We start from the raw sequence: 72,089 nt of genomic DNA on the forward strand, positions 1-72,089 counted from the left end.
ATTTGTTTTGCTAAAATAGGTGTAGTTTCCTCTGAGAATGTACCTTGGCACATACACACGCTGCGAGCTTCAGCTTTTAGGCCTATGGCACCATGAGTCGGCCTTCTCATGTATGAAATGAACCTAGATGTCTCAAAGAGGAGGGACCTAACAGTCAAACTTGCTCCCATGCAGTTTATCAAAGTGTATAACCTTCAGCTCCAACTGTCAGTATCAGTCATTTGACCATTTTGATTCTTTTGGAAACCACTTTGTTTTTTGTTTTTTTTAATGTATGCTCAATGTAGAAAAGTCAAATGATCTAGAAAGTATGAAAAGGAACATAGAGATGATTCAAATACTACTACCCTGAGGTAATCATAGGTGATACTTTGAGAAATAACCTAACAGAAATCTTTCTGTTCACGTATGATATTTTATGAATGAGATTACACAATGCAAACTTGCTTACAAATTGCATTATTCACTCATTACAATATACCATGAATATTATTATTTTTTTAATGTGGTATCAGAGGTCATTGTATATGTGAACAAATATTTACTTAGGCAGACCACAAGGGAGGATGGTTAGATGATTTCCAATTTTCTAATATTGTAACAATGCTGCTGATTATCTTTTGCCCTTGTGCAATCATTACTTTAGGAAAATTCCCAGGAACTGGATTGTCCAGTCAATGGTGGGAACATTGTTTCCTTTGATATATGATGCCAAACTTTCCCCCAAGATACTTTATTAATTTACATTTCTCAACAGTATTGAGTTTCATAAAACTTTTTAATATTAATTTTTATTTGCATACTGAGATTTGATAGCAAGTAGTAGTTTTCATATAACTGAAATAAAGGTGCACACTAAGGACAGGAATTACAAATACATTTGGGGTTATTAGTAGAGACATTGGTAAGAAACTGGACAAAATCTCTTCTGACATTTTTAGGCAATGAAGATATAAAAGTTTTATGATCAGGGACCTCAGCCAGGACTAATACAGTCCCTAATAATGCTGTTCTGTCTTTTTAGCATTGTCTCCCATTCTTTCAAATATTCATCTTTATCCTTTCTTCCTTCTCAGACATCCCTTGTTTTATTTTCCCCTTCCTCCTTTAATTGAGGGAATGACTTCTCTAAGACTTTATCAAAATAAAATATAAGACATCAGAAATGAATTTTTGTGTTGTGAACAACTTTAGAGCAACAAATAGTGGTAGGTTTGTATGCACTGCAATTCTTTTTCTTATTTTATTGTATTGAATCAGCCATCTACACTATAGTTGAGAAGCTAAGTCAGATAGATATTAATGGGAAGAGTTTTAACATTCCACTTAAGTCTAAGGCTTTTACTTGGGTCCTGGTATGCAGCGTGGCTCAGTGTTTCTCACCCATGACACTGTTGCCGTCATCCATGTGGAGATATTTGGCAATGTCTGGAGAAGTTTGCTACTGGCATCTAGTGGGTAGAGGCCTGTAACACTGTTGGACATCCTACTATAAACAAGACAGACTTCCTGCAGCAATTATTTGACCTTGAATGTCAATAGTGTCATGGTTGAAAGTGTCTGCATTAGCCAGTGGCAAAGCTCAGTCTGTATAGGACTGGACTCAAGAGACAGTCTGCCTGGGTTTAAATTCTGAACTTCCCACTTTGAAACAATTGGGTTTGACCAAATGAGGTTAAGATCTAAATAAGTTCTGAATTGTGGATATGTAGCCCTTCTTTGCTTTGGGAGATCCCTACATATGCTAATAAAATCATAATGGAAAAATATCATATGTACAATCAGTAAAAATCGAAGACGGAGTTATTTGTTTTGTCTTGATTCATGTGAGAAAATACTTTTGGGATTTGGAAGAGTTAATTTCATAGGAAACAAAGTCAAGAGGAAAAAATAATCCAAACCTACATTCAATAGTTAAATTTAACAAGAGTGGAGAACTTCTAGGTGTTGACCTCTTCTACTCTTTTCTCACCCTGACACCAAAGCCAGTACAGATAATTAATCATGTTGGTTACATGTCTATGTTGTTGTGCTTCCTCAATCCATTAGCAACTTTGTCTAGAAGGTACCCTGAAGTGACAAAAACTGGGTCTAGTTGACCCAATGTAAGTTTGCTTGGGATAAAAGAAATGAAATAACTTGCTGTCTATTTTTTTCCCTATACCAATATAAACCAGGAGGGCTTGACTGATCCCTCCTTCAAAGAGACTTAGGAAATACCCAGTTTGAACCTTAAATGTCCTCTAAAGACCCTTGTGTTTTAAAGGTTTGATCTCCAAGATGGTGCGATGGTAAAACCTCTAAGAGGAATATCCTAGAGGTAGGTCTTTAGGTCACAGAGGTGGATGCCTTAGAAGAGAATTGTGGGAATGCAACCCCCTTCCTTAGTCATTTTTGCTTTCTATACTTGCAATGAGTGATTTTGTTCCACCCCACGTTATGCCATGATAGGCTGCCTGACCATGGGCCCAAAGCAATAGGGCCAACTGATAATGAATGGCAACTTCTAAAACCATGAGCAAAATTATATCTTTTTTCATTAAAAAGTTGATTATCCCAGGTATTTTGTTAGACTGATGGAGAACTTACTAAGACAGGAAACATCATCAGTAACTTTCTTCCATGTTGCTATCTTTTTTTCATTTTTCTCACCACCTTTTATCTCTGTCTTGGAGAAATTTCTTTGGTTTTCAGTTGTTTATCTTCTGTGTCAAGTCTTTTTATCTCATCTGCTAAACTTTCCACCAGTTAGGTTTAAGCTTTTTATTTTGACAGATAGTTTTATTTTTTAAAGATCTAATTATATATACTTTAATTATATTTTCTTTTTTTTTTCAAGAGAGAGTGAGAGAGGGAGACAGAGAGAGAGAATTTTAATATTTTATTATTTTTTTAGTTCTCGGCAGACACAACATCTTTGTTGGTATGTGATGCTGAGGATCGAACCCGGGCCGCTCGCATGCCAGGCGAGCGCGCTACCGCTTGAGCCACATCCCCAGGCCTAATTATATTTTCTTTATATCATAATTATATATTATAACATTTTATAATATAATATGTAATTATAAATATATAATCCATTTATAAATTATATATAAATTATACAAATATATATATATATATATAATTCCATGTATATACTTTTTATAAAATCTAATATTAAAGTTCTTGATTCTGCTTCACATTTCCATAACAATATTGTCATCTTTCCAACCATATGTACGTGGTGGATGTTGCATTTGTGAATGTGTGTATGTTCATCTGTATCCACATGGTAAGTGCGTGTGTTTATGCATGCATATGAACACTAGATTCCTAGACTCCTGCACTCTTAACTCATATCTCCTTCCTCCATTATTGCAATGGCCTCCTAATCTGATCCTCTACTCTTTTTTTTGTGAGCATGAGACAAAACCAATTCTTTTTGCCTGATGATGATCACAATCCCATTGTAGCTAATCAAATGAATTTTCCTCAGCATTTCAGATTCACCATCCTCTTTTTCACCTCTTAGATCTTAATCTTTGGGCTTCCTCCCCTATTTTTGCCTAGCCTGCTTCCTTTTTCCTCTTTTCATTCATGGTTTAAATGGATTTTCTGAGGAAATCCCTTTGCATCTTCACTTTTAATCATGATCTCATTAGTATAACAATATCACTATCTGTTTTTCTAACTTGTGATTTACAGTAAATGGGAAAAATATCATATGTATTTAATGATGAAGGTCAATATCTACCTTGGTCTTGGAGGTATGTCTATAGGGGCAGAACTGTGTAGACAGGTACACTGTTTTCTCTTGAGAACCTAGTTTAGGTCTGTCTCCTCAGATTCTTTGAGGAAGTCTGTGATGAATGGGTAAATAAAGAAAGGGACATGTTGAGTGTTCCACCCCAGAGTCTGCTTGTGGGGTTCACTCAATCTCCCTGAAAACACATCCTGGGCTCCTTTCCTCCCCGGAGCTCAAAGGCTTTCATTTTCATATTGTGGTGGATTATGTTTGCTTGAACTTTGCTTCTTAAATTCTAATGAAATTAAAAAGAAAGAGTTCAGGTTTCCTTTTGATCATCTTCAGGTGTGGGATCCATTCAGGACAACCTACTGTGACAGCATGATACACTGCACTTCTTATCTGCAGGAGGCAGCAAACACAGAGGACAGGAACACAGTGTCCCCAGTACCCACACTAATTGCCACAGGGGGACTGTGGTTAGCAGGAGAAAGACATCTGTTCTGAGGCCCCTTCCAAGCTCCTGCAAACCTTGTCAGCAGAAGCACCAATTAGTGCCCATTAGAAAGGTGTTTGGGGTTTTTAATTTATTTCATTTTCCTGATGTAGATACCAGGCCTGGAAAGACTGGCCTGAGAAATGAAGGTGTTTCAGGAAAGGACATGTTTCTGGGGAGAGAGCTGCTTTCCAGACTATGCAGAGCAGGGCTACCATGGACCTTAATGAGGACTATGTCATGCAGATGCCTTCCACAAAGAAAAGGTACTGGCAGTCAGGCCCAAACCCCTTTGTCCCGGGGACCTGGTGCACTCAAGCTGTGCTGAGCATCCTGCCACAGATCATTGTCACTTCATGGGCTCCACTTTAGCCCATGCTAAGAAACAGTTGATGATGCATTGTGGTTACAGATTGTTAAACCACTTATCCTTTGTGAGTCCTGGAGGATGGGATCTCAACAGTTTCCTACCTGGGGTTCCTTCTGCCTTATGGATACTCAGGGAAAGTAGTTGGGATGTGTTGTTCTGGAATGATGAGCAATTTTGTTTTTATAATACTTTTTCCAATATCTTTTCCCCCACTTTTTCCATCTATAGTATTTTGCAGAATGCACCCCATTTTTCCTCGTCTATTTATTTTGCCTAAAATAACACTATGTGGAGATGAACTTCAAAACAAAGAATACAGGCTTGGGAGACAGATGACAAAATTACTGTTTAAGTTATCCAATTCCTAACAGAGTCCATTTGAACTAGTTATTAGCCACAGTTTTCTTAATAGTGGAGCAGAGGTAGTCATCCTGCCTGCTCATACACAACAACTATTGTGCATACCAGCAGGTATTCTATGTGAAATTTCTCTATAGAAGACTTACTACAAGAAGAATCATTTATTATTGAAATCTTTCTTTACAATAACAGACAGCCAAACAGTGTAGGCATTTTCCTGATACCAAAACCAAGCAATATAATAAAAGAGAAACACAGATTAGTATCTTTCACAATGATGCAAAAATTAACAAAATGTTAGCAGATGTAAATATCATTCCCTTATGAGGTACACTGCTGAGTTACACTGACATGTAAGTGATTGATAGCTAATGATGCTGAAGAGATTTGGAGGTGTGGCTAAGGAGATCAAAAGAGGAGGTACTAGGCATGGAAAAATTGCCCCAGAAGAGAAAATCTAGCTCAAAAATATGGACCACCTATGTGCAAGTTTTGTTTCTGATAGACCCTAATAATAATTGTTTAACTACCAAATATGAGATTATCTACATCTGAATTATCGAATTTTCATTCATTCATGTGCTCATACACCAACTAGTTTTATTATATAGGTTTCATATTTGCAGTATTGTAATAGATGATATAGCAAACACACAGTTATGTAAACCACACTTCTGCCTTAAGAAATTTGTTATCTAGTAAAGAAGAAAGGACAAATTATAAAAATAATAATTGTAATGTAGATCAGTATAATATTTATAACACTATAATACATGTAGTATAATATTATAGTATAATCTAGAGTAGTGAGAGAGAAGCAAAACAAAACAAGACCTTGAATTATGGATTTCAGAGGAAGGAAAATGTGCCTTGAGAGATGGGTCTGGATTGGGTCCATGAAGATGTTTGGTTAGCTTATTCCAAGGGGAGGGACTGATATGCAGGCTACAGTTTGTGCTCTGGTTCCAGATGAGGAGTTAAAGGGACACTTCACTCTCTGTTCAATAAGTCCTTTCAACTTCATTGAGAAAGCCTTCCTTCTTGCTTCTCTGTCCAGAAGCAACCTGGCCTGCATCCATCGGGCAGCTGGTGGCCTGTGCTCTGGAGAGCATGGCTGTGGCCTTCCTTCTCTCTGTCCACCAGTGAGGGTAACTGAAGTCCAGGTGTTTTCACTTCAGGGACTCCAATGGCCACAATACGCTCAGCACTTGGAAGGTAACAAATTTGCTATGTCACAATTGATAATCAACTCTAGTAAAAGAATGTCCAAATCAATTGAGCTTTAGCAAGGGCAAACCAGCTGGACGCAGGCAGGCTCCCAGCTCAAGCTGGCTGGGCTTGATAAATTTGCCCTTATTATGGCTATTGATGTTTAAATTTCTTCAGGGATGTTGTTACATGGGTGCCTGGTGGTGACAGAGGTATGGTGACCTCCTTCGATCCTTAATCTACACCTGTTAGTTGGCTCCCTGGTTGCCTTTGAGTATACTCAGGCTTAAAGGTTAACAAAAGAAAAACAGGCCAAGTTTACGCGACGGCGGCAGCGGATCAATGCAAGTAAATAACCTTCTCTGTCTTATTTCCCCAAGCTTTATTGATCCAAGTTCTTTGTTCTTTGTCATGTTTCTGTCTTCTATTCCCAGGGGACACTCAACGATCAGCTCGTATTGGACATGTTAACTGGCACATTATGACAGCTACCATTTTGTCACACAATGTGGTGAAATATATGTGTGTGTGTGTGTGTGTGTGTGTGTGTGTGTGTGTTTTCTACACTGTACACTGGGAATTGAATCTTAAAGACAAACTTCCAGTGCTCCAATTTTATTTCTTTTCCTTCCTTCTGTAGCAAATAGAAGTCCATGAACCTTTATCATATTAACAAGTTTGTTTGGAACACCTATCAAGATAAACAATGACCTGACAGTTTAAAGAAATTCCTAAACTGCTGAAGCTTAGGTGACTTGTGCATACTGATGTCCGGTCTAACCCCAGAACTTATTTGTATCTTTATAAATAAGGTCCTTTTTATTTTCCTCTGTATTTTTTAAAAGCTATTGTCATCTTCTCTTGGTTTTCTCTTTGGAACACTAAAGGGTATTAGCGTAATTGCTTTGGCCATCTGAATCATCTTTTTACCAGATCATCAGATCTGTGCCCTACATGGTGACTGTTAATATAACCATGTCTAGCTTCCTTACCAAATTCATTATGTTCCATCCATATGTAATATTATGTATAAATATTAATTACAAAATAGACTTTTTTACATAATTCTAAAAAAATGTTCTACAGAGGCAAGAAAGGTCTTTCTGCTAAAATACATTATATTTTATGTTATTTTTGTTTAATCCAAAATAAAAAAGAAGTTCTTCTTGGGTTATAAAATAAAGCTAGGGGAATGGTAAAATCATAGCTACAAATATGGTATCATTTCTTTTGGATCCTTTCAATTATGATATATTATTTAATTTTGATAAAGTACTCTTGGTATTTTTAGGATAACATGAAGTGCTTTCATGCCTGGTGGTCTACAAAACAAGAATGTTACTTCTGAGCTAGAAATTAATTTAAATGGAAAAGAAAATATGTAGAACCCAGCATTCATAATTGTCACTCTTGAACTAAATGCATGTTGTGTCAAACAAAGGCAATACTACTTATTTTGCCAAGGAAACATTAGCCAGTTATCAACAAGTTAAGTACAATATTTCCTCTGTAGACAATTTAAAAAATGTAAGCCAATATTGATGATCTAATGTGGTGAAATAGACCATGATAATCCGAAGTCTTTATGGTCAAATGGCATAAAACCTTCTTTCTTAAATTATTTGAACCAATTTCACTCAGTAAGTGGTACATGTTCATTTTGTGCTTCTCTCTGTCCTTTACCAGTCATTACATGGCCTCATGTATATATTAGTAACATTGCAAATTCCCTTTTCCTCTAGTTCCCAATTTTGTATACTGTTTAATCCATTGAAGAATCAGTCACCTCTGAAGTGATGTGTTAATGCAGTATGAAAGTCTATTTCTATGAAATCTACACGTAGTAACCACTGGGGGTATTGCTGTAGAAAGTGAAACTGGTCATCATTAATGTTTAGAGCTTTGCATCTTTGTTGTGTTTTGCACCTACCCATACCTATTGCACCCATAAGAATACTGGCACTTTGATCTGACCTACTTTGTGCTAGGCAAGTGTTCTACCACTAAACTACATCCCCTGTTCTTATTTTAAATTCTAATTTGGGATAGGTCTTGCTAAGGTGCACAGGCTGGCTTGAAACTTGGAATCCTCCTGCCTCAACTTCCTGAGAAACTGGGATTACAGCCTTGAGTGACTGCTCTTGGCCTATGGATAAGAATCTTTAGCTGTTGATTTGGTCTGCCTATTTCTGAGTGCTGGCAGGACAGGTGACAGACCCAGGATGTGCTTGTAGTTCTAAGTGTAGCATGTTGGGTGCTCTCCGACAAATCAAATGTGTTTTCTTCTTAAGACACTCTCACCTTACATCACCCCTTCTTGTCCTTCTTGTTATTGTATCTTCTCTATTTCATACATCTACAGCAATAAAAAGCCATTAATAACATTTTGTTCACCTGCTATTCAGGGAATTGAGTCATATGTTGTAGACAACATTTTAGAATCATTAGCCTTTATTCCTGTCTTAAAATTTTTTCAAATATTGGGCTTCTCATAAAGGTCAGTGCAGTTTTTTTTTTTTTGAGAAAACATGTTCAAACTTTGAACAGAAATAAACATGAAGTCAACTGAAAAATATTCCAACTTTTGGATTTCTGCCAAATAACCTCTTCTTTTCTATCCCCCAAGCCATCATTGGATGTTAAAGGAGAATAAAGAACTATTTTCAAAAGCTTTAAAAGTATTTGGTTTTATAGGAAGAGTCTGTTTGGGAATTGTTTATGCCCCAAATGAGAATTTTGTCAGTTTGTGTCAGACTTTTAAGAGTCAAGAATTTTCCACAAATGTTATTTGAAAATACCTTTAGTGCAGAGAATTGAAAACACAATCATTGCCACTTTTACAATTGCTGCAAGGCTTCTATTTGTTTATTTTTTATCATTTTCAAGATATATTTTTCTTGTAGAAGTTTTTACTGATAAAAATACACCCTGTGAAGTGTTTAGATATTCCCTGGGTTTACCCCAGTTCAGAAAAGACACATTGTGGCTTTAAATGGGGACTGTGGTGATATTTGAAATGACAAAACCCTATACAATACAATCTGACATATACATATCAAGTGAAATCATTTTTAGATTAAAAAATTTCCCCAAGACTTCTCAGTATTTGTTTTATGTACTTACATAATGATACAATATGATAGATATTATAAATAAATCTTTGCAGCAGATCCAACACAGGTAGGTACCCCTGAATTCTCACTGCTACTTTTTCCATGAGAGGTCAGGATAAAGCATCCCCCAGATCCAAGGTGCTGTACTATATGTAAGTAGAGTAAATATGCCTATGTCAATTGTGCTCCCAAAGAAAATGAGTCTACAAAAAACAGACATTCTGTTCAATGGATCCACATAAGCATGGTCCCACAATTTATCTGCATAAGTTCCATAGTAGATGATAATCATCATAGATATTCCTACTGAGCATGATATTATTAACAATGTACATCATTTAGTTCCTTTCATTTCTGTAAGTTAAAGGCAAATAAGAGCCTATTTACTTATTTTCTGTATCAGGCAACACCTCTAAAATGATTTGTGCTGTTCTTGAGGACAGAGGCTATGTCTTGATCAGTTTTGTATCTCTCCTGCCTTGCCTGTTGTCTGGACACAGAAAGGATTTAGTAAATGGGTGTTGAATGGAGACTTGTACTCAAAGTTATGAGTATTTAATTATTATAATGCTTTCCTGCTTTCTGGCAGTTATTGTAAATGCTGTTGGAACACTAGGAACACATTAAGCCACTGGACTAGATTAGAAAGAGCCTTGATTCACAATTATGAGGGTAGCTCTAGGAATGACTGAGGTATGGTTAAGATCCTCAAGGCCTGGGCCAGAGTTCACCTCATGCCCAGGAGAGATTTCAGACTGGGTATGGACTTGAGATTCTGTATTTCTAATAAGCTCTTGGATAAATTTAATGCCAGCCATCCAAAGAATATGCTTTGGGTAGCAATAGTATAAGAAAGCAATCGAGGAACAAGACATGGATGCCCTCTTCTATTCATCATAGTCCTTGAAACTCTAGCCAGAGCTAGAAATTAAAGGGAAATTAAAGAAATTAAAGGGAAACAAATAGGAAAAGAAAAACTAAAACTATCATTATTTGTTGACAACATGATTCTACACTTATAAGATCCAAAAAACTCCACCAGAAAACTTCTAGAATTAATGAATGAATTCAGCAAAGTAGGAGGATATAAAACCAATACCCATATATAAAGTGCAATTCTATACATCAGTGATGAATCCTCTAAAAGAGAAATTAGGAATACTACCCCATGCACAATAGCCTCAAAAAAATAAAATACTTGGGAATCGACTTTAAAAAAGAAGTGAATGACCTCCACAATGAAAACTACAGAACACTAAAGAAAGAAATTGAAGAAGACCTTAGAAATTGAAAAGATCTCCCATGCTATTAGATAGGCAAAATTAATATTGTCAAAATGGCCATACTACCCAAACCTCTATACAGATTCAATGCAAGTCCAATTAAAATTCCAACATCATGCTTTACAGAAATAGAAAAGGTAATCATGAAATTCATTTGGAAAAATAAGAGACCCAGAATAGCTAAAGAAATCCTTAGCAAGAAGAGAGAAGCAGGAGGCATCACAATACCAGACCTAAAACTCTGCTACAAAACTATAGTAACAAAACATCATGGTATTTGCACCAAAATAGACATGTAGACTAATGGTACAGGATAGAAAACATAGACACAAACCCATGTAAGTACTGTTATCTCCTATTAGACAAAGACGCCAAACACATGCATTGGAGAAAAGACAGCTTCTTAAACAAATAGTCCTGGAAAAACTGGAAATTCATATGCAGAAAAATGAAATTAAACCCCTAACTCTCACCATGCACAAACTTGACTCAAAGTGGATCAAGGACCTATGAATTAGACCAGAGACCTTGCACCTAATAGAGGAAAAAATAGACTTAAATCTTTGTCATGTTGGATTAGGCACCAACTTCCGTAACAAGACTCCTAAAGTGCAAGAAATAAAATCAAGAATCAATAAATGTGATAGATTCAAACTAAAAAGCTTCTTACCAATAGAAACAATCAATGGGGTGAAGACAGAGCCCGGATTTGGGGAGTAAATTTTTGCCACACACACATCAGATAGAGCACTTATCTCCAGGATATATAAAGAACTCAAAAAACTTAACACCAAAAAGCAAACAACCCAATCAATAAATGGGCTAAAGAACTGAAAAGACACTTCTCAGAAGATGATATACAATCAATCAACAATTATATGAAAAAATGTTAAACATCTCTGGTAATTAGAGAAATGCAAATCAAAACTACTCTAAGTTTTCATCTCACACCAGTTAGAATGGCAATTATCAAGAATACAGACATCAATAATTGTTGGGAGTATGTGGGAGAAAATGCACACTTTTATATTGCTGGTAGGAATGCAAACTGGTGCAACCAACCTGGAAAACAGTGTGGAGATTTATTAGAAAACTTGGAATGAAACCACTATTTGACCCAGCTATCCCTTACTCTTTGGTCTATACCCAAAGGTCTTAAAATCAGCATACTATAGTAACACAGACACATCATTGTTTATAGCAGCTTAATTCACAATAGTTAAACTGTGGAACCAACCTAGATGCTCTTCAATAGATGGATGGATAAAGAAATTGTGGTATATATACACAAAGGAATATTAATCAACGTTAAAAGAGAACAAAATCATGGCATTTGCAGGTAAATGAATGAAATTTAAGAATATCATGCTAAGCAAAGTAAACCAATTCTAAAAAGCAGAAGTCCAAATGTTCTCTTTGATAAGTGGATGCTGATCCATAATGGGGGTGGGGGTGGGAAAAATGGAGGAATTGTGATTGGGCAAAGGGAAGAGGGGGGACAGAAGGAAGCATGGGAGCAGGAAAGATGGTGGAATGAGATGGACATCATTACCCTAGGTACATGTATGACTGCACATATTGTGTTACACTATATCATGTACAACTAGAGAAATGAAAACATTGTGCTACAGTTGTGTACAATGAGTCAAAATGCATTCTGCTTTCATATATACTTAATTAGAATAAATATGTAAATCTTTCTCTTTTTTAAAAAGAAAGCAATGGAGATTTTGGAAATAGCGAGAGCTCCCAGGAAGAGAGTGGGGGCTAGAGCTCTTGTCCTGCAAGTGTCTGTGCTACTTACCAGAATAGGATTTGGTACAAAATTTGAATTTTTTAAGAATTTCAGTCTTCTCAGTTGTTAAATGGCAGCAACAACGTTTATCCCACGTATTTGGGTTAAATGAAATTTGGCATAGCATAGGCTTTAATAGTTCTCTTGAGAACAGAATGCATCTCCTTTGATACTTTGAAGGATTAACAAATCTCTGACTTGTGAATTCTCTAAGGTTAGGTGTTTTCACCTGTAAAATAAAGATCATAGTTCAATTCCTGAATAACTGAAATCATGCAAAAACTCTATTATTTGGGCATGCAGAAAATCTTATGATTCTTTCCCCCTCTGCATACGCACAACCTAATTAAACCTCTACATATCTAGATTTTCGCCATGCTTAAATGGCTACTGAAACACTGCCCCTAATTGTGCACATAGGAATATGTAGCCCCAAAGTTGGCATTTTTAAATGTATGAGCATCATATAAAAAGCAAAATTAGTTCAAAAATCTTCTTTGCAACACTTTGCATACATATATTTTTAGAGAAGTTTCTGTATTTTGAATCAGTGGCATTGCTACTTTATGTTTTGCTTTTTATTTTGCAACCAGGAAACAAATGCACTTAAATAAGTTTGAAGGCATATGTGAAACTTCGAGTCTATATTCATAGTTTAACTGTTGTTCTCTACTCAGGTCTTATGCAAAATATATCTTTAGTCAGAATGTGTTAGCTAATGATGCAATGACAAATTACTCAGAAATACTTATCGTTCAAAAATACAAGTTTTTTGATTAATTAGCAAGCAGGGAGAGGCTCGGCTGCGATCAGGTGGAATCCCACCAGCCAAGCCCGCACTGACCCCCGGGCTGAGTACGGGAGTTTAGACGGGGAAGGAAGCGGTACAGTCCCATCCCCCACAGCGGACACCCCACCAAGGGAATCAGCAGTCAGCATCTTGAACAGCTGATATATCCACCGCCATTCTCCGACAGATCTCAACAACAAAACAGGTGTGTGGCACTCAGCCCATCCCCCATACATCGGGAACTCGCATAAATTCTCTCCTAGGCTTGCCGGGGGAGGGAGAATCAGAGTGAGCCTGCATAAAGACTAGGGGGGAACTAGAGGCACCTGACCTGCAACCCCCCCTACCCATCTGCAGCCAAAAGGAAACCTGTCTAGCTAGAGCTGGGGGAGGGGCAAGCAGGAAAATCCAAAGGACAGAGTGCCTGGGATCCCAATTGCCAACTGTGGGACCCCGGAGATCCAGGCCCACTGATTCCTGCGGCCTGCCCTGCGGCTACAGAAGGCTAGCAGGAGAAACCAGGAGGCTAGAGGCAAGGCCCTCGAGACTGGGCAGCTGGAAATTGCAGGCCCGCCGGCGACAGTTCACCCACTGCCCGCATAGCTGGGCGGTAGGAGAACACCCGGCTGCAGGTGACCGATCACCCGCCCTCGGCCTGTGATACTGGGCGGCTAGAGACCGCCTGCCTGCCGCGACTGGGAGCTGAAATCAAACAGAGACAGTCCAGTCACACCACCTCATCAGGATACCCAGGCAAGGAACTGGGGCCGGTCATAGCAAAGTAGTGTCGTCACTGGAGCTCGGACGTCAGATCTTCCTTCACAGTGGAATCCACGTCAGCAGGCATAGTTTAACAACACTAAGGAGAGGCATCAGAGTAATACAGAACCAAAACAAATCTATAGAAGAGAGTAGAAACACGACAATCAAATAGAGCTGGAAAGCAACGGGGACAACATGAGAAAACAAGGGAAAAAAGGAGTACAAACAATGCAAGACAACTTAATTCTACAAGAGGACATAGAAACATCAGAAGCAGGGATAGGGAAAGAACTCAAGGCATACCTAACTCAAATGGAAAGGAATATTAGAGAAGACATGAGACAGCAAGTCCAAGCAATAAAAATATATTTTGAAAATGAATTAAACAAACAAATTCAAATGGCAAAGAACGAGCTCTACCAGGAGATAGAGATCTTAAAAAAGAATCAAAATATAATCCTAGAATTGCAGGAGACTATAAACCAAATTAAAAACTCAAACGAGAATATTACAAATAGACTTGATCAAGTAGAAGTCAGAACATCAGATAATGAAGACAAGGTTTATCAACTTGAAAAGAGTATAGTCAACACAGAAAAGATGCTTAAATCCCATGAACAATCTATTCAAGAGATATGGGATGTCATTAAAAAACCAAATTTGAGAGTCATCGGGATAGAAGAAGGCACAGAGATTCAAACCAAAGGAATGGACAGCATATTAAATGAAATAATTGTAGAAAACTTCCCAGAGATGAAAGAGGGAATGGATTGCCAAATCCTGGAAGCCTACAGGACCCCAAACATTCAAAACTATAATAGACCAACTCCAAGACACATAATTATGAAGATAGCCAACATACAGGACAAGGAGAGAATATTAAAAGCTACCAGAGAAAAGAGACAGATTACATTCAGGGGTAAACCAATTAGGTTAACGACTGATTTCTCAGCACAGACGTTGAAAGCGAGAAGATCCTGGAACAATGTATTTCAAACGCTGAAAAATAATGGATTTCAACCAAGAATACTGTATCCAGCAAAATTGAGCTTCAGATTTGACAACGAAATTAAAATCTTTCACGATAAACAAAAGCTAAAAGAATTTGCAGCAAGAAAACCAGCACTGCAAAGCATTCTGAGCAATATACTACAAGAAGAGGAATTGAAAAATAGTGCCCAAAACTAACAACAAGAGGTATCTCAGTAAAGGAGGAGGAAAATAACCAAAAAAGTAAAACTAGCCAAACTAAAATAAATAAATAAAGAAGCATGACTGGAAGTACAAATCATATATCAATTGTAACTTTAAATGTTAATGGCCTAAACTCACCAATCAAGAGACATAGGCTAACAACCTGGATCAAAAAAACAAATCCAACAATATGCTGCCTTCAGGAGACTCATATGATAGGAAAAGACATACACAGGCTGAAGGTAAAAGGTTGGGAAAAATCATACCACTCACATGGCCCTCGGAAGCAAGCAGGAGTGGCCATACTCATATCAAATAAAATCAACTTCAAACCTAAGTTAATTAAGAAGGATAAAGAAGGACACTATATACTGTTAAAAGGGACCATCCACCAACAAGACATAACAATTATCAATTTGTATGCACCAAACAATGGAGCTGCAATCTACATAAAACAAACGCTCCTCAAGTTCAAGAGTCAAATAGACCATAACACAATAATTACGGGTGACTTTAACACACCGCTCTCGCCATTAGACAGATCCTCTAGACAAAAGCTGAATAAAGAAACTATAGAACTCAACAGCACAATCAATAACCTAGACCTAACTGACATATATAGAATATACCAACCATCATCAAGTGGATACACGTTCTTCTCAGCAGTGCATGGATCCTACTCAAAAATAGACCATATATTATGCCATAAGGCAAATCTTAGTAAATATAAAAGTGTGGAGATAATACCATGCACCATATCTGACCATAATGGAATGAAATTGGAAATCAATGATAAAAAAAGGAAGGAAAAATCCTACACCACATGGAAAATGAACAATATGTTATTGAATGATCAATGGGTTACAGAAGACATAAAGGAAGAGATAAAAAAATTCTTAGAGTCAAATGATAATACAGACACAACATACCGGAATCTATGGGACACAATGAAAGCAGTTTTAAGAGGGAAATTCATATCCTGGAGTTCTTTCATCAAAAAAAGAAAAAACCAACAAATAAATGAACTCACACTACACCTCAAAAACCTAGAAAAGGAAGAACAAAACAACAGCAATTGTAGTAGAAGACAAGAAATAAATAAAATTAGAGCAGAAATAAACGAAATTGAAACAAAAAAAACATTGAAAAAATTGATAAAACTAAAAGTTGGTTCTTTGAAAAAATAAATAAGATAGACAAGCCCTTAGCTATGCTAACAAAAAGAAGAAGAGAGAGAACTCAAATTACTAATATACGGGATGAAAAAGGCAATATCACAACAGACACTACAGAAATACAGAAGATAATTAGAAAGTATTTTGAAACCCTATATTCTAATAAAATAGAAGATAGCGAGGATATCGATAAATTTCTTAAGGCATATGATTTGCCCAGATTGAGACAGGAAGACACACACAATTTAAACAGACCAATAACAAAGGAAGAAATAGAAGAAGCCATCCAAAGTCTACCAACCAAGAAAAGCCCTGGACCTGATGGGTATACAGCGGAGTTCTACAAAACCTTCAAAGAAGAACTAATACCAATACTTTTCAAACTATTTCAAGAAATAGAAAAAGAAGGAGCTCTTCCAAATTCATTCTATGAGGCCAACATCACCCTGATCCCAAAACCAGACAAAGACACTGCAAAAAAAGAAAACTACAGACCAATATCTCTAATGAACTTGGATGCAAAAATTCTCAATAAAATTCTGGCGAATCGAATACAAAAACATATCAGAAAACTTGTGCACCATGATCAAGTAGGATTCATCCCTGGGATGCAAGGCTGGTTCAATATACGGAAATCAATACATGCTATTCACCACATCAATAGGCTTAAAGACAAGAACCATATGATCATCTCGATAGATGCAGAAAAAGCATTTGACAAAATACAACATCCCTTTATGTTCAAAACATTAGAAAAACTAGGGATATCAGGAACTTACCTCAACATTGTAAAAGCTATATATGCTAAACCTCAGGTTAGCATCATCCTAAACGGAGAAAAACTGAAGGCATTCCCTCTAAAATCTGGAACAAGACAGGGATGTCCTCTATCACCACTTCTATTCAATTTAGTTCTCGAAGTACTAGCCAGAGCAATTAGACAGACAAAAGAAATTAAAGGCATAAAAATAGGAAAAGAAGAAATTAAATTATCGCTATTTGCAGATGACATGATAATTTACTTAACAGACCCAAAAGGATCTACAAAGAAGCTGCTAGAGTTAATAAATGAATTCAGCAAAGTGGCAGGATATAAAATCAACATGCACAAATCAAAGGCATTCCTGTATATCAGCAACAAAACCTCTGAAATGGAAATAAGGAAAACCACTCCATTCACAATATCCTCAAAGAAAATAAGATACTTGGGAATCAACCTAACAAAAGAGGTGAAAGATTTATACAATGAAAACTACAGAACCTTAAAGAGAGAGATAGAAGAAGATCTCAGAAGATGGAAAAATGTACCCTGTTCATGGATAGGCAGAACTAACATCATCAAAATGGCGATATTACCCAAAGTTCTCTACAGGTTTAATGCGATGCCAATCAGAATCCCAAAGACATTTCTTGTAGAAATAGATAAAGCAATCATGAAATTCATATGGAAAAACAAAAGACCCAGAATAGCAAAAGCAATTCTAAGCAGGAAGTGTGAATCTGGAGGTATAGCGATACCAGAGCTCAAACTGTACTACAAAGCAATAGTAACAAAAACAGCATGGTACTGGTACCAAAACAGGCAGGTGGACCAATGGTACAGAATAGAGGACACAGAGACTAATCCACAAAGTTACAACTATCTTATATTTGATAAAGGGGCTAAAAACATGCAATGGAGGAAGGATAGCATCTTCAACAAATGGTGCTGGGAAAATTGGAAATCCATATGCAACAAAATGAAATTGAATCCCTTTCTCTTGCCAGCCACAAAAGTTAACTCAAAATGGATCAAGGAGCTAGATATAAAAACAGAGACACTGCGTCTGATAGAAGGAAAAGTTGGCTACGATCTACATATTGTGGGGTCGGGCTCCAAATTCCTTAATAGAACGCCCGTAGCCCAAGAGTTAATGACAAGAATAAACAAATGGGACCTACTTAAACTAAAAAGTTTTTTCTCAGCAAGAGAAACAGTAAAAGAGGTAAATAGAGAGCCTACATCCTGGGAACAAATTTTTACCCCTCACACCTCAGACAGAGCCCTAATATCCAGAATGTACAAAGAACTCAAAAAATTAAACAATAAGATAACAAATAATCCAATCAACAAATGGGCCAAGGACCTGAACAGACACTTCTCAGAGGAGGACATACAATCAATCCACAAGCACATGAGAAAATGCTCAACATCTCTAGCAATCAGAGAAATGCAAATCAAAACCACCCTAAGATACCATTTCACTCCTGTAAGATTGGCAGCCATTACGAAGTCAAACAACAATAAGTGTTGGCGAGGATGTGGGGAAAAGGGCACACTTGTTCACTGCTGGTGGGACTGCAAAATGGTGAGGCCAATTTGGAAAGCAGTATGGAGATTCCTGGGAAAGCTGGGAATGGATCCACCATTTGACCCAGCTATTGCCCTTCTTGGACTATTCCCTGAGGACCTTAAAAGAGCACACTATACGGATACGGCCACATCAATGATTATAGCAGCACAATTCACAATAGCTAGACTGTGGAACCAACCTAGATGCCCTTCAATAGATGAGTGGATAAAAAAATTGTGGCAGCTATACACAATGGAGTATTATGCAGCACTAAGAAACGACAAAATCATAGAATTTGCAGGGAAATGGATGGCATTAGAGCAGATTATGCTAAGTGAAGCTAGCCAAGCCCTAAAAAACAAATGTCAAATGTCTTCTTTGATATAAAGAGAGCCACTAAGAATATAACAGGAAGGAAGAGCATGAGGAAAAGACTAACAGTAAACTAAGACGAATGGGGGGAGAGAAAGGAAGAGAGAAGGGAAAACATATGGAAATGGTAGGAGACCTTCAGTGATACACAAAATAATAAGAGGTTATGAGGGGCAAGGGGGTGGGGGGAAAAAAAGGGGAGAGAATTGAACAACAGCAGAGGAGGTAGAGAGGGATGTTGGGAGGGGAGGGGAGGGGAGGGGGGATAGTAGGGGATAGGAAAGGTAGCAGAATACAACAGTCACTAATATGCCATTATGTAAAAATGTGAGTATGTAACAGAAGTGAGTCTGTATTATGTATTTGGGGAGTTCAAAACCCAATTGAGTCGAATGTATGAAAGATGATATGTCTTGAGCTCTGTAATGTTTTGAACAACCAATAAAAAAAAAAAAAAAAAAAAAAAGAAAAAAAATACAAGTTTTTGGTACTCACATATTATGCCTCTTCTTTCCAAGTCAGGATGGTGAAGTTATGGGACTTCTTGACAGTAATCATTTAGAAACACAGGCTGCAGAAGCAGCCACTATCTTGACTATTTCCCTTGCCATATGCTAGAGTTTGGATTTGGTTTGGTGTGTTCCCTGAAGTTTGTGTGTAGGAGGCTCCGAGTGACAATATTTAGAGGAAATAGAACCTTTAATGGAAGGCGATTAGGTCATTGGGACTGTGCTTTCAGAAGAAATGACAGTTGTCCTCTTGGGACCATGAATTAATTCTGGTAAGATTAAGGTATTAAAAAATAAGCCTGATCTCTGAATCACTCTTTGGCTTCCTGTCTGGCAATGTGAACTCTCCCTCCTGAATAGAATACCTGAGACTGGGTACCTTTATAACTAAAAGAGTTGCATTTAACTCAGAGTTCTAGAGGTTCAAGGGCATAACACTTACATTAGCTCTAGTGAGGACTCCATGGGGGATGACATGTTAATAGCCTCAGGTATTTGATTATACTAACACAGTTAGACTGAGTGAAAGACAGAACTTTGGAAGGTCTTATACTGATAATTAAATTCTAGAGCAAACACTATTTCTCACAATTCTTTTATCAGAAGTAGACAGATGGCACCATCCAACCAACACAATGGACAAGAACTAAAACTCCACAGTGTCCCAGCAAGAGAAGTAACTAGAAATAGTTAAATAGTTAAGATGAACACCTAAGGAGTATTTTTTTAAATCAATTTCATGCTTGATATACTGTGCAGTAAATTTATTCAATTCTATCAATAACTGATAACTGATTTATTCATTATTAAAATCAATGTGTTATCTTGGCACTATTGATAGACAATTATTTGCTGTGAGAGGATAAATGTGTTTTGCAGCATCCCTTTCCTCTACACACTAGATTTTAGTAACACCTACAGTTGTGATTTAAAAAAAAAGTATCTCTAGACATTTCCAAATATTCCCTGAAGGGCAAAAAGTAGTTTTGATTGAGTCATATGAATTTTTTTGTTAGCATAAAATTTCAAGATAATTAGTTACTTGTAAGTCATGATTTAAAGATATTGTAAAGATCTTCCATATTTTATTTAACATGAGATAATATTTATATAAATAGAGGCTTTTCTAATAATATCTATCACATTTTTCCCTAAGTAATCAAATCCCATGAAAAAACATGGAAGGAGTCACATTATAAATTAGTGAGTTTAATATAAAAAAAATTGTGCACCATGATCAAGTAGGATTCATCCCTGGGTTGCAAGGCTGGTTCAATATATGGAAATCAATAAATGTTATTCACCACATCAATAGACTTAAAGATAAGAACCATATGATCATCTCGATAGATGCAGAAAAAGCATTCAACAAAGTACAGTATCCCTTTATGTTCAAAATTCTAGAAAAACTAGGGATAACAGGAACATACCTCAATATTGTAAAAGCTATCTATGCTAAGCCTCAGGCTAGCATCATTCTGAATGGAGAAAAATTGAAGGCATTTCCTCTAAGATCTGGAACAAGACAGGGATGCCCTCTCTCACCACTTCTGTTCAACATAGTTCTCGAAACACTGGCCAGAGCAATTAGACAGATGAAAGAAATCAAAGGCATAAAAATAGGAAAAGAAGAACTTAAATTATCACTATTTTCAGACGACATGATTCTATACCTAAAAGGGTCTACAAAGAAACTATTAGAGCTAATAAATGAACTCAGCAAAGTGGCAGGGTATAAAATCAACACGAATAAATCAAAGGCATTCCTGTATATCAGCGACAAATCCTCTGAAATGGAAATGAGGACAACTACTCCATTCACAATATCCTCAAAAATAAATAAATAAATAAATAAAATACTTGGGAATCAACCTAACAAAAGAGGTGAAAGACTTATACAATGAAAACTACAGAATCCTAAAGAGAGAAATAGAAGAAGATCTTAGAAGATGGAAAAATATACCCTGTTCATGGATAGGCAGAACTAACATCATCAAAATGGCAATATTACCAAAAGTTCTCTATAGGTTTAATGCAATGGCAATCAAAATCCCAATGGCATTTCTTGTAGAAAAAGATAAAGCAATCATGAAATTCATATGGAAAAATAAAAGACCCAGAATAGCAAAAATAACTCTAAGCAGGAAGTGTGAATCAGGCAGTATAGCAATACCAGACTTCAAACTATACTACAGAGCAATAGTAACAAAAACAGCATGGTACTGGTACCAAAACAGGCAGGTGGACCAATGGTACAGAATAGAGGACACAGAAACCAATCCATAATATTACAACTATCTTATATTTGATAAAGGGGCTAAAAGCATACAATGGAGGAAGGATAGCATCTTCAACAAATGGTGCTGGGAAAACTGGAAATCCATATGCAACAAAATGAAACTGAATCCCTTTCTCTCGCCATGCACGAAAGTTAACTCAAAATGGATCAAGGAGCTTGATATCAAATCAGAGACTCTGTTTCTGATAGAAGAAAAAGTTGGCTATGATCTACATACTCTGGGGTGTCGGGCTCCAAATTCCTTAATAGGACACCCATAGCACAAGATTTAATAACTAGAGTCAACAAATGGGACTTCCTCAAACTAAAAAGTTTTTTCTCAGCAAAAGAAACAATAAGAGAGGTAAATAGGGAGCCTACATCCTGGGAACAAATCTTTACTTCTCACACTTCAGATACAGCCCTAATATCCAAAGTATACAAAGAACTCAAAAAATTAAACAATAAGAAAACAAATAACCCAATCAACAAATGGGCCAAGGACCTGAACAGACACTTCTCAGAGGAGGACATACAATCAATCAACAAGTACATGAAAAAATGCTCACCATCTCTAGAGTCAGAGAAATGCAAATCAAAACCACCCTAAGATACCATCTCACTCCAGTAAGATTGGCAGCCATTATGAAGTCAAACAACAAGTACTGGGGAGGACGTGGGGAAAAGGGTACACTTGTACATTGCTGGCGGGACTGCAAATTGGTGCAGCCAATTTGGAAAGCAGTATGAAGATTTCTTGACAAGCTGGGAATGGAACCACCATTTGACCCAGCTATTCCCCTTCTCGGTCTATTCCCTAAAGACCTAAAAAGAGCATACTACAGGGACACTGCTACATTGATGTTCACAGCAGCACAATTCACAATAGCAAGACTGTGTAACCAACCTAGATGCCCTTCAATAGACGAATGGATAAAAAAAAAATGTGGCATTTATACACAATGGAGTATTACTCTGCATTAATAAATGAGAAAACCATAGAATATGCAGGGAAATGGATGGCATGAGAGCAGATTATGCTAAGTGAAGCTAGCCAATCCCTAAAAAACAAATGCCAAATGTCTTCTTTGATATAAGGAGAATAACTAAGAACAGAGTAGGGAGGAAGAGCATGAGAAGAAGACTAACATTAAATAGGGATGAGAGGTGGGAGGGAAAGGGAGAGAGAAGGGAAATTGCATGGAAATGGAAGGAGACCCTCAGGGTTATACAAAATTACCTACAAGAGGAAGTGAGGGGAAAGGGAAAAAACAAGGGGGAGAAATGAATTACAGTAGATAGGGTAGAGAGAAAAGAGGGGAGGGGAGGAGAGGGGAGGGGGGATAGTAGAGGATAGGAAAGGCAGCAGAATACAACAGACACTAGTATGGCAATATGTAAATCAGTGGATGTGTAACCGATGTGATTCTGCAATCTGTATACAGGGTAAAAATGGGAGTTCATAACTCACTTGAATCAAAATGTGAAATATGATATATCAAGATCTATGTAATGTTTTGAACAACCAACAATAAAAATTAAAAAATAAATTAATAAATTAGTGATTTTAGATAAGGTAGAAAGATATATAGATAGTATATAGTAAGCATTTCAAACAGAAATTATGAATATACTTTAAGAACAGATAATATCTCTTCATTTCATTGCCATACACTGTGTACATAAGAATAATGTTAATTTCTTTCCAAATTATTTGTTCTGTAGGGATTACTTTTTCTTCAAAAATGGAAACTTTTTTATTTCTAGGTCACAAAGAATAATATACCTTATATAAATGGTCATGAAATGCAAATAAACAATGCTAAATTAATGAGATTTTACTACTCTTGAGCATATGCTGAGGACTGACATCAGATAATCTTAAAATTCTGAACCAATAACAATTATGCTTCTATCTTCAGTGGTATCAATCTGAAGGTAGAAATTGGCCAGCTTTATTCAGAATACCCCTAACAGACTTCTTAATTAATTTTAAGATACTATCAAATAATGTAGTTCACTGTAGCTTATAAAAATGATAACACAAAACACCTTTATTCTACTTACTTGATTATAAATTCAAGCACTTTTAATGTGGAAAATAATCATTGCTGGAACTAACTAAGCTATATCCAATGTGGGACATTTATGTTATAGTTCCTTTGTTTTAAAATATTTGTAATCCCTGTAGCCTATAATTGCTTCTTTACTGTTACATTTAATTATTGTAATCAATTGCATAACCTATGTGTTGTACCTATGTTTCTTTGATACTGATATTGATGTTATGAAGCTTTTTAAAATTGATTCACTTTTTTGAGCTTCCATTGCATATACATGGTCCCTACTTACGAATGGCTTCAAAATAAAATAGACACATTTGTAAATGTACATAGAGATGTCTGAAGTAATGTTCTTTGAAAGACAGGTGTTCTCTCAGTGCTAGGACTTTTTCATCTTTTACCTTTTTATTTTTCTACTTCAATCATTAACTTTCTATCATTTTCCTCCTCAAATTGTTTAATTCTCTTCAAAACATTTGTATTATTGCTAAATTTTAGTGTGCAATGTTTCCAAGGATATTATCAATTTTTAATGTTCATACAATTTCTTAAAATATCCATCCAGGAGTGATATATGATATCTGATATTTGATAATACTATGTATTATCAAATAAAACAATAATCGCTTCTCAGGTTTTTATTTAAATATTGCTGTTTAAACAAAATAGTTTGGATCTCAACAGGAAAAAAAATGGAATGTTGCTACTTCTAACCATTTTTAAATTTACCACCATGGTTTTCTTTTTATATTCTTCTGCAAGTTTATTATTCCCTTCGATTAAGACTAATTTGTTACATATAAACCTATAAGCACAGTTCTATTTTGGAAACAAAAATAAGGATATATTCTTTCAGGAAATTTTAGAATTATATAGAGATGATCCATTAAAAAGTGAGACTTACATGTGTTTATATATTATATAACACACTCTTGTATACAAGCATAAAATTAGGTACAGTATTTCAACATCAATGTTATTATTATAGATTTTGAATGTTGTATAACAATATATGTGCTATATATAAAATGGTTGCTCTAAAGCTCTATTTGCTACTCTGGAATTATTGAGCCCCATATTTTATCCAAACTCTGCACCTAAGCAATCTCAAAACATCAGTTTTAATGACTCTTTTGATATATTTGTAAGGCTTTCTTGTTCAGTGGGATGTAATGTTGGTGTTACTGCATTATTGATAACAGCATTAAATGGGCATCTAATTCAATTGTTGCTGAAACTGGAAAAGGAAGAATTCTTCATTGTCTTTTTAGCATTATACCTACTGCTAATGAAACGGTGCATGCTGTTGTACATAAAAACAGGATCCACTCAATGCATCTGTCTCTAAGGTGAATATGGAGTTTATCTCTAACACGTGTTTGTTTAAGTAATGAACTCAGGTGCTGTCTGACTTCCATTTTAGTTTAATGCATCAGAAAAAAATGCAAATTACAGCATTGAAATTGAGTAGCAAAACTTAATTTCCATACCATCCAGAATATGCTTATGTTGCTTTGTTTATAGAATCATTTTAAAAATTACAAAGTAATTGTAGAATTGTAGTGGGTGGGAGTTTCCAGAAAATGGGTCTGTAGAATTAGCCCCAGGTGAAAAAAAATCTAGGTTAGCAAAAGACATGAATTTAAAACTCAACTTTTTTTTTTATTCATCAATTCGAATTTTATATTGAGTGCCTCTTAGATCTTAGGCAGGTGCTGGTTGCTGGATAAATGGGATAGTCTGGTTCCAAGCCCTTCTGGAATTCACCATTCAATGAAATTAATGAGTGTAGACAACAGTGTAATGGGAGGGAAATTAGGCTCTGTCACTTACCATATGACCTTGGATAAGCTATTGCTTAAACCCTGAGCCTTGACTTGCTAAACTATCAGATGAGGGTAGGACCGACTTGATAGTAGTTTAAAGCTTTAAAGTACCAAACAAAAGTAAAATATTATCCAGTCATATTTGCTTATGCCAAATTAAATCAAATTGAAGATAACTAGTGGTAAAACCATTTCCAAAAGAGCTCAACTTTCATCATAGTACAACCATTAAAGTCAGAAATAGTAATAATTTTATAGTTATAATTCCCATTGAAACTAGCCTGTTTGAACCCTAAATCCAAAATAATGGTTCCAGTGACATTATTATGCCCATTATTGAAATCAGTCATGTCTGGAGTGTGACATGGCATCTGTCTAGCAGCTGTCTGAAGCATTACAAATAGACGGGAATGGAAACAGAAAGGCCACTTCTTCAGCTGAAATTTCAAGGGAACGTTCAAGAGAGGTAGCACATGGTTTCCTAGCTTGGAATGCAGCCAGGATCATTAGAATTAACAACCGTCCTGCACTGGTGGAACTTGCCATGGGTGCTCTAACGATCATCTTGACCTTCCCATCTGAAAGACGTCATCTCTGACAGCCAAGGGTCTACTGCTTACAGCACAACACGTGAGGAATTATCTGGGTAGTAAATCATGGCAAGGCTTTCTGAAAGAAGGGTTTGCTATGGTCCTTCCTTGTGGAAAAGAGCTTGAACTGCTCATGCCCTGAGCTTACTTCGACTCCAGAGCCACTTCCCCCACCATTAGTAAATTTGTGCTTAGGGAGTACTAATTTTAATATTGGCTTAAGAAAAACATAATTAAAAAGGTAAATCTGCTGAGGGGGAAATCAAATTGTATTTTCTGTGTGTGTGTGTGTGTGTGTGTGTGTGTGTGTGTGTGTGTGCATGCGCACATGCACCCATTTTAGCCAGAGATTTCAAATTATGTCTATTCTTCAAGCACAGTGATTAGCACATAGTAGGTTTACAACCAATAGCTGATGAATGTATCTAATACCAAGATAAGCAAAGTATGAGTTTTAAGCCCCCACGTGGCTGAAATTTCCTGAACTAGATTTTGGATCAAGGGTGTGTGTTTGTGTGTGTGTGTGTGTGTGTGTGTGTGTGTGTGTGTGTGTGTGTCTTTAGTTTCAAAATATGTTCATTTTTAATCCATGTTAACAGCAAGATAAATTTTTCAAAGAAAAATTAAGTATACATAAAAAGTAACAATCAAGGGGATGAATATCTATCAATAATCTGTTTACCCATTGATGACAACATAGGACTAACATTTTGATGCATTTCCCTGTCCTCTATGTGCATATGTAATTTAAATCACAAGAATTTGTAGTGGTGGTAGAAAGTTGTCAGTTATTGCACTAGTCTTTTTGTTGTTGCTTCTTCCCATGCAACCTAAATTGGAGTCTGGTATTATTGAGAAATAAGGAAAATATTTTCCAGGATAAGTCCCATACATACATTAAATTAAATTAAATGTTTAATATAAAAGCAAATTAACATGTTATGTCTTTAAGAAAATTCCACCAACCCAATTTAGTCTTGGGTCAACACAATTAATCAAGAAAGGGCATTCAGGACTAAAAATGCCATAAAATGCTCCCCCCTACCAGCTTAGTGTAAAATATTACTCATTTATATCTCTTTTTATTCAATACCATTCTTCTGAGTTTGCAACATAGAGCAGATATGCCTGGAAACCTTATTTAAAAATTTGGAAAAATAAGTGGAGAAAACTGTAATGATATTAATGTGTTTCATTAATTGTAGGGAGTGTAACCTCATTTACTCAATTGCCCTTGGGATATTGTTGCTGCTTTAAATGGAGAGCAACTGGTAAATTGGGAACCCGAAGTCTTTAATGCTTAAAACAGCTTCTAGTTCAGAGAAAGAAAGTCATATTCCAAAGAAAGCAGAGTTTCTGCTTTGCCCATTTAAAGCTGAACAAAATGTAGTGTGATTGAAGAATGTAAGGAAACATGAAACAGCTGGAAAATCCTGGGAAAAAAGAGGCTGAGTTAAAGTGGAATTTTTGATAACCACATCAGCATTATCTTTCCCAGTTGTGATTGCCAAAACTGTGTTTGTTTATAGTTCCTTGAAGATAAAGAAGTAACTTTGGACAGAGGGAGACATACTGAATTTCCTTGAGAAATAAAAGTGATGCAGATTCTCTTGCAATGTCTGGAGAGAATGTGAGACAGACCTGCCTGTGGGGTATTTCCTGCCTAATTTTGCAGTGTCAAGTGACCATATAGGTGCCCAAAGCATCCATATTTAATTGTGTTATTAATTTGTAAAAAGTTTGGTGGTAACAATAATATGAACAAATGCAATTGGCCTAAGTAGAATTAAACCTATGAACCAGGGTGTGTTAACAGGCTGAATCTCTTCAAAGGAATTCTGTTGTTTGGGGGTAATATTAGTGGCACCTGGTTTATGAACCTGTAATTCATTTTCTTGTGAGATCTGAATTTTCCAGCACTTTCTGTCACATTATATTACAGAAATTCACATGTGGTATACAGGACACTCCTGGGCCTGGCTTTTGCTGAACAACCACTTTTCCCTGTTCCCAACATATTCCTCATGAATCAGTGTAACTTTTGTGATTAACGCATGTGCTTTAAATGAACTGTTTTCTTTGAGGTGTGCAGATTGAGCTTAGTACTTTGTAATCCCTGAATTGAGCACAGAACTTTGCATTCATCATGCATCTAATACATGCTTATTTACCCATTGAACTTCCAGGTTACCACCTTCAATGGCGAAGCCCTCATTGTCAAATACATGTGCATTCCCTGAAAATAAATATGGCTTCATTGTTTTTTATTTTCTTGTAATTATTTCAAAGTTCTTGATTTGCTTTCACAGAATTTGTGTGTAACACAAATCAAGGAGATGTTTATAATGATATTGAAACAAATTAACAACAACAACAAAAACCAACCTAGAGTTCATGATCAAACCCTACATAGAAGAGATTCCAGCACTTTGAGTAAGTTCCTATTAAATGATACATACAACTAAATAAGGAGAATTACTTCCTTCACTTATGGAAGGAAATATACATGGCCACCATAGACAGATTATTACCATATATGTAATAAGTACTGTGGAACTCTGAGATAGAGTGATTCACTTTTGCTCGTTTCATGAAAATGTGGCAGTAGATTAAGATCTTGAAGAGCAGGTAGATTTCGACAAAGACTAGAAAATTAGGGTAGAGAAGAATTAGAGTGGGCACTAATCTAGAAGTGTCAGAGCATATCTGTGACTAAGGGAATTACGTGGTAAGGAAGATGGACACTATCAGGAAAAGACTGAAGAAGCAGAGAATAGCTGTTTCTCCTGAGCATTGTTGGAATATTGCATGGATGCACAGAAATTATTGATGGAATTTAGGCGATGAGGCTGGCAAAGTTCATAGATGAGCAGAGAAGAAAAATTGTATCATTTTTTTTTTCTGTGCCTGGCTTACTTCACTTAGTAGAATATCCTCCAACACCATCCATATTGCTGCAAATAATAGAATGCCCCTTCATTTAAAGTTATATAGTATTTCCTAGTATATAAGAGACACATTTTCTTTCCTAAATGTTCTTATTAGTCTATAGTTACACATAATGGTGAGGCTCATTTTGATGTAAATGTATATGCAAAAAATACAGCTCCATTTCAGTCCCCAGTACTTCTTCTTTCTCTCCCCACTGCCATCTCCCTGTTCCTTTCCCTCTATTCTACTAGTCTGCCTTTTATTTTTTTAATTGGTTATATATATATATATATATAATTCAATGTGATATATTCATATCTGTACATAGTATAACTTGATCAATTTCATTCCTTGGTTTCTCCCTTTTCCTGTCTCTCCTCCCTCCCACTCTTTTCCCTTTCTCTATTCCACTAATTTCTCTTCTATTGTATGGTATCCCCCACTTTTTTCCTTTATTTTTGCTGTAGGTTCCACATATGAGGAAAAAAAAAATCTTTTGAACCTTGATTTTCCAAGTCTGCCATATTTCATTTAGCATGATGTTCTTCAGTTCCATCCATTTACCAGCAAACAATATAATTTCATTCTCCTTTATGGCTGAGTAAAACTCCATTGTTTATATATACTACATTTTATTTTTCCATTCATCTGTAGATGGGCATATGAGCCAGTTGCTTGACTTGGCTATTGTGAATTGCTCTGCTATAAACATTAATGTTTATGCATCATCATAGTATGCTTATTTTATTTCTTTCGGATAAATGCCAAAAAGTAGGATAGCTAGATCATATGGTAGTTCCAATGCTAGTCTTTACAGGTCCATTCATAATTAAGTAACAAAATTCAGTTTTTAATCAATCCTAACTATTTTCAAATCATGGGTCCCAGTTCCTTACTATCAATATTATCATCCAATTTAGTTCCAACAACATCAGAATGTAAGGATTATAATTATCCCCATTTTATATATGCATAGTCCAGTTAAATAACTTATCTGAAATCATAGAATTAGACAGTAGTACAGGTAACATTAGTATCCGGATCTTTCTAATGTCAAAAGCAGGTTCTTCCCCACAATGTTGCTTCCTAGAAGAATAATTATCCTCATAAAACAACAACAACAAAATAGCTAAAACTTATCAAGTGAAATGTTCTTTCTCTGGAATCACTTATTCAATGCTCAAGCATTCTGTTTAAGACCAGAGTCCTTGTTAATGACTCTAAATGACAGAGAATCAAAGAAGCAAGTAGTGTGAATGGCACACAGGAAACAAAACCTTCCAGAAGACACAGATTAGGAATTGTCCTGGGCATCGTCTATAGGTTAGAAATAGGATGCATAGGGCTGTTCTCAGAATGGGAGGGGAAAAACTCTTGTTTTGAAAGAAATGATGCTTTCAGTATTTCAAAAATCAATATTCTTTGTGTCTTTCAAAGTATGAGTGGTCCAATTTCTGCCCCCCCTTGCATTCCTTCCATACTCAATTTGACTATAAAGTAGATTTCTCCCCCTATAGCTCTCACCAGGAAAGATGCCTCAGGTCCTGCTCCCAGTGGTGAAATGTCACCATGGTTGGAAATTTGCAATGTAAATGTGCAGGCTTTGGCATCTGAGATTGATGTCCCTGGTATGAATGTACTTAGTTGTGGAGCTGGAGCTGAGTGAAAATGACGCAGGTCTCTTCCTAGTCTCCAGTGGTTGTCAGAGGTAACAAAGCAGCGATGAGAGATAGGAGCCCTGTGCCCTTTTAGTACCCTCCAATTATCATAGGAGGTATAAATGCATCTAAATTTGGTTGGGGCCAGCATGACTGAGCTGAGCACAGGTGACATTCCTACCCAGGGTCAGAGGGCAAGGAGATGTTCCAGAGACTTTTCTGGAGCCCAGTGAAAAGGGATGGAGCCCAGTGAAAAGGGATGGAGCCCAGTGAGGCAGAGCACCTGTCCAGTGGTCAGATTGCCTTTTGCATTCCCAGCGTTGTTTCTGGGCTACTCAGGACTGTGGCATTTAGTCTTTGTGCAGGATCACAGTTCCTGGGGAAATAGGGCCTGCTCCTGAGATGGAGCTGCATGTTCCCAAGAAGTAGGGCAACTCAGAAGTGGGCCAGGCCTTATAAGTGCAAGAAATTCATAGAAAAGCCTGAAAATCAGCTCTGGGGAAAATCATCTGAAACCTATCTTTTCCTTTAGGTGCTATTTGTTGAAATTTGAAAAACAATTTTTTTTAATTAAATCCATTATCATCTCTGGAGAGTTCAATTTTCTGGCAGTGATGTGGAAGGAAACTCTTCATTCAGGGACCTGAAGATCTCAATTATGTGACCATGTCTTGTCTCATTTTTTACTGAACTGGATTTTTCTTTAGACTTTTCTGAGTAACCGAAGAAAAAGAAAATTTAGGAGTAAGAAAATGAGGAGTAAGGTACAATCATATATCACATTTTTTAATTTATTAATTATAAAATCAGAAAAGAATGGTAGATATTTAAATACATAGAAGCAAAGGCTGTGAACATTTTGTGTGTGGTTTTCCTACACACATACACACACACACACATACACACACACACACACACACACACACAGAGGTTTCTGCTATAGCATTAACATACTGTAATTATACCAAGCAGAAAAGAGCAATTTTAGATCATTGCTTTTATTAGCTTCTGAGTGTTTGATTGGACATCGGCATTAGTGTGACTCATTCCCCAGACCTATGCACTTAGATTAATTATTTTTAAATACTGCCATAAATATTCTTGTGTTTACATATTTAGACATTTCTGTGATTCAATATTTCTATTTCTAAAGGCAAAATATTTGTAATTTTTATTTTACTTTGTGATTTTCTCTCAATCCTTTTTGTTTCCCTTCACAGCCTCTAGGGCCCTCTTAGTAAAATGATTTGGAATAACTTTTTTTGTTTAACATAAATTTGGCAGCATTTTTACCAAAATTCAAATTTGGGTCATCCTTGGAAATACGTAGACAAAGTGGTGCAAATAATAATATCTCAGCATTGTGTGTTCAACTTTCTGCAGGTCAAGTATTTAATACCTCTCTATTAGTGTAGGTAACATACAGTGTCAAATGTGTTGTCCCAGAATCTCATTTACAAACCAGACAGTTGGAACTTGGGAAATATTTTTCTATATAAGTAATATAAGAAATTCACATTTGTCTCCCAGAAGAGTAAAACAAAGCTTACAAAACCATTGCTATCATGATATTTACCATTATTGAGCACCTTCTATATGCCAGGCAATTTATATATATCCACTCTAATCCATATGGACTCTAAATTATTCATATTTGTAATTTTTCACCAAAGGCAACATGAGACAGTTTTTTATTTTCATTTTAACATCATAAGAACATTTATTTCACCAATTTCATAATGTATTAAGAATATAAAATAATTTTGCAGTTAAAGCACTAAAAGTTGGTGGAATTACATAGAAAGTAGCCCTTATTTCCTGTAAGAGTTGGTGTTTGAAGGCAGCAAATGATCTTTTGAAGATTTAGAAGAGGCTCATGAAAATATTTTCTAGGACTTTACTGGAAGACAAGACTGAAGATAATACCAATCCTTTATTGTGTTATATTTTCTTCACCAAATTAAGAAACTTTTTTCCCTTCATTAAAAAAATTAGTAGACATCATGTGAGCTTTCAGGTATTTATGGATTAAAGGGTGAAACTCTTTCACTCAAGGCTAAAATGTTTTATATGACAAGGCTATGAGAAGGCACTTAACAGTTTAATGGGAACAGCATCCCATTAAATGTTAGCTTTATTTGTGAATTTATGAAGGCATGTATATATAATTCTTAGTATCTTCGCCCCACAGCAAATTCTGCCTTTATTCTTCTTGAATATTTTATTTTTTATTTCTCTTAATCTCTTCCAGTTTTCAACCCCAACTTCTCCTTTGTCTTCTTTCTTCAAATTCATGTTTCTGAGACTCTGTGATCCTGACCTCATAGTTTTCCTCCTCTGACCCGCCTTCCTGGCTCAGTGAGGAAGGCTGGGCAGAGAAGATAGAGGAGATACTCTGATGAGGCTCCAAGTCCATACGCCAGAGTGTCACCCAAGTCTCTCAGAGTAGAAGCCTCTTGCCTGACTCAGGAGTTAGGATTTAGTCTTTTCAAAGTCATGTAAACAAGTAATTATTAAAACATGAATGTATATGTAAAACAGTCTACACTTTATGTTCTCATAAACCAACAAAACTATCCAATGAATGAATAACATGAACCATACCTATAAAGTATTATCATTGATATTTGGTTCTTAGGATCTCTTAAATGGTGCAATAACTTAAAATACTTGCTAAGTAAATTAAGTAGACAGTCTAAGTTTTAACAATTATTTTCAAGTAGTTTTTTTTACCCATATTTAAATGCCAAAGAGACAACTTTTTAATAATAATATGGGGTGCATATTTATGCTTCTACCCCAAATCCCAATGCTGTAACTTTAACCCCCGCTTGTGCGGTATTATGGTACAGGGTGTTTGGGAGGCTGCTAGGTCCTGCAAGGTGAGAAGTATGCAGCTTCCATTATGGAATTTTTGAACTCATAAGATGAGAAGCTAGGGTCCCCTTATTCATCCTGAGAAGAAACAGAGCAAGAAGTTCTCCCTCTTCAAACCAGAAAGAGAATACATAGTCAGCACCTTGATCTTAGACTTTCCAGCTTCCAGGATAGTAAGAAATACATGTTTGGTTTTTATGCTATCTAATATATAGTATTGATGCTATAGCATCCCAAACTGGCCAAGACAATTTTTTTCTTTTTCTTATCTCTTCAAATCTATCAATTCACTTTTTATAAAAGGAACTCACACTTATATTGCATCCATTTACATATTAATTAAAGCAAGTAATTATGATAATACTAAACCTGGTCTGAATATATTTTGAACATATATGACTGGTTTGAACATATATAACTGGTCAATTGACTATTTAAAAGCATATTAAAAATTTGAAATTAAGCAGATGTACGCTGACCCATTGAGAAGTCCCTTCTGCACAGGAATACAAATATATACACATGATGATTGTGATAGAACTGGGAGTGTCAGAGATCCTGAAATTCTGTCATTGAAGGCTGATTCAAATCTTCCCTGCCCTTTAATCTTCGAGGAGTGAGAGAAGAGAAAGTCCTGTTCTCACAAGGGAAATTTTTAAGCAAGAAAATTGACTAAGCCCATCAGCAAGTGGTGGCACACGTTTTCCCCACTTTTTGTTGTAGAAATAGGTGTATCCCTTGAGAGATTAAAAAACCCTAGAGAAGATCCAGGAGACAGGGTCATGGAGAGCCCAGTAGTGAAGTTAGTGGCTCTTACTTCCAACCTCTGGTCAGGTGGAAGATAAACCTTTAGGAAAAAGAAGACAAGAGAAATCACTGAGAGAAACTTTACTGAGGAGTGATACTCACAAGAAATGGATTTTATGAGACCAGTTCTTCCATGCTGGGGGTCAGAGAATTCCTAATATAGAACCTTATCAGCAAAAGGGAGTTGAGCTTAACTTAAGAGACTTGAAAATGTTCAATGTCCAGGGAGGAAGGAGGGCAGTGGAAAAAAATGATTGGGAGGCTGATAAAGTCAGACTACTTAATGAACAATTGTGATGAGGAAACTTGAATGCCCTGACTTTAGAACATTTAGAACTTTCATTTTTCCTGAATATTCAATCATAGTATAATAAAAGCAAACACATATAAATTGCTTATTACATGCCAAGTAGATAATTCTAATAGAGCTACGAAGTGGATGCAATTATCATTCCGGTTATTTAATGAATGAATTTTCAGCATAGCATTTTAATAACCAATGGCAAATAGACTGAAATTCTGACCAAGGTCCCTGACTCAGAGCCTTTGCCAAGAACCTCTGCTTCACTTAGTACAGCCTATACTTACATGTACCTTGAAGGCTCTGCATTTGGTTTTCATACTTAATTGGAATGCTGAGGGGAATGGAGAAGACTAGGGGGCAGAAAAACTGAAAGAAGCAGCAGCCCTGGGGCCCCTTGGTACACTGCCAAGGCCATTCGCCTTATTCTTGGCAGAAAGAGTGGATTCTACATTCCTCTCCACTCTGTCTGTGGTCTCCATTAGAGGTTCCGACAGTTACTAGATAAAGTTAAAGACTCATGTAGTGATCTTCACACTAATTGGACTGTAATGTATAGCCTCGGTCAAGCACATCTTTCCCAGCCCTCCTCTCCGCAGACGGCAATCAAGCCATTTACAGAAGATGCATTGGCTGCCAGGACCCTGGAGTAACCTTAAACTGCACTGGCCTTTTAGCGGAAAACACAATTAATTTTGATACTGAAGGGCAATTAAGACTGGGGTTAAAATAAAAATCTTTCAGAACATGGAATGTCAAAGATTGGGGAGGAAATATTTTTGCCTTATATATTTTAGAGGCCCACAATCATACCAATCCCTGGGTACTCCTCAAGTTGCCACATGACCATTTCATTTCAGTAAATGTGAATCAAAATGAATAGCTGTGCTAGCCATGTAGCTCTTCTGAAAGAAGATGGCTTACATCAACTATTTTACTAAGCAGTAGCTTTGAAAAACACATGTGTGCCCAGATACCTGTTACATTCATAGATTTGTAGAAACACCTACACAGATTTTTAAACTCAGGCACACAATGATAGATCACATGCCATGTGTTGCATGTTGCTGCAGCTAATTGCAGCTTGCTTTTATTTTAGTAAAAGGACATTCAAAAACAAGGGAAAATATGATGATGTTATATATCAGAGAAGGAGAGATTCAGCAATGGCATGAATAGTTGGAAAGAAGAAGATAGAGTATGGGGAAAGTCTAGATGTGGATTTGGGGCATGTTTACTCAAGTTACATTGGGCCATTTATAAAGTTTCCAACCATCAGTTAACCAATGAGCTTCTCTGAGTTTGTTGGTTACATGAGTTTATTTTTCAGTGAATTCTCTGTTCACATCTTTTAAAATATTTCTAGTGGGTTTTCTTTTTGATTTGTGGAAGGTTTTATTAAATGGGTATTTGGAACCAGATCATTTGCTGTATATCTCCATGGCAAATATGTATTCCTAGGCCAGAGGTTGTCTACTGAAAATGCATCTTGATATTATAAATTTGAGCTGGATGTTATAAGCTATCATCCAGAAGAGAAGAGGTGCCCTACACTATTGTTTGTTATAACAGCTAATTTTTGCCAAGGACTTACCAAGTTCTTGTTTTTCAAGAAGTTGCCTAAGTTTTACTGAATATAATAATAATAATCCTCAAAATTAATCTATGTGAAAAAATATTATATAGCCTATATTACTAAATCAAGAAACAGAAGTCAAATAATTTGCCGAAAGGGAGAAAATATAAACAACACCATAGGAATTAAAGTACAGGAACCATGGCTTCAGGGCTCACACTTGTAAACCACGATGCTGAATTCTCATTGATAGAAGAATAAATCAATAGATTGCACTTAATCATTTAATGAAATGCCATTGTATTAAACTGTAGGTGTATATCCAGCAGCATAGATTGATCTCAAAATCATAATGCCAAGTGAAAAAAAAATTAGCTTCAAATAGAAACATGTATGTGAATATTTTTAAACACATTTATAATAAGACATTTTAAAAAATATGCAAAACAATAATATGTGTATGTGTATATATGTACATATACATGTCTTTCTGTATATACATATATATAATATATATTGTATTCATATGAAAATATAAATAAGATTCACATATGATAATTTCAAAAGAGAAATCTTTAGGGAGAAAGAAGGAACAATAATAAATATATTTCTTTCCTTAAAAATAAAATGGAATCTGGAGCAAATATTGCAAAATACTAACATCTGTTAAATCTGGGTAATGAGTATAAGGGTATCCAATATATTGCTTTTTTATGTTTAAATATTTCATGGATCAAAATTTAAAAAGAAGCAAAGAGTTAATATGTGAGGACCCTCCATAAAAGATATTATTTTGTTCAAATTGGTATCATTTTTGTTATGATCACCTAAAATGAAGCAGAATGGCTTGATTTAAGAAGGGACTAAATAAGGAATTCTCAAAATTTCTCCAGAGAGCCACTGGTTTCGATCCTTTGAGCCTTGCAGTGTTTTTCCCAGCCCTGATCCCTTCACGCTCCTCTCTGAAGCTACATAAAAGCCTTGAAAATAACAATATCATAATTTAGTAATGTGAAAGGAGCAGTCTAAATAGCCACTGAAGCGATCATGGCAATTTGTAGTTCCCTAAAATCTCAAAGACCTGTCCTCAGAAAATATTACTTGACATGTTTGCAGCTTATTAAAAAACCTTCTTTCATAGCTTCTCTTTACATAACTCAAAACTCACTCACATGAACAACCTGACCTTCAAGGTGTTGGATGAAAACAATCATCAGCAAATGTTTAGCAGCATAGTTGCTTGAACAAGGGATAAACTGGGAATAACAATAGACTGACCAAACAACTGACAAGGAGAAACTGGGGAATGATGTCACAAAGGAATCTCTAAAGAGCTACCATGTTCATTTGGATATCATTCATATTCATTTGTGATATTATTCCCAAGTTTTTCCTTGTCAGTTGTTTGGTCAGTCTACTGTTATTCCCAGTCTCAGGGTTGTGCACTTGTTGAGGAAAGATCTGAGAATGCTCTACGTTTTTACTTTGGGTTGATCTTTATGCTTTGCAAAAGCAGGAGGTGAAGGCCAATAAAAAGTGGTTAGAAAAACATGGCATGACAGGGAATCTGACTTGCATAGGTAACATATTACATTATTTTAAAAGTCTAGACATATAAGTAAACACAAGACACACCCATACATGGAAGGAAAAGAAGTAATCAGTTGAAATTGATCCTAATGAAGCTCACAAGTTGAACTACTAGATAAAGACTTAAAATCAGCTAATTAAATGTGTTAAAAGGCTAAACAAAACATGTATAATATATTAAAGAAAAGAATGACAACTATGTGTCATCAGATAAAGAATATCTATATAAAAAACGAAAAGAGTCTAAACAGAAAGTATTGATTTGGAAAGTAAAATAATTGACAAAAAGCATTCATTAGAGACATGATGATGAATTAGTGAGAAGAGAAGGAATAATCCAGAAAGGAAACTCTCTTTTAATTATTGTGTTTGAGATATGTATATATCTTTATCTTCACATATATATATGTGTGTGTTTATATATATATATATAAATATATATATATATATATATATATATATATATATATATATATATATGGAGAGAGACAGAGAGAGAGAATAAAAGAATAAAAGCAAGTATAACCCAGAAGATTATGATTAGTTCAACATTCTGAAGTCAATCAGGGTAATATGCCATGTTAAAAACAAATAAAGGACAAAATCTACACAATCAGTTAAATGCATGAATTTTATTGTGACAAAAATAGTCACAATAAAAACTCTTAACAAACTAGCAATAAAATGAATCTTCCTCAAATAGATAATGAGCACTAGGAAAAGTTCATATATTTAATGGTAAAAGACTGCATACTTTCCCTAAAGACAAGGAACAAAAGAGAGCAGTCTACTCCTATCACTTCTATGCAAAGTTGTACTGACATTGTTTCTATCAAGGGTAATTAGATAAATAAATGAATCAAAGGGATCCAGACTAAGAGGAAGAATTGAAACTATCTTCTCAGATGACATCATCTTGCACATTGTTGGAAGATCTTACCCAATTCACCACACAACTATTATGGTTGGTAAATGAAGTCAGTTGCTCAACAAGATTGAGAGATATAGATCAATCCAAAACATTCAGTTCCAACAGTAAGATTAAAAAACATCAATCTACAAGAGCACAAAATATTAAGAAATAAATTTAGCAGAGATACAATGCTAATACTTAGGAAACTGCAAAACATCATCATAAAAACATAAAGAACAAACAAATAAATATAATAAAAAACAAACACACCCCAGGTTCATGGACCAGAAGTCTTATTATAGTTATTATATCATTAATCCACAAATTGATCTAAGATGTCAATGTGGTGCATATCGGCTTTGTATCTGAGCTTATGGCAAAACTTTTTACAAACTGAATCCAAACTTTGCATGGAAATTCAGGGAATTGAGAAGAGCTAAGCAATCAGGCAAAAAGAACAAATGAATAAATTTGGAGGAATCACATTTACTTATTACAGAATGGTAATGAGGAAAACATGGGCTGGTCTAAAGTACATACATATGTAATTCAACAAAATAGAAGTGAGTGCTTAGAAATCAACCCTCACATTTATGGGGAATTCTTTTTTTGACAAGGGTTCCAAGAAAATTCTTTCAACAAATCATCCTTAGACAACTGAACATCCATAACAAAATAAAGAAGTTAGACATTGACCATACAACATGTGCAATTAATGGAATTGGAAGCCAATTAAAATTAGTTTCTAGAAAACACCAAGAATAAGACTTTGTGACTTTTGTAATTTTTCTTAGATATGACAGAAAGAAGCACTAAAAAGAAAAGAAAAAAGGATAAATTGAATCTTATTAAAAATGGTTATGTTTTATAGTGTACCATTAAGAAAGTAAAAAGACAGTTCATGGAATATGAGAAAATATTTGCAAATAATACATCTGATAAAGGTTAGTTTTCAAATCTTTAAATAATTGTTACAACTCAACAATAAAAACATAACCCAAATATAAATGAAAAAATCATCTACAAAGATATTTCTCAAAGAAAGATTTAAAAAATTTGAATAAGTATACAAACTATTCCTCAATACCATGTATTATTAGAGAAATGCAAATTAAATACACAATGAGATACTGCTGACACCCAATATTTTAACCATAAAAATAATGTTAAAATATAAGCAATATCAAGTATTGAAGAAAATATGGAGAAATGATAACATACATACATTGTTGATAGCAAGGTAAAATGGTAGAGTCACATTGGTAAATGGTTGTACAATTCTTTCAGATGTTAAACACGGAGTCACCACATGACTTAGCAAGTCCACGCATATGTATATACTAAAGAGTTATGAGAATGCATGTACACACAACGATTAAATACAAATGTTCATAGATGTATTATTTGTTAAGCCACAAATATAAACATCCCAACTGCCCACCAATTGATGAGTGGATAAACAAAATGTATGTACTTATGTACACATACTGGAATATTGTGCAGCCATGAAATTTAAAAAGTCCTGATACATGCTACAACACAGGATGATCTTTGAGAATATGTTAAGTTAAAGAAGTCAGACACACTTTGGATTAGACAAAGGAGAGTGAAGGGAGGGGAGGGGGTATGGGTTAGGAAAGGTAGTAGAATGAATTGGACATTAATACTCTATGTGCATACATGATTACAAGAACAGTATAATTCTACATCATGTACAATCAGAAAAATGAGAATTTATACTCCATTTATATACAATATGTCAAAATGCATTCTACTGTCATGTATAACAACTTAGAACAAATTAAACAAAAGAATCCAGACATAAAAAGTGACATATGTGTGAATTTGAACATATGAAATGTCTAGAATAGATAAGAATATAGAAATAGAAATTATATTGGTCTTTTCCATGGTTTCGGGACAGGAAGAATAAGGGACAACTACTAATATATATGGGATTGCTTTTTGGAGGTGATGAAAATGTTCTAAAATCAGATAGTGGTCATCTTTACACAGCTTTGGGAACACACTGAACTTTGTGAATAAACTAAAAACCTCCAGAAAATACAGATGGAGCTATTAAACAGTGTGTTATGAAATCATAGCTCAATAAACTTTCTATTGTCACAAGTGTAGAACATATTCTTCACGTTAGGATGGGATTCTTGCTTATACAGAAAATACTGAGCAAAGTCATCCAATAATATCCAATTCCTCAGCAAGTTCACACCATGAAGTCACAGCTACAGTCAGATACCATAACAAAAAAAATCACATCTATTTGCAATGCCTTCTTGTGCACATGTAAGACACACGTGTCATAGAAGCCAAGCTACTTGGAATCTCACTGGTCTAGAAAATCTGAGTTGAAAAGCATTCTCTGAACTTCTGGGAAAACTCCATAATAATAATGATGACCTCATGAATAAGAGATTATAGTAATAGATTATAGTAAGAGATTAAGCTGGAATGGGAACCATCCATGTCTAAAGCCCCAGGCTTACCTGAGCCTGTGATAACAACTTTGAGTGAGGAGACAAGAGATTCAAGGGCTCATTCCTTACACACTAGGAGGTCTGAAACACAGGCTGTGCTTCATCAGAAAGCTGATGAGATTCATCACAAAAGCAGCTTCTACAAAACATGTTCTCATCAGTCTGATTACCATCTCACTCCAGTTTTTGATCTTAGAATTGCTGTCACCAGAGCCATTAGTACCGACAGATATATGGACGCCTGCCTCTGAGTTTGTCTTTTTCATGTTCAGACGAGATCTCTATATTAATTCTTTATCCTGACTAGCTTGCAAGATAAAACAAATGTATCTTTATCAAGATAATTGGAAGCCAGGCTAACTAAAAGTGTCCTTGTACTAGAGGTCTTTGGCATTTAGACTATGGAAGAGCTACTTCTTGGAATCTTAAATCACTGACATTACAAGGTGCGGGTGGTGAGAATACATGACTGGTCCAGGAGATTTTGGAATAGTGCTTTAAGATGATGCACAGTGAGAAACTGACTTCATTATTTTATCATATGGCTCCTTTCTCTTCTTTCCCCTCAACAACAACATACCTGAAACTACAAGATGCAAGGAAAATATTTCCCCTGGAAACTTTGGTGGGAGCATATCCCTCAAACATATTACGCTTTGAAGATCCCTTAATTTGGACTTTTGGTCTCCAGAATAATAAGAGAATAAATCTTTGTTGTTTTTAGATAACATTTTTATAAGAATTTGTTATGAGAGACATAGGAATCATAGACTTGCTCCAGTGCCTAATAAACAGCTTTTTGCATCTGGGATCTTTCCAATCCAGTGTCTTATCATTAACACAGAGATGAACAGTGTACCATCTGGTGACCCAGGGTGGCATATTTTCAAAATCTCTGGCTAAATTGCTGGAGTGTCAGGTCTGCATCCTGTCTAGACATGCTTCCTCTTCACAAGCCAATATGAGTTCACTTACTCACTAATGAGAGTTCTGAACAAAATGTTTAATCATCCCCTACTTAAGCAACAGAGCACTGATGTTAATCAGAATTATACTTTTTATGGTAGCAATAGTCTGTGTTGCATGAAGGTTTGAATTTGGACCAAAAGATCTTGGATCACTAATATAATCACTTCAGGCCTCTGTTTACTCATCTATAAAATGGGGATATAGTTAATGTTTACTGTGCAAACTTCATGTCAATTTCCTCAGGCTAATTCTTGAAATGTCAATATCATCACCACATTTTCCCTGGAAAAACAAGACTTAAGAAAAGGGGAAAAATAAAACCACAGTCACATTTGCTTAACTACAGGAATGTAGTCTCAGAAATGAGTTGTTAGGCGATTCCACCCTGAACATCACAGAGTGTACTTACACAAATTTAGATGGTTCAAGTCAATCACTCCTCTGGGACCTTGTAAGGCAATCAAGAGATGTGGTAAATATGAGATATATGAGGCTGGTGCCTCTGCATGATGGCATATTGTTTTATAGTAAACTTTTTTAATAGGTAGAGAAGTACTCTCCAAAATGATGATAAAAGCCTAGTTAAAAAAATACATAATCCATTAACATAGCTGCTTATTATCATTTTCACATACTATGTACTGTACATAATTGTGCAAGCTTTACTTTCATAAGATTTGGAGCAAGGTTCGTTGTTTACACCAGCATCACCACTCATACATGAATAATGCATTGCACTAATGTTGCAACAACTGCAGTGTCATTGGGCAATGGGATTATTTTAGTTTTCTTCTAATTATAAGACATCACCATCTTATATGCTATCTGTCATGGACTGAAACTTATTATGCGGCATAAAATTGAATTTAGAACTAATTGATTTTGATCTAAGAGTTCATCTGATCCTCTTTCTGTCAGTATAAAACAACTCAGCCTAGGAGTTAGTTTTAAATAATAAAGAATAGATTAATTCTACTAACATCACCCTACCACTAAAACTAGCATGAGAACTGCCCCCCCAACGCACACACTATCAATTGCATTGTCTTCTTTTGTCTTTGGTTATAACCTGGTTACAATTCCTCAGATTTAAAATACAAATCTGATTATGTTTCTTGCATGCCCCCTAAGAACCCTCCATGTCTCTCCTTGGCATTAGAAGTGAAAGTCACTGCCAAGTTTCCATGTCTTTGCTCATGCTGGTCATTCTGTCTGGATTTATGGGCTCTTTTCTTTTTTTCTGGTGGACTCTAACTTTTTTTTTTTTTTAATTTTAGGCTACTATTGCAATTAACACTCCAGTCTTGCTGGCTGGTAGACTGCATCTGCTCTTTTCATATTTATTTTTAAGTTGACTTTATTTTTAGAATACTTTCATACTTATAGAAAAAATGAGCAGGGTACAGTGTCTCCATATAGTCACACCTAAGTCCTCCCTTATTAATATATTTCATTAGTATGAGATATTTGCCATGATGAATGAACCAACATTGCTACATCATAATTTACTAAAGCTCATATTTTGATCAGATTTCTTTTATGTGTCTGTTCTTTTTCTGGTCTCACCCAGGATAGCACACTATATTTAGACACCATGTCTCCATGAACTCCTCTTGGAGGTGATACTCTCTCACACTTTCCTTGCATTTCATGGCCTGATACTCTGTGGAGCACTGGTCAAGTGTTGGTAGAGTGCTTCTCTTTCAGAGTTTAGCTAATGTGTTTTGCATAACGAGAATGGAGTTATAAACTACTGGGAGGAAACACAAAGATATAATATCATCTTTATCACATCACATCAGGAAAACAAATTACCAACATGACTTGTGACATTGATGTTCACCTTGATCACCTAGCTGTGTCAGTGCATGTTAGGTTTAAATTACTTTTAATATTCAATTTAGATGCCACCATCTCTGTGCAGCTCTCCTGGATTCCCTCATCTCCTAGCAGGATCTTTAATCCACTTATTAGTCAATAATACACATTTACTCATTTTTTCCTCTGTCTGGCAGGCGCAAGGTGCTCAGGGTACTGTGATTTAAACACATTAATATTTGATGAATGAATAACTTCATGAGTTGGTGGTTTAAAACAGCTGCATTTTTTGCTCACATTTATATATTGAGCTCATCTAGCCTATGTGGTACTATATTAGAAGTGTTAAAACACAAAACATCAATTTAAAATATAATCCTCACTTTTTTTTTGCAAGGGTTGGCAAAATCTAGTCCTCAGGGCTGATTCCTGCCTGGCCCTTGTTTTTGTAAATAAAGTTTTATTGGAACACAGCCATGCCTATTTATTTAAATATTGTTTATCAGTTTTTACCAACGTGTGGCAGTGTAGCAGTTAAGCAGTTGAGCAGTTGCCACAGAGGCTTTGGAGCCTGCAAAGCTTAAAATATTTACTCTTTGTTCCTTTGCACAAAAAGTTTGCTGGTTCCTGCTCTCAAGGATTAAATTCAACAGTATACATGGAAACTCATAACACTTGTTAGGTTCTTGTAAAAATAAAGTGGACTTAACTCTAAGTGGGAAAGCTAATATTAGAGCTTAATATGGTTTTCTAGGTGTTGTTTGGTTTAGCTATAAATCCATAGTGTGAATTGATCACTGTGAATGGAAGTCAATAAACACATATTTATTACACACACATTACCGGCCAGCAAAATGTCCAGAACAAGGGATATATTGATAAACAAGAAAGACACTTGTTACTAACAGAGATACATTTTAAGGATAGTGCTGCACTATTTGATATGGTAGCCATTAACCAGAGGTGCTGTACCACACTGGAAACCTGACTAGTTTGAATTGAGTTGTACTGAAAGCATAAAACACACGAGACGCCAGGCACTGGAGAACAACCTGTAATCCCAGCTACTGAGGAGGCTGACACAGGAGGATCACAAGTTTGAAGCCAGCCTCAGCAACTTAGCAGACAGTCTCAAAATAAAAATTATAAAGGGTAGGGTGTGTAGCTCAGTGGTAGAACACCCCTAAATTCAGCCGTGGTACCATAAAAATAAGAGAAAGTTTTCTATATACTTAGTATACAAAAGTAAAACTTATCTAATATTTTAATATTAATTTTATGTTTATTTTATTTTCATAAAATAAACATAATTAATCACAATATAAAATGCTATATATCGTTAAATAGCTTTCTAATATTAGCAATTAGAAATTTTAAGATTATATGCATGATTTATATTACATTTCCTATTGGATTAAATTCAACAGTATACATGGAAACTCATAACACTTGTTAGGTCCTTGTAAAAATAAAGTGTATTTAACTCTAAGTGGGAAAGCTAATATTAGAGTTTAAATTTTAGAAATGTACTACCTATATAGTAGCCACTAGCTAGCTCATGTCACAATTTAATTTAATTTAATCAAAATGTAGGTGAACTGTAGTTATAATTTCAGTTCCTCAAGTCAAACTAACCATATTTTGAGTGCTATCCTCTGTATCCACCAGTGACTGGCAGCCACCCTTTTGATTAGCACAGAACCGATATAAGTAAATCTTTTCCATCATTACAGTGTTCTAAAGCAGCTCCTGTCAGGGCTTCCCAAAAATCTTAATGATGGTGATAAACATTCTGTTAGGAAAGTAAAGTGCTAAATTTAAAGAAAGGACGGATTTCAGGCGAATGCATTTAGATTTTTAGAAATCAGTTCCTTCAAGTCTGGATCTTTAAATGGCCCCATGGGTGTGCCTGCAGGGAAGTTACCAAGAACTTCCAGCAGATTTGTGGATTAAGAAGAAAGGGAAGTAACCTTAGGACACCAAAAAAGAGACAAAATGTAGCTACACATTTAGATTTAAAGTACAGTGGGGAAAAGTATAATGTCTTAACTATGTTGTTTTAAATATATATATATATATTCCAAAATATACACACACACATATATATATATGTATATTTTGGAGTATTTTGACTGTTTTGTTCATTAAATGGATGAAGCATCTTTCCCTGGATATGGAGGAAAATCATTCTAATAGCAGAAAGATGAATTTTCATCATGACCCTGGTTAGTTTCAGCAGCAATGCAATAGTAGGCCCATAGTCTCACAAGCAATGCAGTAGAATGAGAGCATGGGGTGGGGGGGGGTACAGTAGGACACTCTATGGCAGTAAGTGGGCAGTATCAAAGAGGGGGTGCTGCTCTTAGTATCATTGCTTGCTCCTTGGGTAAGAATGTTATAGACTTTGAACTTCAGAAAATTGGATCTTAACTTTATCTCACTACTACCTAGCATGAATATAAAGATGATAGCACTTTGGAAATCTTACTATATGTCAGGCACTTTAGATTGAACTATTTTATTAAATCCTCCAAAGAAACATGTAAGACAGTTTCACTTATTATCCCCATTTTACAGAGGAAGAAAATGAGGCATTGAATGATTGAAGTTTTTTCCTTCACTTTTTTCAGTACTGGGGATTGAACCTGGAATCTCATGCTTTACTAGGCAACTTTACCACTGAGCCACAGTCCCAGCCCAGCTGAAGATTATATTTTGATGAAGAGTAGAAGCAGGCTTTGACACAACCAGATCTTCAAAACTCTTCTCCCCAGTTCTACATTTTATTGTCTCCCAATGGGTTCATCTTGTCAGTTAACCTCTATCTACTAAAACTCAGTTTCTTCATCTGTAAAATAATTAGAATCACAGTTATTTTGTAGGATAATTCTAAGTATTCAATCAGATGTTGTTAAGAATCTAATTAGGTGTTGACATATGAATATACATTAATGTTGGCTCACCTTGGCACTCATAAGGATAATCCAATCTTTTTTGGAGGGTGGGTACCAGGGATTTAACTCAGTGGCATTCCACCACTGAGCCACATCTCCAGCCCTATTTCATATTTCATTTAGACACATGGTCCCTTTGAGTTGCTTAGCACCTTATTTTGTGTGAGCATCTCGCTTTTGCATGAGGCTGGCTTTGATTTCAGGATCCTCCTGCCTTAGCCTCCCAAGACATTTGGGTCATAGGCATGCCCTACTGCATCTGGCAGATAATCCAATCTTGACATAATTTTTTAAAACGATGGCATCTTTCTAAACAAAGTGATATATTTCTCTTGCTCAAGACAGACAAAGTTGAAAGTTTCAGCTGACAGGTAGCCTGTTCCACATGGTCATTTAGGGACCAGCTTTCTTGAAATTTTTAGTTTTCCTACCATAGCTGAATTCCAGCAAGTGGGAAAAGAGAAGAGACTGGGCAAAAGCCACACCTTCTGTCAGAAGGCTTACACCACCTGAAAATACTCACCTCATTTGTGCTCAACACTACTAAGGAAAACTTGGATTGTTGCCAAATCTAACTGGAAGGATGACTGGGAAAGGAAGTCTTGCCATATGCCCAGCTCCAACTCAATAACCATGGAAGGGAGGACTCTCTTCAATATCCCGGATCCTTTCTGTAAGAGTTTCACCTCACATTTATCTCAGTTCCTTTCTCTGCTGGCTTCTGGGCCTGCCCATTTGGGTAGGAGATCATACCAGGTCTCATTAGGCCTAATGCTCTTACCTCACTAGGTATGTGCAGATCCACCCTCCTGCACCCCTATACAACTCTTCATTGACTGTATTTCTAGGCCTTCCATGGTAGGCAGACATCAGAAGACTATTCCTAAGAATAATCAGATCTAGAGCCTCTGCCAATTCCACCCCTTTTGGTGATAATGGTAAAATTTATTCGTATCCGAGCTGAATTTTCTTCATCTGTAAAATAGGAATAATAAGGTTTATTCTTCTTTTCTTGAAAGAATTGCAAAGTATTTTGCAACTCATAACACAATGTACTATTAAAATATTTATCAAAAAATAATAAAATAAAATGTTTGTGAAAATTACTATAAGTAAAATGTTAGTACTTTTTGGGTTATATATTAAGATTGATTCTAATTTTCCTAATTACAAAAAAGTCTACATAAATGTATGGATATATTTAATAAACTATTCCTATGTTTAACCTAAATTTTTTTAGTGGGCATAGAACATAGTTTAGGTTAAATGTCCCTTATCTGAAATTCTTGCAGTTAGAAGTGCTTCCAATTTTGGATTATTTTTCAGTTTGGGAAATATTTGCATAAAGATAATGAGGTACATTGGGGTGAAACCAAAGTCTAAAACTAAAATATATTTGTTTCATATACACTTTATCCACAAAGCCTAAAGTTAATTTTATTTATTTACATGTCGATTTATTTTTATTGGTACATAATAATTACATATAATAGTGGGATTCATTATGCCATATTCATATATGCACATAATTTTATACAATGTTTTTAGCACACCTGAACTTTGTACAGGACATGAGGTGAGTTGTAGAATTCTCAACTCAAGTCATCATTTTTTTTTTTTTTTTTTACAAAGAAAGTTTCTAATAATGAAACATTTGGGCTCTTAGACTAAAGATCTTCAACCAACAATATGTCTCTGGATTCAAAGAATGAAGTTCTTTCAAACTTTTCTTAATGCAGTGATAGTTTGCTTTCAAAAGGATTGCTGCAAGTATGTAGAAAATGAAACCAGTGAATGAGAATTCTAACTGAATTTTACCCTTCCTTGAATAAAAATGGTCATTAATTTCTTATATATCTATTTTCACTTAATATCCATAATATGACAAAAAAACCCCACATTTCTTTGACCCACTTGAGGACATTTCAGTGTATTTCTTTATTATTTGTTCTTCCTCTCCTTTGAATTTCTCCATCTTCTTATTTTTATATATCAGCACTCTTTTTGTTTAGTTTGTGTGTTTTGAACTCATGAAAAATAAGATTGATGAATACTCTGACAAGTCAGGTAGTCTGATTTCCCTCTAACAGAGCAAAGTAAAGGGAAAGAAAGAATCAGAACCCCAGTGTTCCTGTCTCCAACAGCCTTGGGTTTTCTTCCTGGTTGCTCAGGGTCCTATTTCCCTCAGCAGGTCTCTTTATGGGTTAGTTACTGCTTTCTCTTCAGAGAATTGTGCGATGCTCCTACAAGTTGTATGGGAAACCACTAACTGATGTTAGATTTGCACAGTGGGTAGTTTTTATAAATGTTTCTCTTAAAAAGCAACATCCCAGAGAAATCCCTGGGAGGCATGTACAGCACAAGGCTCACTAGCAGCTGCCAGAATGTGCTGGAGGTTTCCAGGGTTGAATCTATTGCTCCCAGGGATTGATTCAATTTCTGTTCTGTCAGCCAGAGTAACTGCAGACTGCAACGTGCTTCGTGATTTCAGGCACAGAAGGGATATGGCAAAAACAGAAGCCAGGATCCAGAGAAAAAGTGAGCCAGTGCAACATCATGCAAATGCAACACATTGCCTCATCATGTGAGCTCTTTTTACTGAAAAAGAAAAAGGGAGCCCTGAGGCTCCACATTGTTCAAGCAAATAAATTATTTGTCCCCAATATTAGGAGAGTTGAAGCAAAATTGTGGAAATTCTTTTGCCTTTAAAATCAGAATTGCTGATTTGTCTCAGTCTCTGCATCATTCATCCTACAGACTGAGATCTGGGGAGGAGTGTTGAGTTGGTGGGATTCAGTGGTATGAAGAGCATTGTCCTTGGATAGGATGTGAGCTCTGAAGTCACTCTCAGCATTTCTACTTACCAGCTGTGTGACTGGAGCTGTCCCTTCACTATTTTGAGCCACCTTTACCCTTGAAAAGTGAGGGTGTTGCACACCCTCAGAGAGTCTCTGGTATCCTCTCCAAACTTCAAAATCTGTCACTGTTCTAGAGACATTTGGGCTACTATCTTTATAAATATATATATATATATATATATATACACACACACACACACACATATATATATGTGTATATATATATACACACACATATATAGGTGTATATATATATACACACACATATATGTGTATATATATACACACACACATATATGTTATGTATGTACAATGTATATATGTTATATATATACACATATATACTGCAGATATTTTGTTATACATATATTATATAGATAGATAGATAGATACAGATTGCATATACACCAAAGGGTACATGGTTTTTAGCAGTTGATGTTGGGATTGATTGATGTTAATAACAATAGTAAAAGCAAAAATCAACCCTACCAGAGACATAGCATTATGTTGAAAAACGCTGCTTGGACACTTCTGAAAACATGCTCAAGATGCCTATATAAGTCAAGATTTGTTATACGTTTTCTTATTTTATTATTGCTTTCTAGCTCACAAAAGGTCAACATATTCTAGGAAAATAGTTGGAAATCAGAGGGTCCATATCTTCTAAGAGGAAGTAAGGAGGTGTTTGAGCTAGGGAAACATTTTAAAGAAACAAACGGAAAACATACATTCCTTTGTCAAGTTACAAAAAAAATCTGTTAAAAAAATATCTGAAGCAAACTGCTTTGGGTGTGAACTCTGCAGATTCAGTCAACAGTATTTAAATCTGACTGAATCTCATATTGATTATAAGTTCTAATGCACAGCTATGGAATCATTTAAGATAAAAAAAAGGAAAGCTATAAAAATCTATTTACAGGCCAAAATTTTTAGATATTGGGACAGTAATTTTCATGCCTTCTATGGAAAGGGATGGATAGACAGATCTCTGAAAGAGGATCTCGACACAAGTTCTTTAATTAAGATTTGTGGTACTGACAAGTATTATAGATTTTCACTTTTCTTAGATCTCCCTAACTTCTTAGGGAATGGAAATTATAATACTAAGGACCTCAATCTTTTATTATACTCGGAATTTAGAGTTGGAATCCTAATTATAGGCTTATTAATTGAGTCCCTTTTCTCATACTGGCAAGAAATCATTCTTACTATATTTATGAAAATTCATAGAACAGCCTCTCTTGAATCGCTCCACATTTGGAGAACTCTGTATGTCTGTAAAAGTGCTGTTTGGGGTAGCTTGACATGTGTATGGATTACTGATCAGACTGGCCTAAGTCTGCTGTTTTTGGAAGGAAGGGGCCACAATGTGCCACAATGAATGAGGCCACACTCACTTCTATATGACATGACAGACTGCCAGATATTTGAAGATGACATCCTTGTTTTCTCTATATTCATTTTTTCTCCTGATTAAATACTTTAAATTACTTATATATAACTTATTTGATTAAATATTTTGTCAATGTTCAGTGGAGACTTAGTAGGTTGATTTAGAATGACTTTTACCATTTCCAGCAAAAAATAACAAATTCTTCTCATCTTCAGTATGCTATTTCAGATGATAGAAACAGGGCTTTAGGGGAACGAGAATCAACAAAGCAATGAGAAAACCCACAAATCTTTGCCCTCACCAGGTTTATAATTTTATAGTCTATATTAAACTTAAATGTAAATGCCATTAACAGCTAAATGGCAGCTAAAAGTTTAAAATGCTTTTTGAAAAACTTCTTCAAAAAGTTTTATTTTTTGATTGGGAGAAATGTATTTCATCTTCTTGACGACGAGCTTCTACAGTAATCATTCTTTACCTGTTCAATATATATTTATTGATTGCCCACCAAGAGACAAGCATTATTTCAGGCATTGTGGACACGATAGGGAAAGAAAAAGTTAATTGAAAGAGTCCCAAAAAGTATTCTACTGGAGTGAATGCAGACGACAGAAAAACCAAATAGAAGATTCAAGAAGGATGACTTCCTTCCCTGGCTCTGCATTCCTGGCAGTGGGCAATTTTTGAAAAGGTACAAGGAGAAGACCAGGGTATATTTTATGAAGCATTTAGAAACTGATCAGGTGGATTTTTAGGGGCTACAAATCCAGAAAAGATGGGGACTAGCCCTGCAGTCTGCTTGTAGCTGCCTCGGGCCTTTAGATCAATATCAACCCTTACTATTTGGAAGACTAGAAAGGTCAGGCTCCCCTGGCCCTGTACTGAGCAAGGATGTGGAAGTCATGGTGAAAATTGATGATTGTCTCAGGAATGTGTCATAACATGGTGAAACAAAAAATATTAGAGTCCATGAGAAACTCACCTGTCTTTCCGCTACCACACTTACTAAAACAGGGGCTTGGGCTCTGAGTAAAAGCTTGAAAGCTAAATAGGTTTTGATGCAAGTCAGTAAAACGCAGCTTCTTCTCTCATCCTCTCCCATCCAAACTCTATTAATTTTTTCCAGCTCCGCTTTGTTCCTAGGCATACTTCCTATTTTCCCTGAGTACTTCCTTTTCTGAGAATAAACTTTTGTTCTTTTATTAATAAAACTAATCCTAAAACTAATAAAAATAAAGTATATACAATTTCCTGAACAAAAGTTGAAAAAATAAACTTACAGTAAGATATTTTTCTAACCCAATCAGTATTTCGCGAACTTCCCTCGCCTTTTATTCATCTGTATATAATATATAACGCAGAAAAAAACAATCTAAATACAAAATTTTATTTAAATATAAAATAAAATTTATTTAAAAGTTTTCTGGAACATTCACTTCTATGGCTATTAAGATTTTTTGTTTTTTAATGGAGTCATTCCTACTTTCTTTCCTGCTCAGCATATTATTACACTGGATTCATACTTTTGCTTTGTTACTCTTTTTGCTTCTGACTTCCAAGCACGATCATCATCCTGACTCTACCAGGCCAGGACTTATTACACTTAAAGGTGAGGGATTTTTTGTATGTAAGAAGTAGAGGAAAAGAGGATTTGTCATTTGTTCCCTGATTGTCTGTATAAGTAAAAGTATTTTGAGAAGCCAGTATCTTCTAAATTACATTTATAGTTTAATTCTGAGAAAGGAAAAAGGAGGCTGTGTATATGTATGTGGTCATCCAGTTAAGCATAGCAAAAGTAACCAAAGGAAGAGAAAGTAGTAATACAGGTATTTTATATATAATTTCAGGACCTGAGTTATTATTATTATTTTTTTAAATTGTTATTGGTGGATTATAATTATACATTATAGTGGTATTCATTAGGCTACATTTATACTTGCACATAACATGATTTGCTCAATTTCTTTCCCCAGTAGCTTTCCTTTCCATTCCCCTCACCCTCCCCTCCACTTGCTCTACTCTATTGATCCTCCTTCGACTATTACTGTTTTAATTAGTGCATTATCACTGTGGTGCATTTGTACATAGATATAGCATAATTTGGTAGATTCCATTTCCCAGAACTTCCCCATGCCCTCTCCTCTTCCCTTCCTCTTGATTCCCTTCCTCTACTCTATTAGTCTTTCTTCTGTTTTCATGAGATTCCTATTTTTATTCATTTTTTTCTTCCTTTCTTTAGCTTCTGCATATGAGAAAAAATATTTGACCCTCGACTTTCTGAGTCTTGTTTATTTCTCTTATCACGATGTTCTCTATTTTCATCAACTTACCAGCAAATTATATAATTTCATTCTTTTTTGGCTTAGTAAAACTCCATTGTGGTCAGGCACAGTGGTGCACACCCTGTAACCCCAGCAGCTCAGAAAGCTGAGGCAGGAGGATCACTAGTTCAAAGCCAGCCTTAGCAACTTATCGAGGCACTAAGTAACTCAGTGAGACCCTAACTCTAAATAAAATCCCCCCCCCAAAAAAAGGCTAAGGATGTGGCTCAGTGGATAAGTGCCCCTGAGTTTAATCCCCGGAACCAAAACAATAACAGCAACAAAAGAAACTCCATTATTCATCCATACCACATTTTCTTTATTCATTTATTGGTAGACTAAGATTGGGCCCATAACTAGGCTATTGTATGAGTGCACTTGATATATACACATATACATGGGGTTGAACCCAGGGGTACTTAACCATTGAACCAGATTCCCAGCCAGCCCTTTTTATTTTTAGGCAGGGTTTCACTGAGTTGCTTAGGGCCTTGCTGAATTGTCTAGCTAGTCTCAGACTTGTGGTCCTCCTGCCTCAGCCTCCCAAGTCTCTAGGATTACAGGCATGCACCACCATGGCCAGTCTACTATTTGTTTTCTCCATAATTTATCCTGATTGTTAAGGATATTAAATAGTTTATTTATATATCTGTTGGCCATTTGTATTTCTTATTTGGAGAAATTAATTTGTTCACTTATTAATTGCTTTTCTTTTCTGGCTGTTGAACTTATTGAGTTCTTCATTTATTCTGGATATTAACCGCAGTCTGAAGAGGAGCTGACAAAGATTTTCTCCCATTCTATAGGCCTTCTCTCCATGTGATTATTTGTTTCCTTTGCTGTGCAGAAAGTTTTCAATTTAATGATGTCCCATTTATTGATTCTTGGGTTTTCTTTCTTGAGCCTTAAGAGTCTTATTAAGAAAGTCAGTGTCTGTGCCAATATGTCAGAGTGCTGAGCCTGTTTCCTTTCGGCGGTTACTGGGATTGTGGTCTAATTCCTAAGTCTGTGATAATATAATGTATACTTTTTTGCAGAGTAAGAGATAAGGATTAGTTTTATTTTTCTACTTATGAATATCTAGTTCTCCTAGCAACATTTGTTAAGAAGGCTGTCTTTTCTCCAACATATGATTTTCCACCTTTGTCACGGATCAATCAGATGAATGTCCCTATGTAGATGTGACTCTGTTTTCTATTTTATTCTATTTGTCTTAATATCTGTTTTCATGCCAATATCATACAGTTTTTGTTACTATAGCTCTATAGTACAATTTGAGATAGGGTATTATGATGCTCCTAGCATCAGTGTTAATGCTCAGTGTTGCTTTGGCTATTCTGGATCTTTTATTCTTACCTATGAACTTTGGGACTTTTTTCTAGTTCTGTGAGAAATGTCATTGGTATTTTGAAGGGAATTTTATTGAATTTGTAGATTGCTTTTGGTAGTATGGCCATTTTGACAATAGTAATTCTTCCTATCTAGGTATAAATTTTAAGGTCTTTCCAACTTTTAAGGTTTTCTTCAAATTATTTTCAGTGTTCTATAATTTTGATTGTAGAAGGCTTTCAGCTCCTTAGTTAGATTTATTTTCAAGTATTTGGTTTTATAATTATGGATGCTATTGAGAATGGAATTATTTTCCTGATCTCTCCTCAGAAGATTTTTGTATGTTAATCCTGTATCCCACTACTTTGCTGCTTTTATTTATCAGCTCTAGAAGTCTTCTGGTGGATTTCTTTTGTGATTGTAAGCATAGGATCATGTCATCAGCAAACAGAGATTAGTTGACTTCTTTTCCTATTTGTATCCCTTTAATATCCTTCTGTTGCCTAATTTCTCTGGATAGAGTTTTTAAAATGATATTGAATAGAAGTGCAGAGAGCAGACATCCTTGTCTTGTTAGAGGAAACCCATTCAGTTTTTCTCTCATCAAAGTATTAACCAGGCCTGAAGCTGCTTGGCTTCTGAGATCAGAAGAGATCAGTAGGTTTAAGTATGGCCATAGACTCAGTTTTTCTCCCTATAGTATGACATTGGCTTTGGTTTTCACATGGCTTTAATGATGTTGAGGTAAATTCGTTCTCTTCCTAGTTTCTTCAGTGTTTTTAACATGAATGGGTACTGAATTTTTGTCATGGCTTTTTCTGTATTAATTGAGATGATCACATGATTTTTTTTCCTTAATTCTATTTATGTGGCAAATTATATTTATTGATTTGTTAAACCAATTGCATTGCTGCAATGAATCCAACTTGATTATAGTGTACAATCTTCTTAATGTTTTTTTTTGAATGTGGATTGCTAATATTTCATTAAGGATTTTTTTCTTCTAAGTTCATCAGGAATATTGGTCTGTTATTTTCTTTCCTTGATGTATGTTTTTCTGGTCTTGATGTAATAATGGCATAATAGAATAAATTTGGAAGTGTTCTTTTCCTTTCTATTTCATGAGATAATTTGAGAAAGATTGCAAATAATTCTTTTTAAAAGGTTTGGAAGAATTTAGCTAAGAATCTAACTGGTTTCAGGCTTTTTTTGGTTGGAAGAATTTTTATTAGTAATTCAATCTCATTGCTTTCATCTTGGTGTGCATAGGTTCTATTATCTTGATTCAATGTGAGTATATATATTGCGTTGAGTATATAGCCTATGTCTAGAAGTTTGCCTATATCTTCTAGATTTTACACTTTTTAGAATACAAGGTTTCAGAACATTCCCTAATGATCCTCTGGATTTCAGAAATGTCTGTGTTGATATCACTTTATCATCTCTAATTTTGTTGATTTAATTATTGTTGTGATCTTAATTATTTTCTGCCCTCTACTGGTTTTGGAATTAGTTTATTCCTACTTTTCTAGGTTCTTGAGATGTAGTATTATATTGTTTATTTGGTGTCATTCTCTCTTTAAATGTAGGAATTTAATTCTTAGATTGTCCTCTTAGGACTGTCCTCATAGTGTCCTGGAGACTTTGATATATTGCATCATTATTCTCTTTTAATTCTATGATTTTTTTCCTCTCATTTCTCCTGTGATCTAAGCCTCATTCAAAATAGAATTATTCAATTTCCATGTGTTTATGTGGTTTCTATTACTATTTTAGTCAGTTTCTAATTTCCTTCTATTATAATCTGATAAGATTCATAGGTTTGTATCAATTATTTTGTATTTGCTAAGACTTACATTGTAACCTATAGGATGGTCTATAATAGAAAAAGTTTCTTTAGCTACTGCAGAGAATATAAATTCAGCTGTGGTTGGATCAAATATTCTATAGATGTCTGTTAGGTCCTTTTGATTTATAGGATTATTTAGCCCAGAACTGTCTTTCATGACACTTTTGATCTCAGGTTTAAATGACCAGATTTTTGGTGGGATGGGTGTTTTGAAATTACCCAGGATCATTCTATTGGGTTCTATCTGATACTTAATTTTTAAGAGTTTTTTTTTAAATTTAATTAGGTACAATAACATTTCGGACATAAATATTTACTATTATTATCTTTTCTTGTTGGATTGTTCCCTTTAACAGTATATAGTACATTTCCTTGTATCTTATAATTAAGTTTCACTTTAAATCTGCTTTTTTTCAGATATGAGAAAGTTACTGTTATTTGTTTTTGGATTCTATTGAGGTGGAGTGTCCTTAATTTCAGCCTGTCCTTGCTTATGAGTCTCTTGCAAAGATCATATAGTTGTATCTTGTACTTAACTAGACTCTGACAGTTTGCACTTTTTTATTGGAGAGTTGAGACATTTACATTCAGAGTTATTATGGAAAGATGTTTATTATTTCTTGATATTTTAATTGTTTGAGACATTTAACTTGGTCTCAATTTTCATTTGCTTAACTAGTTTTCTAGTGATCTTCATTTATTTGAGAGTTCTGGGATTCTTTTTTTGAGGTATTTCTTCAAGTTTTTTCTGTAATGCTAATTTAATGGTAATGAATTCTTCTAGTTTATCTTTAACTTGAAATGCTTTTCTTCCTTCCTTCCTTCCTTCTTTTCTTTCTTTCTTTCTTTCTTTCTTTCTTTCTTTCTTTCTTTCTTTCTTTCTTTCTTTCTTCCTTCCTTCCTTCCTTCCTTCCTTCTTTTCTTTCTTTCTTTCTTTCTTTCTTTCTTTCTTTCTTTCTTTCTTTCTTTCTTTCTTTCTTTCTTTCTTTCTTTCTTTCTCCCTTCCTTCCTTCCTTCCTTCCTTCCTTCCTTCCTTCCTTCCTTCCTTCCTTCCTTCCTTCCTTCCTTCCTTCCTTCCTTCCTTCCTTCCTTCCTTCCTTTCTTTCTTTCTTTCTTTCTTTTACCAGGGATAGAACCAGGGACTCTTAACCACTAAGCCACATCCTCAGTCCATTTTTGTATTTTATTTAGAGACAGGGTCTCACTGAGTTTCTTAGGGCCTGGATAAATTGCTGAAGCTGATTTTGAACTAGGGATCCTCCTGCCTCAGCCTCCAAAGTTACTCAGATTACAGGCATGCACCACCACTCCTGACTTCTCTCCAATTCCTAATGATAATTTTGCTGGATGTAGCAATTATGGTGTACATTTTTTTTCTTTTTTAGAATTTGGATTATTTCACTCCATTTCCTCTTGGATTTGAGAGTTTTGAGTCAGGCTTATTGGTTTACCAATAAATGTGACCTGAGATTTTTTTTCCTGTGGCTTTTAATACTCTTCTTATTCTCTATTTTAGGTGTTTTGATTATGGCATGTTTTGGACAAGTTCTTTTTTCATCTTGTCTCTTTGGGGTTCTAAATGCATCCTGTTTGTGGATGCCCATCTCATTCATAAGGTTTAGAAATTCTTTTGTTATTTATTATTTCACTGAAAAATCTCTTAATGTCATTAGCTTGTGTCTCCATGACCTCTTCACCCTCTTCAGTTCCAGTAACTTTCAAGTTTGGTCTCTTAATATCCCAGAGTTGCTGCATATTTTGATTAAATTTTATTTGTTTTTATCTTTGTTTCTTATTGAGTGTTTAAGATTATATACCTTGTCTTTGAGGATTATATATCCTGTCTCTGAACTTTTGTTTTCTATATAATCTAATGTGTTTTTGATATTTCAAGTGCATTTTTTATTTGATTCATTGAGTCTTTTCATTTCTAGGATTTCTAATTGGTTTCTGTATTTGCTATCTTAGTTCATTCCTTAGATTGTTTTTTAGCTCATTAATGATTTTAATAAACAACAATTTATAATATTTCTCTGGAATTCTATTTGCTTTGGTATGTGTGGGTTCCTTTATTGAGGAACTATAAAATTGTGTGTGGGGAAGGGATTTGTTTGCCTACTCCTCCTGTGTTTCAAAGGTCTTGTATTTGTTCTTCTGTTGTGGTAGATTAATCTTCCTCTTATATGATGATATGATCCTTTGGTGAGTAGTTTCATCTTTCATAATAAGTTCTGGACTATCTCTGTATCTTAGCTTTAATATACAGACAGGATCAGTATAATACAAATGTTAATAATTTTCAACTCCTAAGACTTAGTTTTCCACTGCAGAACTACTGATTCAATTTACTCTTGGAGAGCTGCTACAGCAATGTTGATTCCTCTGAAACTCCATCTGGAGACCTCTTTCTCTCTTGAGGCATGGTCACCAGTTTGGGATGTTTTCCTCTCCCCTAGTCTATATATTAAAGTATTGTTGAAATTTGAGTATGATTAATTTATATATGGACTGTATTTGGGGTGTTCATAGGGTAGAGAATCAGCAGCAGTCCCAGAACACCACAGAAAGGGGGTAAATAATGAAAAAAAATAGCAACAAACATATACAGTATTAAAATTAATATCTAATGCCTACTATAACATCTATAACAATTAGCACAAAAAGAGAGATGGGAGATCAGCAATTAATAACAGCAACAATAATCACTCATGTAATAGCTCTAGACTTAAAGAACAGGTGTCAAGTATGCCATCAAAAATACTAATGACTGCAACAACATAAATGAAAGCAGAAGGAATTGTATAAACTAAATAGATCTAAAACATGGTAAAGTTGTGGTTCATTAGGGCAAAAGAAAACAGGGTAGGAAGACAAAAGAAAGTTTAGAACATTAAAAATGTAAAGAGAGAAAAAGAAGAAGAGAGGTAGCAAGTGATGACTATAAAGGAAAAGAAAATAAATAAAATAAAATGAGTTGAAAGCATAAGAGAATGTATCTATTAAAGGGAGAAGAAATCAGAAAAAGTGTAACAAGTGAGACAAAAACAAACAAAAAATGCAAAGATTAAAAATCAAACTAAAAAAGAAAACACTCAGGTACCAAAAGATAAAATAACAAATGAATGAAAGACATAATAAAAATTAAAATAAAGAAAAATGTATATATGTATGTCACTGGACCAATGAACACAGCAAGATCACCATAAGAAAGAAAAAAAGGGGGATAAAGGAAAAAAGAAGGGAAAAAGAGTTCTTAATGAGAAATGAAAGGATTGTCTCCACTGAGGTGGTCAAAACCATCATGAAGGATGGCTGTTCACTGGCTCTTCTTTTCATTTCTTTTTGAAGGATGTGCTTTTTAGAAAAAGCAGGAACTGGAGGTTATAAGAAACTTTCTTTTTTGTATCTTTGTTGCTCACCAAGCTTCCAGCTAAAGGCACTTGCAGCTAAAGCTGCCTGAAAAGCTCTCAGCTCCCATTTTCAACAATAGAAGATGGGATGGACTGGAAAATACCGTCAACTGGAGCTTTGTTGACAAGATTAATATTCTTCCAGGACAGGGCTGATGCAGAGTTCTAAATGGGAAATTCCAGGTTCTGGGGTTGAGCTCTGATTAGAACTTTAAGACCTTGATAGGTGGTATCTGCTCCAGAGAGACCAGACCAAATTCTCCATAGGACTGGGAAGATACCAATAAAATAAGATAAAAACAAAGGATATGTGGATATCAGGGGCCTCCTGAGAATTCCAGTCATAGGATACAGTAATCAGTGATTCACAGGTCTTGTCCATACTCGTCCACCCACAAATGGGGCTGCCTTAGGTTTAGTTTCTGAGTGCAATCACACTCACCTGTCCACCCTCTGGGCCCTCCTCAGCTGGTCCAATGAACCTTGAGACTCAAAGGAAAAGTCATCCCCTTCATATGCTCAGCCTGAATCCCCTAAGGCAAAATCCTCTCTGTGCCCATCTAAATCACTCCACTAGGCACATTCTTGACCACCCAGTATTCAGTTGCTGGGACAGTATGACAACATTTGCTGTGATCTCCTGGGCTTCTGCAGCAGCCATCTGTAGTATGGCCCCTTCAAGATGGCCCCTGCCTCAGCTTTCAACTTGCCAGTTGAGAAACATGGAGCACTTTTCAAACACCAGCGCACTGTGCAGCCTAGGATTTAGCTAAATTCAGATTGCCTTTTGTTTCTACAGGTTTTTCCATGCCAAATTGGTCCTCAGTGTTTCTCCCTGTTTGTGTTGCACCCCACCTCTTGGTGGACTGGCAGTGTTGCCACTACCAACTTGACTCCAATATACTCTTTCTTGTTCTCTGTTCAAACACTTGAATTTCTGGGTTTCTGATATTCTCTGTTTGATATTAAATGTCAGTGAATTCTCTCCATCAACCACTTCATTGAGAGGCTAAACTCCTCCTGCTTAAATGCCATACTTCAGAGCAACTGTAATGTGTAGACTTTCTCTAATCCACCATCTTTGATCTCTGTAGGATGTGAATTTTTAAAAAATTTTGGTATTTATCTATCTGTGTTTATGATGAAACACATTTTAAAAAAGTGAAAGACTCACACCAATACTACCTATGTTTAAAGTGATTATAATAACACTACCCTCATTTTCAAATTCACTCAATTTCCTGCATTACCAAGTAACTGAAGTGGTATAGTCAGTTCAGAGTGAAAGTAAAAGTGCAGTGGATGAAGCTGAGAGTATTCATCCTCTTTCCTGGAAGTTACACTTGTGGGTATGCACCACTGTGTTGTAGAGGGAGGATAAAATAGGAGTGGTAGAGTTCATGAAACAGAAAAATAAAAAAAAAATGAAGATAAACAAATTACAAAATCAACTGAATCAAGAAAAACACAATGAATAGAATCTAATGAAAGTGAAATAAAGGGGCTAATACAGATAAAAACAGAAATTAATGAATTAGAAATCTGTAATACTTTATCAGTGTGAAATGGTTCTTTGAAAAGCCCTTTCAAATTTTAGAACTTAGGAATTTTTGAATTTCCTTAAAAGATTTCTGACACTGAGAAGAAATATTAGAAAACCCACATAGGAATAAAAATATGTCATTTTTATGAAAGGCATCAATTGAACATTTATAAGAAAACATCATTGCAATTCAGTGATGATAAATCTGAACATGTTCCATTAAGTGATTTTTCTACCACTAAACTAACCTACATGTATTGATTTAAGAATATTTGAAAAAAAATTTGACTAACAATTCAGAAGAAACTAAAATTTGTTAAAGTGTAGCATGTAGTGTGTATAGTATATCCAACCAAAGGTACATAGCTTAGGTCATATTACATGTTAGTCTTTTATGTCTTAAGGAATAGAAAGGGTTCATAATACTTTTCCAGGATAAGAAAAATAGGCAAAGCTTTAAAAATATTATAATTAGGTGATATACCTAATTATAATATTTTTAAAAAATTATTTGCACATTGTATAAATGAAAAATTGCTTTGTATAATTAAAGAATGCCTGGTTAGTAGCACATGTCACTAACATCTAATGTGATAATTTATTTTATGAATATGTAGAAATCAATTAATCTGCTACATTATCAATACATCAAAGAGGGAACACTGTTTATCTCAAAATCTGCCAAAATGTATGTGGTAGGGTTTAACATACACTTATAATAGAAATTTCTAAAAATGTGTTAATTGCATGACATTTCTTCAGTCTGATAAATAATAATAAATTGATAAAATAGAAGACTAACTATATTACATTAGATATATTCCCAGTAAAGTCAGGAAAAGGAATCCTGACTTTTCCCATTGTTATGTAAACCTAGCAAGTGTAATGACAAGAAATTTATATGCACGTAATATAGAAGTGCATACATTCAATTGAATATCTAAAAATTAGAAAATATAACTATCATAAATTTTAGATTATATGACTCTCTAGCCAGAAAACCCAAGAGAATTAACTGAAGAAGAAACAATAAAAGAATCACTGGAATTAATAAAAGAATCTCTAAAATGATCAGTTATAAAGAAATCTAATGAAATAAACACTTTTTCCTAATGATCAACACAATCCATTAGACTCTAACATAAAATATACCATTTACTCCAAAATAAAAGCTGCTAAATGTCTTGGAATTCTTGTATCAGTAAGTCTTTTTAGGATTCATTCAAAGGAAATTACCACCTTGTTCACTACATAAGATTTAAAAAGTGGTAAAAAATGGAATGTCATACTACAGAGACCGAATGGTAAATGAATATGAATTACCACATGTTGATTTATGAAGATAATGCAGTTCCAATTAAAATCCCAGAATAACTTATTTGGAGATTGGGTATTTGACAAAATAATCTAAATTTCACCTGGAGTGCTTACTTTAGAATAGCCAGAATTTTCTTTTTTCTAGAAAAAAAATCGAGAGCTATCAAAAGTTTATTTAATACCAAAAAATTAAAAAGGAACTACATATATATATATATATATACATATATGTTTACATAAATATATATCCATATTCATTGGCTTATGTATTGGTGAATTTATGTCATATTTATAAATATGTATTATATACACATATGGTTTTTTGTTGGTGGTAATGTACCTTTGTATGATTTTTCTGAAGTCACCTTATGTGCGCATTTATACAACATTTTTCTTTCCAGGATTTTGTTCTATGAAAACATTCACAAGCATTCATAATGCTATGGATACAAACATGTCCATACCACTGTATTCTGCAATATTAGAAAAAAAGAAAACTAAACCTTCATACATAAGTCATTTTATTAAATTAGTCTACATTCATTACATAAAATCTAATATAACCATTGAAACCAATGAATAAAAATATTCAATAAAAATGATATTCTGAAAAGGAATATGAAAAATATCACATATATAAGGAGCCCAACTAATGACCAATTGTTAGGGATGGCCTTTTTCCTACTGATTTACAAGTTCTCTGATCTGATGAAAACCACATGATTTTTATTGTAATTTTTAAATTTGTTCTAATTAAATATACATGAAAGTAGAATGCATTTATGCACTTTGATATGTCATACATAAATGGGGTATAAACCACATGATTTTAAGAATGTTACTACCATCCACAAGGACTTCAGGTGGTTCCTTGCTTGATCCATTTATTTTTCTCCTGAAGAGCTTGATCTTACTATCAAACTAGTTGCAAGTTTTTGCAGCTCAACGTGACTTGGCTCTATTTATTTGCCTTCTACAAGTACCAGAGAAATGAGGATCTGAGCCAGAAAGTAAAGTGGAGCCATGATAGCAGTAAAAGATTCGAAGTAGCTACAGAAATATGGACCCCAAACAGACCAAGTGTATGTCAAGGAGAAACACAAAGGAGACCTCCCACGTTTCCTACAAGCATTACAGACAGTCTCACGGTCTTGTTCTCTTCAATATCACTTATAAAAATAATGTGAAAATATTTAGTCGTCCAATAATTAAGAAATATTTAAGTAAAATATGCAATGCTTTATATTGGAGTTTTATGTAGCTATTACAAATATTTTTTTACATTTATAACACTGGGGATTTATGCTACAATTCTATATATAATAGGTGAAACTGTACATATAATTTCAACCTTGAAAATTTATTTGGGAAAACTATTGGCAAGAACTTTCATATTTTTTTTTCTTCTTATCTAGGGCGAGGGGATCAAGTCTTTGCTCCCCCACTGATAACCACACATGAAACAGAACTCACCATATGGCAGTTTGTGCTTAATAAAGTCTTCAGAGTACTGCCACGAAGGGCACTTGATGTGTATTTTGTTGATCCTCTCAGGCATCCTACAATATAGGGACAAAAGGGCTAAATAACTTTCCTGAAACCCACCTATATTGAGAGAAAGAATTGGAATAAAACCCAGACTTGATTAAGTCTAGCTCTCAGTGCCTTTTGTCATCTAACAACACCTCAAACACTGGAAAGTATGGTTATGTTTGTATTGATAGGTTTTTTTATTTTCCAAATTTTTAAAATTAGCATGTATTGCTTCTAAAATCAGAAGGAAATCTTCGTCGTTTTTTTGTGTTTGTTTGTTTCTGTTGTTTTAATAAGAAAGACAGTTAAGGAGTTAGCAATAAAAGCCAAGTTGAGTGTGAAGAATGAAAACAATATTGATAACTGCAGACTCTTGACTTACTCAGACAATTTAACTTTGGGGAGCAGGGCATTCTGAAATGTCTCAAGGTACATATACTTTTAAAATTTTACTGTTCCATTCCAATCAGAATTACAATTGGATCAATGTGTGATTTGTGATACTCTGACTTAATGATGTGGCCATTGGGCCATAGTCTGGTTAATATCTCTGAAAAGCCTCCCCCATTTGCTTTGATTAAGGCTGGAGGAAGGTTTACATTTTTTGTTTTGTTGGTTTATCTGGATGGCTAGTGCACCTTTTAACACCTCAGATGTGACCCTGGCTGAACAGGAGGAAGAGTGGCTGGATTGGACTGAATTCAGTGCCCTGATGCCCTTCCAGGTCACTCACTTAACCCTGCACTGATTCATATCATCTTCTACAAAATGCTTTCACTATGTGCCCTTGAGTTGGTCACTACTTTTGCAGCAACTATACAAGATTACTTCTCTGTGTGCCTTCAACGATTTCCCTTTCTCTCTCTCTCTCTCTCTCTCGCTTTCTCTCTCTCTGCTCAAAGCAAACAATTGTTTCTTCTGACCTGGAACAAGAGCTCAGATTTTTTTGGACATATCTTCATAAAGTCTTTTTCTTTCTCTGCATGACTCATGTTTACAGAGCCCTTCCTTCTTAAGGAAAATGCTACCTTTGATGTGTTATTCCATTAGTTCTGACACTTAAGAAGTGCTAATAAATCAGACATTTGTGCATCCATTAATCTACTCTTGTACTTTCAAAGCATCCTCTCAATTGTCTTGAAAAGCCCAGGATGGCTGGTTAGATTGCTGTATTAAACATGTCCTGTCACTGCACCATGTCAGGCATTGCACTCTGAATGCTGTGTCCTGCTAACAGCAGTGTTTCCACCTCTATGTGACTCCGAGGGCCCATTTGTAATCACCATAAACTGGAAGGAAGAGCCATAAGCCTACCATAAGCCCTGCAGAGACATTGGACCAAAAGAGTCTAATTACAGAAATTAAGGTCTGAAAGAGACACGGGTTGCAAGTGAAAGATCTGCTAGCACCTTGAGAGCCATCCTCCAAGTATCTCTGGGTTGGAAGAAGGGAAATACACTAACATTAATTAGCCTACTACACCAGAGGAGAATAATTTAAATGCAAAAGACAATCTCACTGCCCTTTTGATGGGAGAAAGTTGTCCTAGATTGAAAATTTGATTTCTGTGTCAGAAGCCCATGTGCTTCTATGTTAAGAGCAGCCTGGGAAGATAGAAAGAGCCCAGAAGGGCATAAATTTTGAATGATGGTTCTGACGCTTGTAGTGTGATCACAGGCAACTGACCACTCCTCTTCAAGTCTCCCTTTTCAGTTTTCTCACTTAAAAAGTGGTGAAAGAATATTCATTTTAATGAGCTACCATGAGGATTAAATAGAAGAAAACTGATGCTCTCTCTGACACAGGAGAAAAGTCGGCAGGCACATTAAACTCTGCAGAAAGAGCTGAGTTTTGCTGTGTGTCTGCCCAGGCAAATGTGCACACATAAATTCTTACCAAGTCCTTTTCATCTTGGTGTTGCCATTTAGTCAACTCTGCTGGCTGTTATTAAAAGCCTTCTAAACACAATAGCAAGGGATGGTCCACAAAGGAAAGCACACACTGCAGCAAAAGCTATTGAGACACGTACATTCACCTCCCTAAACCCTTGACCTCCAGAATCAGATCTGTAACTTCTCCCCTCTTCGTTTCCCCTTCCTGTGTCCACAGTGAGGGGAAGTTGCTTGCAACCCTTTAGAGATAATGTGACACAGGGCACACAAGAGCGGAAGGGAGAAAAGTATTTCAACAAAAGCCTGGAACTTGAGTTTAGGTAAATTCAGGAAGGAGAGAGATAGGAAATGGCAGCAAACTTGCCAGAAACTGAAGAAAAAGGATTCTGGCATAAGCCCCGGAGCAAAATGTTAGGTCATCTATAATAACGGCTGGGTGAAAAACCTTCAACTCAAAATGAAAGCTACAATGACACAAAGAAACTTATCAAGGCAACCTTTGAAAGCAGTTAAGAAACCCATTTTTCTTCTCTAAAGAAAGTCACCAGACAAAAGGGATTTCTGATCAGCTTATATGGAGGTCCACATAGGATAAACTCTCCTTATAATTTCATAGGTCAAGTTTCTTTGCCAAACTTTTATTTATGAGGAAAAAGAGAGGAAACAGAAATTTTAAAATGAAACAACATAGATTAAACACACCTTATCTCAATTAAATAGTTAATGGGTGGTTTCTATTTTTTTACCAATTTTTTCATCACTTAAATGTAATTATTATAAATGGCACTAACAGGATATAGTGATTGTCACATGAACCAGTTCACATGGAAAACCAGAAGAAATGTGTCTTAGTCTATAAAGTACACTCACTTTAAAATTTAAAGATGAGAGAGAGGGTGGTCTGGGGAGAGGAAAATTTTGTTCTTTTTGTTTTGTTTTGTTTTGTTTTTGTAAAGACTAAACAAGTTCTCCCGGCACTAGAAAAGCTGAGATTCTAAGAAAGATGTTAATCACAAGATCAGAGATATGTTAAGGTAGAAAAAGACTGGCTAATCTCAGAAGACCCATGTCTGAAAAGATGACCTTTCCCTGTTTCCATGGCCTGAATATTTGTTTCCCCCAAATTCAGGCATTGAAATCTCAGACTCCAAGACAATGGTTTTGAGAGCTAGGGGTATTTGGAAGGTGTCTATATTATGACATTGAAGCTGTTATGGATATGATAGTGTCCTTATGAAAGGGACACAGAAAGGAATCCCCTACCCCACAATATGTAAGGATACAAGACAGCAGTCTGTTACTCAGAAGACAGTTCTTACCAGAAACTCACCATGCTGGTACCACCGTAGTGCCAGGATGGACTTTTGATCTCCAGTACTAGGAGAAATCAATTTCTGTTATTTATAAGGCATCCAGTCTTCATTACTTTCTTTTAGCAGACTGAGTTAAGATAACTGGTCTGAAGTTTGATTTCCAATTTATAGGAGTCACAATTCTATATTGAGTTTCAAACAGATTTCAAATCACTTAAAAATGGACTAGCTCATCTGGCACAGGTGTTACCCACAAGAAAATGTCTTAGAATAAAACTTTTCTTGGTATAGACTTTTACCCTGTCACCTTATGTGCCAACTTTTCAGTAACTCAAATTCTTTTGATCAATGTATCAAAAAGTAAAACACCACAATCCACAGTGGAAAGATTCTAAGGTTACCATTTTCTTTAGAAGAGTTAGAGAAGTTCTTCACAATAATTTTCCCCATTTTATGGTAAAGTAAGTGGAAAAGTTCCATACTTGGTTGTAATAACTAACTACCTATGTTTCCCCATGGATGGTATTGAGACTCACTAGCCAACAGTAAACTTCTAACAGCTCTGGAATACAACACATCCTCTGTGGAAAGTTGCTGGCACAATCGCTGCTGGCCACAGGCCATTCTGAGGAACAATTTGAGGCTTATACCTGAACCCATAGTTTTCTAGTTCATCTATTTTATTTTTTTCCTGGAGTTCACTTGAGTCCCTCAGATATGATTTTCATATATACTTCTGGAATCAGAATTTAAAGCAGACCATTTCAAACATACCTGGTAAAAATATCACCCATTTATTTTTCTATGACTCAGGAAAATGTATATTTTCCAAAAATATTTTATTTATATAGACAATGATAGTTTTCACCTACCATATACCATGCAATGACCTGCATTATTTTTCATTTAGATTTCATGTTAAACTGTGAGGTAGCTATTGTTATCTTCATTTTATCACAGAAAGATTTTGATTCCAAATTGAAGTAGATTGGCCAATATTGTTTCAACATTAAGTGACATCTGAAATTGAAGCTAATTTTTTGTTGTTTCCAAAGCCTGTATTCCACAGTATCCTGCTTTGTATTTTACAGACTTGCTCTTCATCACAGAAGTCTGTTCCCTAACTGAAATTACTCCATCATGAAGGATAACAACGACAGTCTCAACAACCAGAGATAACGTTCCATAAAGTTGTGTCAAACTGGATGGACACAGTTCTTGTCTTTCCAAGTCCTGGAAAAACAATGTACCCCTGCTTCAGCCTTACCTACCACAGTCGCTGCCTGGCAGCCCTTCACTAAGTTGTTCTTTTTCCTCGTCAATCCACCTAATTTATGCTCATCCGAGTACTGAAGCCGTTGATAAATTCTGCCTTGCAAAGTATTAATATCTAGAAATTAAAAAGAAAAGAGAACTTTATACATGAATATTGACTTTCTTTCGGCCATAGTAAACATTGTTAGTTAGAAAACTAAAAATAATGAAAGCCCCCAAAAGGTTCCAAGTCACATAAATGACTTGGTGAAAGCCATTTGCTCTTTTAATTAGGCCTTTAGTCTCAGCTATTGAAAAATCTATGTGAATCCCTTTTCATTTGTAGGAAAGACTGTCCATAGCTGTACAGATTTTTTAAAAAAATAAATAATTATATACTTGAATCTCATGCCCCAAATCTTAAGCAGTTGGAATGCAGATTTCCTGTTTCTTCCTACAGCTAACTTCACTTTACATTCTTCTCAGCTGATATGTTTTAAATCTAAGTATGTTTTCTTTATTTTATAGCTTAATGTTATGCAAGGACTCCACCAGTTCTTCCAACCTCATGCCACACATGACATTCTGTCCCCATCCAAAATCAGATCATTTCTCTTAAAGGGAACTGTCATCCAGGCAAACTGGAGATGAAAGGAAGGGTTAAGTTTACTTCCAATATCAGGCAACGATTCGGAAATAAATGTCCAGGTTAAAAAGTCCAGATGGCAATTCAACTGTATCCTCACCACAAACATGATTTGATTTATAGGAATTACTAATGGTATCTCCGTTTAGATCTCAACGGCTTGGCTTTCTCTCATCTGAGTTTTAAATTCATCAGATTCTTTTACTCCCACTATCAATCCTTCACTACAAAGAGACAGTCCTAATCAAGAATTTGGGAGTATTTTAAAATGCAGAAATTGATGAATGTTAACAACCTTAATCCATGCAAATTACTGTCTGTTGTCATTATTTACAACCTGGTGGAAGTACTTATTCAAAATATCCTCAAAGAACTCTGACAATTCATGTGTCCAGTGGTGAATCATCTTTTGCTCTTTTCCCCTCTTTTATAAGGGATCACACTGAATTAGTTTTCACTTTTTTTCTTTCCCTGACATTGCAATTATTAGCTTTCTTGGCTTTGTCAGAAAAATCCGTTGGAAATGTTTATCTCCTGGGGAAAATCTCAAGAAAAGAGCATGTTTATCACTTCAAGGGGCTGTAATCCAAAGGCAGCCCCAGGTCCACCAGTTTTATAACACATGAACTGGAGGAGAAAGTGTCCATGTGACTGAGCAGCAGTGGTACAATAATCCCTGATCACAAGCCTCATGGTCTCCCCAGCCTGTCTTTGTTCTCTGACCTCTGTTGATTAAATGTACAAGCTGAAATAATACTAGTTTAATCTCTTATATCCGTCTAACTATATTCAGTTCACAAAGTGTTGGCCTGGAGAATGGACAGCCTTCAGAATTAGGTCTCTGTCTTCCACAGTGAGAATCAATGAGTTTTATGAGATGAAGAATGATAAGCATCTAATTTGAATATCATACCAAGAAAGAAGACTATTTGAATCAGAAGATGGCTGGAACTATCAGCTGCACTTTACTTTATGTTGCAAGGATAAGCATAACCAAGGCATCTCCTCTATGATAAGCACATCAATTTGTATTGTATTTCATGTTATTTCAAGGTCCAATCATCATGTCACATCCATTATGAAACATTTAGACATTCCTGTAGGAGAATATACTGCTGAATCTCCTAGACAATATGTTGAACACCCACTGATTCACTTAGTCATCAACACAATTTTTTAAATGTCTAGGAACTATATTAGAAAGAGATTGAATAATAATCAGGGCCAAGACACAGTCCACACACTCCAGGGAGAGAAGTAGCAGGTGTTTATAACATACCATACATAAGAGGTGCATAAACTCATGACATGCCATGGATAGGAAAGAAGGGCACCATCTTCATTGGATTAAGGCCAAGATCCTCCAAGTTTCACAAATACACTCCTATGGATGAAGGACTAAAAGACTTAGTAGCTGAAGCAAAGGGAGAGTCAATGCTTTGTCCTTTTAGAAGTGAAAGAATGCATGTGGGGGAAAGCAAAGAATTCAATTAATAAATTATAAAAAATAAATAGACTGGATAATTAAGCAAAGGTTAGGGATTTGTCTTTTATTAAAATGGGAACAACCAGAGCTAAGATTTACAGGTCAATGATGCTGGAAATCTGAATGCAGCAGATGGTTCTAGGAAAGGAAAAAAGCAGATTGTCAGCAGACAATTATCAAGATATAGAATCAACAGGCATCTTGTCTACTAAGTTATGGGGACAAGACAGAGACAAACACAGAGAATAAGACATACATTTCTAACATGAGAAACTCGAAGGCAGTGATATTTTTGGTTGAAATGGAGAATACAGTAGAAGGAAACAATCTGGAGAGTAAATACAGAGTATTTTTTGTTTGTTTGTTTGTTTAGATGTTAAGTTTAGGTTGTCCCTGAAGCATTCATTTAGGATATGGAAAGGGGCAAATACATCTCTGGTGGGTGGTGGGTTTACTTTAAAAAAAAACCCATCTAGACTATAGATTGCACTTTGGGATGACCATGCCAGAGATGGCAACTAATGAATGAGATTAATTAGGAAATGTATGTGGCAGAATAAAAGAAGAGAGTCAAGGAAATATAACAATTATGATTTGGATCATGAACTAAAAGATGTGCCAAAGAGATGAGAGGAAACTCAGACTGGGAATTTACCACCAGTGAGACCAAAGGGAAGAAAAATCTCCTTTCCAGAGGAGGGTGAAGGTCAAGATTGGTACACTTTGACAAAATAAAATGAAATTGAGAACTCATAAGTATCCACGTAACTTTAGAAGTAACAAAGTCATTGATGGGTGCATTTTTAGGGAG

Source organism: Ictidomys tridecemlineatus, chromosome 5 (assembly GCF_052094955.1).
Source record: "Ictidomys tridecemlineatus isolate mIctTri1 chromosome 5, mIctTri1.hap1, whole genome shotgun sequence".
NCBI classification, from domain to species: domain Eukaryota; kingdom Metazoa; phylum Chordata; class Mammalia; order Rodentia; family Sciuridae; genus Ictidomys; species Ictidomys tridecemlineatus.